General features: G+C 36.2%; 10 protein-coding genes and 2 pseudogenes across 14 annotated transcripts in view; 4 read left to right on the top strand and 8 right to left on the bottom strand.

Annotated features, from left to right (window-relative positions):
• MOR1 (ARM repeat superfamily protein) overlaps positions 1–4,216 on the top strand; it is a 15,632-nt gene extending 11,416 nt beyond the window's left edge. Inside the window, exons 41-54 of one of the 2 annotated variants that reach the window (XM_021954332.2) lie at positions 1–46; positions 355–417; positions 557–683; positions 905–1,027; positions 1,152–1,229; positions 1,361–1,519; positions 1,607–1,765; positions 1,986–2,083; positions 2,187–2,343; positions 2,434–2,550; positions 2,645–2,740; positions 2,876–2,947; positions 3,066–3,342; positions 3,469–4,216. The exon at positions 1–46 is cut by the window's left edge and continues 34 nt beyond it. In XM_021954332.2, coding sequence (XP_021810024.1) covers positions 1–46; positions 355–417; positions 557–683; positions 905–1,027; positions 1,152–1,229; positions 1,361–1,519; positions 1,607–1,765; positions 1,986–2,083; positions 2,187–2,343; positions 2,434–2,550; positions 2,645–2,740; positions 2,876–2,947; positions 3,066–3,342; positions 3,469–3,725 — 1,829 coding nt within the window. In that variant the 3' untranslated portion in view covers positions 3,726–4,216. Of the gene's footprint in view, positions 47–354; positions 418–556; positions 684–904; positions 1,032–1,151; positions 1,230–1,360; positions 1,520–1,606; positions 1,766–1,985; positions 2,084–2,186; positions 2,344–2,433; positions 2,551–2,644; positions 2,741–2,875; positions 2,948–3,065; positions 3,343–3,468 lie in introns of both variants that reach the window. The other variant, XM_088245552.1, reaches the window with a different exon arrangement.
• A 1,608-nt stretch (positions 4,217–5,824) lies between these two features.
• Positions 5,825–7,487, bottom strand: LOC110753468 (rust resistance kinase Lr10-like). The gene is made up of 2 exons (XM_021954380.2): positions 7,328–7,487; positions 5,825–7,185 (listed from the first exon to the last, which is right to left on the bottom strand). The coding sequence occupies exons 1-2, from the start codon at positions 7,371–7,373 to the stop codon at positions 5,996–5,998; spliced, it is 1,236 nt and encodes a 411-aa protein (XP_021810072.2). The 5' UTR covers positions 7,374–7,487; the 3' UTR covers positions 5,825–5,995.
• Positions 7,488–10,451: 2,964 nt separating this feature from the next.
• On the bottom strand, positions 10,452–11,229 carry LOC148297199 (uncharacterized). Its single transcript, XM_088246224.1, has 2 exons — positions 11,135–11,229; positions 10,452–10,647 (listed from the first exon to the last, which is right to left on the bottom strand). Exons 1-2 carry the CDS (start codon positions 11,227–11,229, stop codon positions 10,452–10,454), a joined length of 291 nt encoding a protein of 96 aa, XP_088102350.1.
• Positions 11,230–15,098: 3,869 nt separating this feature from the next.
• On the bottom strand, positions 15,099–17,883 carry LOC110753476 (rust resistance kinase Lr10-like). Its single transcript, XM_088251872.1, has 2 exons — positions 16,663–17,883; positions 15,099–16,522 (listed from the first exon to the last, which is right to left on the bottom strand). The coding sequence occupies exons 1-2, from the start codon at positions 16,703–16,705 to the stop codon at positions 15,321–15,323; spliced, it is 1,245 nt and encodes a 414-aa protein (XP_088107998.1). The 5' UTR covers positions 16,706–17,883; the 3' UTR covers positions 15,099–15,320.
• A 6,037-nt stretch (positions 17,884–23,920) lies between these two features.
• LOC110753467 (rust resistance kinase Lr10-like) lies at positions 23,921–25,682 on the bottom strand. The gene is made up of 2 exons (XM_021954379.2): positions 25,454–25,682; positions 23,921–25,312 (listed from the first exon to the last, which is right to left on the bottom strand). Exons 1-2 carry the CDS (start codon positions 25,518–25,520, stop codon positions 24,114–24,116), a joined length of 1,266 nt encoding a protein of 421 aa, XP_021810071.2. The 5' UTR covers positions 25,521–25,682; the 3' UTR covers positions 23,921–24,113.
• Positions 25,683–28,283: 2,601 nt separating this feature from the next.
• Positions 28,284–29,386, bottom strand: LOC110753453 (G-type lectin S-receptor-like serine/threonine-protein kinase At1g34300 pseudogene; annotated as a pseudogene).
• Positions 29,387–32,259: 2,873 nt separating this feature from the next.
• On the top strand, positions 32,260–32,966 carry LOC110746730 (uncharacterized protein At2g29880-like). Its single transcript, XM_088253872.1, has 2 exons — positions 32,260–32,613; positions 32,709–32,966. Exons 1-2 carry the CDS (start codon positions 32,260–32,262, stop codon positions 32,964–32,966), a joined length of 612 nt encoding a protein of 203 aa, XP_088109998.1.
• A 1,887-nt stretch (positions 32,967–34,853) lies between these two features.
• Positions 34,854–35,976, bottom strand: LOC110753466 (mitogen-activated protein kinase kinase 9 pseudogene; annotated as a pseudogene).
• A 1,966-nt stretch (positions 35,977–37,942) lies between these two features.
• LOC110753469 (hydroxyproline-rich glycoprotein family protein) lies at positions 37,943–41,089 on the bottom strand. Of its 2 annotated transcripts, none has more exons than XM_021954382.2 (4): positions 40,655–41,089; positions 40,047–40,144; positions 38,367–38,439; positions 37,943–38,299 (listed from the first exon to the last, which is right to left on the bottom strand). In XM_021954382.2, the coding sequence occupies exons 1-3, from the start codon at positions 40,899–40,901 to the stop codon at positions 38,389–38,391; spliced, it is 396 nt and encodes a 131-aa protein (XP_021810074.1). In that variant the 5' UTR covers positions 40,902–41,089; the 3' UTR covers positions 37,943–38,299; positions 38,367–38,388. The 2 variants fall into 2 exon arrangements, with proteins under 2 accessions (XP_021810074.1, XP_021810073.1); XM_021954381.2 differs by having other exon boundaries at positions 38,373–38,439; positions 40,655–41,087.
• Positions 41,090–44,579: 3,490 nt separating this feature from the next.
• Positions 44,580–52,207, bottom strand: ZTL (Galactose oxidase/kelch repeat superfamily protein). 2 transcript variants are annotated; one of them, XR_002526146.2, is made up of 3 exons: positions 51,700–52,207; positions 45,138–47,057; positions 44,580–44,939 (listed from the first exon to the last, which is right to left on the bottom strand). XR_002526146.2 is itself a non-coding variant. In XM_021954346.2 (2 exons), the coding sequence occupies exons 1-2, from the start codon at positions 51,957–51,959 to the stop codon at positions 45,446–45,448; spliced, it is 1,872 nt and encodes a 623-aa protein (XP_021810038.1). In that variant the 5' UTR covers positions 51,960–52,207; the 3' UTR covers positions 44,580–45,445. The 2 variants fall into 2 exon arrangements, 1 of the variants encoding a protein (XP_021810038.1); XM_021954346.2 differs by having other exon boundaries at positions 44,580–47,057.
• Positions 52,208–58,042: 5,835 nt separating this feature from the next.
• Positions 58,043–64,411, top strand: HPT1 (homogentisate phytyltransferase 1). Of its 2 annotated transcripts, none has more exons than XM_021954376.2 (13): positions 58,043–58,200; positions 58,662–58,706; positions 58,817–59,088; positions 59,288–59,371; positions 59,460–59,534; positions 59,914–59,997; positions 61,071–61,160; positions 61,788–61,889; positions 62,375–62,470; positions 62,643–62,714; positions 62,893–62,988; positions 63,499–63,603; positions 64,214–64,411. In XM_021954376.2, the coding sequence occupies exons 1-13, from the start codon at positions 58,158–58,160 to the stop codon at positions 64,253–64,255; spliced, it is 1,206 nt and encodes a 401-aa protein (XP_021810068.1). In that variant the 5' UTR covers positions 58,043–58,157; the 3' UTR covers positions 64,256–64,411. The 2 variants fall into 2 exon arrangements, with proteins under 2 accessions (XP_021810068.1, XP_021810067.1); XM_021954375.2 differs by having other exon boundaries at positions 58,802–59,088.
• Positions 64,412–65,453: 1,042 nt separating this feature from the next.
• Positions 65,454–68,650, top strand: part of ATKRS-1 (lysyl-tRNA synthetase 1) — a 7,263-nt gene continuing 4,066 nt past the window's right edge. The window contains exons 1-6 of the mRNA XM_021954351.2: positions 65,454–65,614; positions 65,846–65,921; positions 66,513–66,581; positions 66,707–66,872; positions 66,966–67,068; positions 67,724–67,809. Coding sequence (XP_021810043.1) covers positions 65,538–65,614; positions 65,846–65,921; positions 66,513–66,581; positions 66,707–66,872; positions 66,966–67,068; positions 67,724–67,809 — 577 coding nt within the window. The 5' untranslated portion in view covers positions 65,454–65,537. The remainder of the gene's footprint in view (positions 65,615–65,845; positions 65,922–66,512; positions 66,582–66,706; positions 66,873–66,965; positions 67,069–67,723; positions 67,810–68,650) is intronic.

Below are 68,650 nucleotides of genomic sequence, written 5' to 3'. Positions count from 1 at the left end.
CTGGCGAAGCTAGGGCTTCTCTGAGGCGTTCTGTCAGGGATATTGGGTACATGATTTTTATGACTTTTGCAGCCTAATGTTGGTGCTATTTTACTTCTGTCAAAGTCCACTGGCTAGGTTCAATATAGTTTATAAACCCAGTAGTATACAGTTTACATGTTGATAGAAGATAGGGAAGTTAACAATTCAGTTACAAAGAAGGAACTTCATAGTGTAGGCAGTCTTTTTTTTTCTCAAATGGTTGCTAGTTTGCACGACCTACTACTGCCATAAATTAATTCTTTATTTTTGGGGTTACAATTATGTCATTAGCTTATTGCTTAACTAAAGTTGCTTATCTTTATTTGTCATTAGGTCTGATGTAGCAGAGCAAAGTGGGGAGGTTACGCGGTCTGTTTCTGGTCCAGCACTTTCTAGGTATTTCTAAATTTAATTTAATTTATTTAAAATTTTTTATTCCTTTAATTTCTATGAAGAAAGGTCATGCTTCAATTTCTTTCCCAGTGTAGTTATTTTCTAATTATTGTGGTATATGATGTTGATATCATCCTTCTAGGAGAAACTTTGGCCATTCTGAGCCTCACATGGAGAGCCAACTGATGCCCCATGTACTTTCTGGTGCCAATGGCCCAACAGACTGGAATGAAGCTTTGGATATCATTTCTTTTGGTTCTCCTGAGCAGGTGTGGAACTTAGCTTGTTTAGGTGTTATTTTTTGGATGTGGTAACAATCTATTTCTTATAATCAAAGGGACATATGCTGTCGTCAAGGTTGTTCTATCTTAATTTGGTTGCTTGTGGGCACATTCTGTTTGTGGGTTGTTGGGTGTTTTCATCTTTCCTTCTATTTTGTAATTACTTTCAATTGAAGAACATGCTCTGAGCAAATATGCCTGTGTTCCAGTCGGTTCAAGGAATGAAAGTTGTGTGTCATGAGTTGGCACAGTCGATCAATGATCCAGAAGGCAGTGCTATGGATGAGTTAGTGAGGGATGCAGATAGACTTGTTTCTCGCTTAGCAGATAAGGCAAGTACAGTAACAGTTCAGTTGATAACAGACGCTTCTACTCATGCCTTTGTCCCCTTTCTTTCGAACTTTGGTTTTTTGGAAAGCTATAACCCTTTCCTCTTCCTTTTTATTCTTCAAATAGGTAGCCAAGACTTTTGAATTCAGTTTGACAGGAGCTTCATCTAGGTCTTGTAAATATGTCCTGAACACTCTTATGCAGGTAAATTTACTATCTAATGGTTGTGTGGATTTCATTCATGCTCGCATGATCTTCATTTACCAATGTAAAACATTATTAGTCCTTTTGAACATTTTGTCCTTAACATGCTAATTTTATCGAATTTTCTGCAGACATTTCAAAATAAAAGACTTGCTTATGCTGTGAAGGAAAGTACTCTTGACAGTCTAATCACTGAGCTCCTGCTGTGGCTTTTGGATGAGAGGGTTCCCCATATGGATGATGGCAGCCAACTTCTGAAAGCGTTGAATGTCTTGATGCTAAAGATTCTGGTTAAGATTTACTGGTTTTCTGCATTGGTTGTCCCATAGGAGTTTTTGGTCTATTACGTCAGTTATAACTATGATTTATGCATACAGGATAACGCAGATCGAACTTCGTCCTTTGTTGTTCTCATCAATCTCTTACGTCCTTTAGATCCCTCAAGATGGCCATCACCCGCTTCAAATGAAACATTTGCTTCCAGAAACCAGAAGTTCTCTGATCTGGTTGTCAAATGTTTAATCAAACTTACAAAGGTATTGTTTAATACTTGGCCCTTCTATTCAGCTTCTTTTTTCATTAGTAGTATGTCTGTCAATGTATCCCATATGCACATGCATGCATCAACTCTAATTTTCTTGGTTGCCATATTATCCTGTTGCCGTTTGATATATGATGTGTGCTAATAAATATCTAGTCTTTTTATGAATTAGATAATCTTTGGGTCTTTCTGTAGTTGAACTTTCTCTGCTGCAGGTTCTTCAAAGCACAATATATGATGTCGATCTGGACCGCATCCTTCAAAGCATATATTTGTACCTACAGGACTTGGGGATGGAAGAAATTAGGAGAAGGTATTCTTCAAAATGATTCCTAACCCCCCCTCCCCTCCCTCCTAGTTCCTTTTCATGCACTAATCTTCTCTCCTGTATTGTGAAAAAAAAAAAATCATAATAGAGCCGGTACTGATGACAAACCATTGCGCATGGTCAAAACTGTTCTACATGAACTTGTGAAGCTTCGTGGAGCTGCAATTAAAAGTCACCTTTCTATGGTTCCTATAGACGTGAAACCACAGCCAATAATTCTCGACTACATTGATCTGAATCTTGAGGTAATAATTGAATTAAATAGTCCCGCTTTTATTTATACAAGGACACTGGATTTATTTATTTATTTTTTTGCCTTTTGTACAACATGGCAGACTTTAGCTGCAGCAAGGATGCTGACATCAACTGGGTCTGGGGGCCAAACTCATTGGGGTGATTCAGCAGCCAACAATCCCTCATCTGCGACACATTCTGCTGATGCACAGTTAAAGGTCAAACTGCAACAGTTTCAATATTTATGAATCTCTTTAAAAAGGTGGTATTTTTCTTTTGCTCAAAACTTGTTTGGTTCTGTTCCACTTTCAGCAAGAACTTGCTGCCATATTCAAGAAGATTGGCGACAAGCAGACTTGCACCATTGGTCTGTATGAACTATATCGCATAACCCAACTCTACCCCAAAGTAAGTAATTGATGTTTCAATAGCATTTTAGGAGATATTGACTTGATTTAAGTTTTTGCCTCTTGTATTGCATGTCATTGGCTTTTTCGCATGGATCTTTCTCTGTTTATGAATTTAGTTATATGTGTATTTCAGGTTGATATATTTTCTCAGCTCCAAAATGCTAGTGAGGCTTTCCGGACGTATATTAGAGATGGTTTGATGCAGGTCAGTATCATCATTACTTCCCGTAAAATGTTCCGTCCGGCCCACACTTGATGTTGATGATTCCTGAAAGAGGAACTTAGGTTTCTTTTCCATGAAAATAAATTACATTTTATTACAGATGGAGAAGAATGCTGCAGCTGGAAGGACGCCTTCAAGCTTGCCAATGCCAACTCCTCCCCCAGCTTCTCTGAGTGTTTCTTCCCCTGAATTTGCACCCCTGTCACCTGTACACACAAATTCCTTAGTTGATTCAAAATCATTAAATGTGAAATCTGAACCAACTAGCTTTAATCTACCACCATCATATACTGAAGAGAACAGGCTGAATAATGCCACTAGAGGTCTCACCGAAAATTCAATGGTCGACCAAAGGAATGAGAGATATATTAGTGGAGGTAATTAATTGTACTAATGTTTTTTCATCCCCCCCAGCTTCTCTGAGTGTTTCTTCCCCTCAATTTTGCACCCCTACATCCATGATTCTTGTTTTTTGTATTGACATGTCATCTTTGGAACTGCAGTCACGAGTGGAACCTTAGATGCAATTAGAGAAAGGATGAAGAGCATGCAATTAGCAGCATCTGCTGGGAACCTGGATCAAGAAACAAGACCGTTAATGTATGTGAGCGACAACATAAACCAGGTTGTCTCTGGTCAGATTCCTCGTGCATCAGAGAATCCCCTCCAGAGTGGGGTTCTCCCTATGGATGAGAGGGCATTATCTGGGCTTCAAGCCCGGATGGAGAGACTAAAAAGTGGGACCATCGAGCCCCTTTGAAAAGAAGACGATTCTCGAGCATTTGCTTGTCACCCTATCACGCCTCTATTCTCGAAAATGGCAGGGATGCAGTGCTGTGCAAGTTGAGTTGCGGCTTCAGTACTGGTTTCTCATTGCAACTTAAGATGTTTTGGCAGAGTTTGGGGGAAGTAGGCCAACATGTGCTATTGGCTTATCGTATACTGAAATTGCGTGTCTAGTAATTTGGCATTTGTAAATTGTAGAGGAAGCTTTTACTTGGGAAATATGAGTCGTTGCTTTCATTTAATACCAGCCCAGCATAGACCACATTTCTTAGATCCTGAAATTTTTGGCACTGTTGTTTTGGGATGCAGCACTGTCGTGCTATCGGCGTAATTTTTTAATTTTTACTACAATTGGTTTGTCTAGCAATTTGGCTCTGTAAATTGTTTTCTAAGCTTAGGCCTTGACGATTATGACACCTTGCTTTTATTTAATACAAGTGCATACAACTTTTCTCGGTCGATTCATTTTTGGACTCCATTTTTTCCATTCAGATCGCCTCATTTTGCGTTTATTTTTAAATAATGGGTTTTTATATCTGTCATAAGCTGTTAGGAACTTTTTAGAAACTGTCCATGGAACTCTTAGGCCATGTTTGGTGGGTTGGACTGGATTGGATATATTCAATTAAAATGGACATGGATCCAGCCTCATTTAAAGCTTTCTCCACCTTTGCGTTCATGGACATGTACTCATCAAATTGGAATATGGGCAACTGGGTAATTTCATGTATTTGTGGGGTTTCTGGAGTATTAGGAGTCAAATTGGAATATGGGCAATTGGGTAATTTCATATATATTCGTAGGGTTTTTGGAGTATTAGCCCGAGATAAGTATTTGTTGATGATTTGAATGTACTTAAAATAATTTTTGTGTTCATTAATAATTCTGGGAATTTTTGGACTATTTTTATAGTATCTTCATGTGATTTCTTATTTTTAAATTTGTGTAGATGTTTTTTTTTAAATTTAATTATTTATGATATTAAATAATCTAATAAACATTAAAATAATTTTTTTGGAAGTCCAATGCAATCCACCCCATACTTGTACCAAATAACGGACTGGACTTTAGTCCAATGCACCTTAGCCCAGCTTAATGTACCAAACAAATCAGTTCAAAACTCCAAACCCAATCCTGACCAACCCACCACATAGGGCCTTAAGAACTACTGGTTTGTATCTACTTCAAGTGACATTTAAGAGCAAGACCGAATTCAAAACCATATGTACAGTGATTAAATCTAAATTTGTAGGCAAGGGGTTTGTAGCTCAAGTAGTTAAGGTATTTACTCAGAATCAGTCTTAAATTTGAATTTCCCTTCCCCCCATATACTTGTATATAAAATAAAATAAATATTCTAAATTTGAAAATTATAGTACCGCATGTCTAATTATGAACAGAAAAATCATTAATTTGTGCTGTAAGAAGTGAAATAATTTTACAACTTGGCATCTCACAAAGTTGCAAATTAAACTTCTGATGCGAAAGAAAAAAAGGAAATGTTTCTCACTAAGGCAAGCATGATTTTGAGCAATAAACACTGCAATGGCTATATTGTTTTGCAGGTTTGCAAAGAATATATATTAATCCAGAGAAGGTGCTTTTCCAATTTCCATCAACTTAATCAGAAACGATTCAATATAGACAGAGTCATGTGGCTGTATATATAATATTGATGTGACGCAAAAAAAAAAAAAAAAAACACATTTTGGAAACACAGTAATATTGAATCAACCCATCTGTAAATCGAGCCATAGAACAAATCCGTAGCTACCACCACACAATTCACTGTTTATAATGTGGTACTTCAAGAAATCCTGAATCAGAACAATCAATTCTATAGAATTTACGAACTTTTTATTCATTCCCGAAAGATATAACTTTAACTTAATCCTATATGGAACTTATGAAGAAGCACTATGATGTGGAAAAGGACATGTTTTCGTGACATATTGCAAGAACAGATAGAGTGAGGAGTGTACTTCAGGCTGCCCCGTTGAAAATTAAAAGGCTAAAGGAAAATAACCAGAACGTTGAAAAAACAATAGGAAAGGCAGAGAGATTTGAACTTGAAAAATTACATCTTAAATAGAAACACCAAAGTTAATTCCGCAATTAACAGCATGAAGAAAGATAGACTAACCATGACTCCTACAAACTAGGGATTCTCCTATCTATAAGCTAGGTAATGCCAGTCTCCTATCTATAGGCAACAACCTTTATTGAAAATAAATCTTCACATGCCTAGGTAGAGGCTATTTCAATCTCATATTTCCTCATGATAGGAGTTCCATGGACAACGGTATATCCAGTTACCGTTCGTGAGGGACCCGAACCGAAAGCGCTACTGCTATATGTTCCAGTTGAAGTATCATAGACAGGTGCAGTTGGGTATGAAGTATCCGACATCAAGTGCTGAAACGGGTTAGTTGAAGGTCTAGGAATCTCAATAGCTCCTTCCAACATTTTCACCACAACACTCATCGAAGGCCTTGCCTCAGGCATATACTGGACACACCAAAGAGCAACCTTTACAATTCTCTCAGCCCTCTCTTTATCTCTCTCCTCTATTCTGCAAACTACCATTATCTCTCCTAGTTCTCCAGGCTCAAACTTCTTCCAAACCCACCTTGGGAACCAGTCTTGGCTGTCTTGAATATTAATGTCAAGATTCCTTCTCCTGCCAATGATCTCAAACAATAGCATCCCAAAGCTGTAAACATCACATTTGTGTGTTACAGAAAACCGCATCCAAACTTCCGGTGCAGCATAACCAGGAGTGCCTCTCCCCCCAGTCATGGTTATATGAGTATTATCCCTGTTACAGAGCTTGGCCAAACCGAAATCAGCTACTTTTGGAAATAAATTTGCATCCAAAAGAATGTTTTCAGGCTTTATATCGTAATGGACTATTCGTTGTTGGCATTCTTCATGCAAGTAAGCAATCCCTCTCGCTGTCCCCACCGCAATTTCATGAAGCTTTTCAAATCCTAAGTCCTTGTTGCTATGAAATAAGAACTTGTCAAGCGATCCATTTCCCATGTACTCATAAACAAGTGCTCTGAGGTGTTTCTCAAAGCAAAAACCATGAAGACGGACTAGATTGAAATGATGAATTCTTCCAATTGTACCAACTTCCGCCATAAATTGTTCCTCAATTCTCTTGTCTGAGCTCCCATTTAGAACCTTCACTGCTACAAGGGTTCCATTACAAAATATCCCTTTATAAACTGCACCAAATCCTCCTTGCCCCAACAAGTTGGTGAAGTTATCAGTTGCAATCCGAAGTTGTTCAGAAGTGAACCTGATGGGCTTCTCTCTTTCCATATCATTTAGAAACTTGTCCATTGTGAGTGTCCGGAAGTCGGGGCTGCCTGTCTGACTTCTTTTCAGGCACACGAAATTCACTATAACGATCGTCACTAAGAGGACTACTGCATAATTTAAAACTCAATGAAAAACCATTAGCACTTAACAATTGTTGCTTTTTTCTAAAATGAAATAAAGATCAACAAGTAATTAACAACAAACCAATGCAGAAAGCAAAAAGCAAACGGGGAGAGGGATAGATCTTACCCAAACCTACGGCAATAACTGCTGTCTCTCCACTATTTAACGACATCAGGAGATATATTACAATGGAATTATAAAAAGCATTCAACAAACTCCCAAATGTTCTGTAGTAGCACAATTTAGATTCCACATGACAAGATATGGATTTCTTTAGACGGAAAGCTCAAGGTAAAGTACAGTTCGGTAAGTCCATTCTTTGAACAAACTGAAACTATTCTAATCGTTGAATCCGTGTGGGGTTTCCATGATGATTATTTGATAACAAGGCCGGCTATAGAAAATGATGATATTATATTTAAGGTAAAGTACAGTTCAAATTCTTTAAAGTTACAAACCAAAAGGAAAATGCAATGCAAAATGAATTAAAGTTACAACCGAAAAGAAAATTCAATTCAAAGTTAATTAAAGTTACAAACTAAAAGGAAAATGCAATGCACCAATGTTACAAACTAAAGTTACAAACTCAAGTGTTGGTGGTGGTGAGTGGATTTGAAGAACCCCGTTATGTTGTTTGAGCACCAATGCTATCTACAAATAAAACAACATAAGTTTAGTACATTTTAATATAAGAAGAAGCATAAATAACATAAGCATAAATAAACTAATTACTTATTTATGCAACCTCATCATCAATCTCATCCTCTTTTGCACAAGTTGTAGAAAATATTGTATGAAATATATTTTACATACAATATAATATAGACAATATTATTTAAAATATATTCGTGGTTTGCGATAACCGCAAGTTTTGAAAATCAAATACCGCAACTGCAACCGCAAATGCGGTTCAGTTCTAAATACTACAAATGTGGTTCGGTTTACCGCGATTGCGGTTTCATTGCGGTAAATTATCGGTTGGTTTTTGCGGTTTTTCAGTATAAAATGCCACCCCTATTTTTATCTATGTGAAGGTGAGTTCCACTTGCCACATCATCAAAGTTAACAAATTTTTGGATGGAGTTGACAGCATGGGGCAAAGTGGATCACAAAACCTCAGTCAATGGATGAAAGTGGGTCATTTTGAATTTGGGGGAAAAGTGAGATTTGATCGTAATTTCAGGGGGCATTAGTGTAATTAAGCCAAAACACAATGACACGTGGAAAATTATCCTACGTGTCATTGCATTATTGGTCAAGGATAGCAAAAAGTGTTATCCCCATTACATGAGAGTTGATCTCTCCTTCCCTCCACTCACATGATGAAGAATTGCACATCCACAGGTGCAGTCCACAGTTCAAGATTATAGCCATAAATAGGCACCTTCACTCCTCTGCTAAGATGAAAAAATGAGAAGATAAACGCAAAATGAAAGAGAGCAAGCAGTAGAGAGAAAAGAAAGAGGAGAAGGAAGAAATAGGAGAGAAGAGAGAGCAGAGAGAAAATAGTGAGCCAGTGAGAGAGTAAACACTAAGTTGTATTCCCTTTGTAGCCCTTTATTTTACGTAGTAAAAAGGTTACTGTTGCTGCTCTCCGCTCCAGGGACGTAGGCACAACTTGCTAAACCTCATTAAATATGCGTCTCATTTACTTAACGTACAACTTCAATATTCCCGCATCATATATCGTTCATTTCACAGAACCAATATGCTTGTGTGGTTTTCTAAGAGATCAGGTGTCCCTTTTGTGTGCGCTTTTATCAACCACACTTTGAATCGAGCTTGGCCCAAAACTTTTGGGTTCGAGTCGGGCCTTATGGGCTTTTTTTTAATTTTTCAATTGGGTGAGCCTAAGGTTTCAAAGACCTTGGTCCGGACCTGTACATTGGGCCGGGCCTAGACGAGCTTGGTGAGCAATTTTTTTTTTCTAAGTCTATTAAATATTTTTGTTGCAAATTTTTAGACAACAATAAAGAAATTAATTTAATTCATAACATGTGTAATAAAAATAAAGTGATATTCAAAACCAATTTATACTCGATTGCAACTTTTAATAGTTGGTAGGTGGAAGTCTACCTATGTGCAAAATCATTGTCTACATTTTGTCTTTTTCATATTTAACTCATTGCAACAATTTACCCATAATTCATGCCTCTTATTTGATGAATTCATGATACTTACAACATTAATTATTTATTCTTCTACACTCTTTGGCCAACTTTATTGTTCTATGTATTTTTTATTTTATTATGGCCAGGCCGAGCCTAGATGGCCTCAAACGGGTTGGGCCAAGATTTTAAACCATTGGCCCAAGCCCTACCTATTCCTAGAGCAAGCTGAGGTTGGTCGGGCTTTGGCCCATCGGGCCTCAGGCTACTTGCTTAGGCCTGCAGGCTGTGGGGCAAATGATGATCTCTACTAGAGTAAGACCAAATTCAAAACCATCTTTACAGTGACTAAATCTAAATTTGTAAGCAAGGGGTTTGTAGCACAAGTAGTTAATGGCATTTACCCATAATCTGTCTTAAATTTGATTTCCCCTCCCCCAATATCGCTTGTATATATATATATATAAAATTCTAAATTTGAAGATTATAGTACTCATGCTAAAACATGTACCGCGTGTCTAATTATGAACAGAAAAATCATTAATTTGTGCAGTAAGAAGTGAAATAATTTTACAAAAAAAAAAAGAAAACAGTTATACAAACTTGTTACAACAAGTACACCTAATTACGCATTTGAAATATATTTACTAATTTCTGTATGTGCTACGATTTGACAAAAATATACAGAACGAAGATAAAATATGTACGGGTCTAAAAGCTTTAGGCGTTTGGGAAAGGAGAGTTAGAGGTACTCCATCCATACAGTGGCGGACCCACAGAGGCGCAAGGAGGCGCAGGTGCACCTCCCCTCGCCTGAAAATGCCATAGAAGTCAGCCATTTTGAGCTCTTGGGCGGCTGGGTGGCCATAATGCATGCATTCTGGTAAATACCAATCTATGAAGCCACTGCCATCTCCATTCTTATGTTTAGCCATAATGCTCAACTCGTACGTAGTCAAAACAAAATTGTGGCATATACGCAGCACATATCACAGAGCACATGAATTTCATCCCTACATAATTTCCTTCCAGGGTTCTAATCACATGAAAGTTTTACACAAAACTGAAATCTGTTTTTAAGAATTAATTTACACGATCCTTTTTTTTTTTTGGTCAAGAGCTAGCTTGTTATGCTTCAATAGCTACTTCCAGTACCTTGCTTTCCAAGCTGCCTCTTCAGCTTCCCTAGCTTCCTCTTCAGCTTCATCAGCTTTCCTAAATGCCTCTTCAGCTTCTGCTATGGCAGCTTCGGCCTCTGCACCTGCTCGAGCCATAGCCACAGCAGCCTCCTGTTGGGCTACGGTCCTTCTTATGATGATAATCTTCTTACGTTGTGGTCTAGATTAATGGTCTAACAACATAAGCATTTATTTCATAGCATAATATATATAAAAATTTGTATTCTTTCATGCAATGTCATCCTATGCATCATGCATGTTAAGAAAAGGAAAAAAGCATTTAGAAGAAAATAAATTAATGATAATATCTTCCTAAATCCATATATATTTTGAATATATTTATTAGATTTAAAACATGACATAAATATTGCTTCTTCTTTTTTGTCAATGATCAGGTAACCATCCAACTTCATGAAATAAAAATTGAAAATTACATAAATGTGTTGATTGGACTGTGGGATTAGTACTTGTTATACAAAGAAATCGCCTTTCATAGGCAGAAAAAAAAAGGTCAAATTGAAATATAATTCTCACGAGAAACCTGCCAATGATTTTCTAGATCTGGATCAAAAGGAGACTGCATGTTTATGAAACCCTAACAGAACAAAGTAATTGTAACAGAAAATTAGAACTGGAGATGTATGTACCTCTGGTACATCATCGACTCGCTATTTTGAAGTTTGCACGGCTCTTTAGCTCTAGCATCATCTTGGCCTTCAGATGACTCAAACACCCTCCCCATTATCTCGGTATCTCTCTCCCTCTCGAAGAGGAACCCAAAACCTAATCAAATAGAAATTAATTGGAAGCAGGGTTTAGGGATATTTTTATAGATGAGATGGAGTGGAGAGTTCTTTAGAATGGTTGTTTTGAAAATACTATGGGCTATTTGTGGGCTAGTGCATGAACGTATGATCCCGGATCTCCTAGGTTATTATCTGGCTCCATCCTAATGTCTACCCTTGATTATATAGGGGTGCATTTTTGCTCACCACTTTAACCCAATGTGTACTCTCGTTACTCTTCTCACGTCTTAACACGTCTATAGTATACCCATAGTTAACTTTTTACTTTTAAATCTTCTAAAATATTTAAAACCAAACTCTCCCCCTTCCCTATAGCCCCCCCAAGTGCACCCGAGTTCGATTAACGTAGGAGACAATCTCGAGGCAACCCAATATAATAATCTCCCCCTCTCCCTCCCTAGAGAATAACTAAACAAAATTTATAAAAAAAAAAAAGAGTTAACTGTATAAATACCATTTTTTTTTAAATAAATATTTTAAAAGATTTAAAAGTAAAAAATTAATTGTGGTTATAAAATGGACAGATGTCAAGTTATGAGAAGGGTGATGAGGGTAGATATTGGATTCAAATAGAATACCAAACATGCCCTTAGTTCTTGAAGAACTATTGTTGAAAATAGTTTTTATCAAAAATAGCCAAAATTACCCCTTATTTTCATAAATATTGACTTTTATAAAAACTTTCAAAAGTATAAAAAAAAAATCACTTAAATATATTCAAATGCCCTCAAAATTAAAAAACCCATATAAACCTGAGAAAACAAAAAAGTGTCCAAATAAGTTAACTCAAAATAATGTAAAATATAAAATAAAGAGAGAGAAAGTCGAACTGCGTTTGGGTCATGAGCCAATAAACTAAATTAGTGCAGTGACAACAAAAGAAAACAAAGGGGGTGTTGTTACCTTTTCTTTGGTTCGATTATGTATGCAATGTTCTCTGCAAGGAAGTGCTATGTGTTATGTGGAAAACAAAGTTACTCACTACTCTTTCTGAATTTTTTTTTCAAAGTAAAAAGAGAAAAAGAAAGAAGAAGAAAAGTGTTGGGGTTTGTATAGTAAAACACTTTCACTTTGTCACACATTGGAAGAGAGTAGGTTTCACACATGGTTTATAAGCACCAACTCATTTGAAACGCTGAATAAAAAGTGGGCCTAGTGAAATGAAAATTGGGCCACAACTTTGGATTGGGCTTGAAATATATATATATATATATATATATATAGTCCCTTTCTATTGAGGGATCCCTCAAATCATTTTATTTGAGGGACACCTTTTAGGATACGCTGAAACTTTTTTTTCAACGATCCAAACCATTTATTTTTTAAGTTTATATTCATAGATCATCCTTACAAAGAATTAGACAAATTAGAAACTGTTTCGACATCCAATTGTATCCTACAAAATCAATGAACACGGTGTTTCAAGAAAGTACTAAAATTTCAATAACTCAATTGAGTGGTCAAATGATATCAGATTCAAATGATTTTTTGTAGAGATGATCTTTGAATGATTATATAAAAAATAGACGATTTGGATTAGTAAAATACAATGCGGAGTGGGCCCTTCAAGGGTATTCCTCAAATAAGCTTATTTAAGGGATCCATCAATGAAAGCTCTATATATATAATATATATATATATATATATATATATATATATATAATTGTCAAAATATGGGCCTTGGGGCTCTTGGGCTATGTTGATTAAATTAATTTTTTTTAATTATTGGATGAAGACGTATCAGACCTCTATATAATAGACAATTCATTTAAGCGGGATATAGAATTTTGGAATCACATTATCACTTCTCCACAAATACTCACTTCTTGAGAGAAAAACATACCACTCTTCGCCATAAATCAAAGCGATTATGCTTAGACTTTGATTTGTGATAGTTTAATCCTGATGGGCAGTACAAGCACAAGGGGTGGAGGAAAAATACTGTCTAAAGGACACTGCAACTTTGCAGGACTCTATCAACCAACCAAGTCAGTATTTTCTATTTTGATTCTCCTGTTGTATTAATTTGATTTAATAGTATATATAAAATTTATTTTCGTGTTATTATATTATGTTATTTGGTTATATTCTGATTATTCCCCAACAAAAAGTAATTGAAGAACAGAGAGGGAATAAAAATGGAGGGCTCTACTACATTTACTTGTTTGGCAGCCAGGAGTTTGCCAAAGCGATGCAAAGTCACCAGAAGAAATCAAGTATGTGCTTAACATTGACCAAGTAACTTGTTTGGCGCAAGTAACTTGGTGTAATTGTTTCCTTGCGAATCTGCTGCACACGAAGAGTTATTAGAATGTAAAAGTATTAATCAAGCACACATCAGTAAATGGCTCAGTTTCCATAATCTACAATCTGCAGCACATATAGAAAATAGAGATATTTAGTCATATACCCATTCTTAGCATTAAAACTATAAATAAACCCTACACCATTTAATTTCTATAAACAAACCCAAAAAAAACCCAAAAAATATAGTTGGCCCTATTGGATTTAATTTTGATTATTAAATTACTTTGATGCCCTATTGAGTGTTTTGGGCTTTTTTATGAGGTTTTGGGGTTGAGTTTGTTTTAAGAAATCAATGGCAGTTTTGTAAATTAAAATAAGAAGTTAAAAAACCTTTTTGTTATGTTGTAAATGAGCTTTGGGTGTGTGTCTAAAGTCCATTTCATATAGGATTTTTTTTAAAATTTGGGCTCCTATATTGGATATAATAGTGAATCTCCCTAGAAAATATAATCTTCCACACCAGTAAAAATTTAGAGTAAAATCTAAAATAGCACTGACATTTACAAGTGAAGCCAAAATACAGGGGAAGCTTGTTCCCCAAAATTTAATTAAAGAAACTAGGCAATTTGATTTTCTCTCTTCTTTTTTTCTTTTGATTTTGACTTAACTTCCCCGGAGACTTATTTTATTTTTTAGGTTTATGTGGGTTTTAGTTTTGAGGGCATTTGAGTCTATTTAGGTGAGTATTTTGTTATTTGTGAAAAAATTTATTAAAAACTGACATTTATAAAAATTGGGTGTAAATTTTAGCTATTTTTTATTTTATAAAAACTCATCAAAATAATGATACATAAAAAATGAGAAGTACTTAGAGAGGTTTCACATACTAAGAGCCCGTTGTTACTTTTGTCAATGCAATCTAAGCATCAAGTTTATTCTTACCTAAATGTGTCGTCCAAATTAATAGTGTAACAACATAAGTATTTGTCTGGTAGCATAATTTAAAGAATTGTTCCTTCTTTCATGCAAATTAATGATTATATCTTCCTAAATCCATATCTATTTGGAATATATTGATTAGATTTAAAACATGAAATAAAAATTGCATTTAAAAACTCATGAATGAATGGAATTTATATCGTTCCTATTTTTCTTCGCAATGTGACAAAGAAAAGGATAAAGGCGAACTACGTGCTTGACGGTGTATGTTCTTTAGCAAATAAGAAAGGGACATTTTTTTAAAAATAAACAAAAGTATTACGTATTGGTGGGATCGAAGAAAATGAAAGGAAAAAGCAGAGAGGATGTTTTTGGTAGCTCTGTTGTGCATTATTCAGCAGAAACAAGACCTCTCATGTTCTTTTCTTAATACTAATCATAAAATGTTGTCATGTTTTCAAGAAATATATGGAAGGCATCAGAAGATGAGAATGATTTTTAACCAACCTTGCTATGGCTACATGTTTTTACAGCTTTGCAAAGAATATATGTTATGCCAAAGAAGGTTCTTTTCCAATTTCCATCAACTTAATCAGAAACGATTCAATATCGACACAGTGAAAGAAATAGCACATTTTAGAATCACATCAATATATTGTAATCAATTCTACAAAATTTACAAACTTTTTATTCATTCCGGACAGATGTAACTTTAACCCTTAACTTAATGCTATGATACATATGAAGAAGCACTATGACGTGCAGAAGGAGATGTTTTTATGACATATTTCAAGAGCAGAGAGAGAGACAGAGAGAGAGTGAGGAATGTACTTCAGCCTTCCTAGGTAGACGCTATTTCAATCTCATATTTCGTCATGATAGGAGTTCCATGCACAACGGTGTATCCAGTTACCGTTCGTGAGGGATCCGAACCAAAAGCGCTAGTGCTATGTGTTCCATTTGAAGTATCATAGACAGGTGCAGTTGGGTATGAAGTATCCGATATCAAGTGCTGAAACGGGTTAGTTGAAGGTCTAGGAATCTCAATAGCTCCTTCCAACATTTTCACCACAACACTCATCGAAGGCCTTGCCTCAGGCATATACTGGACACACCAAAGAGCAACCTTTACAATTCTCTCAGCCCTCTCTTTATCATTCTCCTCTATTCTGCAGACTACCATTATCTCTCCTAGTTCTCCAGGCTCAAACTTCTTCCAAACCCACCTTGGGAACCAGTCTTGGGTGTCTTGAATATTAATGTCAAGATTCCTTCTCCTGCCTATGATCTCAAACAATAGCATCCCAAAGCTGTAAACATCACATTTGTGTGTTATAGGAAGCCGCATCCATACTTCCGGTGCAGCATAACCAGGAGTGCCTCTGCCCCCAGTCATGGTTATATGAGTATTATCCCTGTTACAGAGCTTGGCCAAACCGAAATCAGCTACTTTTGGAAAGAAATTTACATCCAAAAGAATGTTTTCAGGCTTTATATCGTGATGGATTATTCGTTGTTGGCATTCTTCATGCAAGTAAGCAATCCCTCTCGCTGTCCCCACCGCAATTTCATGAAGCTTTTCAAATCCTAAGTCCTTGTTGCTATGAAATAAGAACTTGTCAAGCGATCCATTTCCCATGTACTCATAGACAAGTGCTCTGAGGTGTTTTTCAAAGCAGAAGCCGTAAAGACGGACCAGATTGAAATGGTGAATTCTTCCAATTGTACTAACTTCCGCCATAAATTGTTCCGCGATTCTCTTGTCTGAGCTCCCATTTAGAACCTTCACTGCTACAAGGGTTCCATTACAAAATATCCCTTTATAAACTGCACCAAAACCTCCTTGCCCCAACAAGTTGGTGAAGTTATCAGTTGCAATCTGAAGTTGTTGAGAAGTGAACCTGATGGGCTTCTCTCTTTCCATATCGTTTAGAAATTTGTCCATTGTGAGTGACCGGAAGTCGGGATTTACTGTCTGACTTCTTCTTTTCTGGTATTCTTGAACCACGAGAACCACTATAACGATCTTCACTAAGAGGACTCCTGCATAATTTAAAAATCAATGAAAAGCCATTAGCACTTGACAATTGTTGCTTTTCTAAAATGAAATAAAGATCAACAAGTAATTAACAACAAACCAAAGCAGAAAACAGAAAGCAAACGGGGAGAGGGATAGATCTTACCCAAACCTATGGCAAAAACCGCTATCACTACACCAATCGACATTAATCAGGAGATATATTACAATGGAATTATAAAAAGCATTCAACAAACTCCCAAATGTTCTGTAGTAGCAGAATTTAGATTACACATGACAAGATATGGATTTCTTTAGACGGAAAGCTCAAGGTAAAGAACAGTTCGGTAAGTCCATTCTTTGACCAAACTGAAACTATTCTAATGGTTGAGTCCGTGTGGGGTTTGTTGACTTTGGTCTCAATTTGTACCAAATACCAATTGTTGTAAAGTGATGGAGCCCACCAGTGAAGACTTTGGGGGATGGTTTGTCTGCCAATCAAAAACACAATGACATGTGGAAAAATTATCATGCGTGTCATTGCATTATTGGCCGGGGATAGCAAAAAGTGTTATCCACGTTACATGTGGAAAAATTATCATACGTGTCATTGCATTATTGGCCGGTAATAGCAAAAAGTGTTATCCGTGTTACATGAGAGTTTATCTCATTCCCTCCACTCACATGATGAAGAACTGCACATCCACAGGTGCAGTCCACAGTTCAAGATTTCAGCCATAAATAGGCACCTTCACTCCTCTGCTAAGATAAAAAAAAATGAGAAGAGAAACGCAAAAAGAAAGAGAGCCAGCAGTAGAGAGAAAAGAAAGAAGAGAAGGAAGAAATAGGAGAGAAGAGAGAGCAGAGAGTGTTGCCCAGTGAATCAACCTTAGAGAGGGGAGGGGGAATAAGGTTAATAGCAAATTTAAATTTAAACGCGGATAAGTAAATTGACAAGCACACTAATAAAGAGATAGGGAAAGAGAAATTCAAACTCCGAGATTTATATTGGTTCAGTCCTCCTGACCTACGTCCAGTCCTCAAGCACACCACTTGAGAGTTCGATCCACTATGTTGAAAAACTCCTTGCAGGTGGAGTTGAAACCTTTACAAAGCTAGAGCACACCACTCCTTCGCTCAAGGTGAAAGACACCCTTCTCACCTCACAGGGTCAAACCAACCCTCTTTACAAGTTTGAATGGAAATCAATCTCGGAACAGAAAAAGTCTCTCCTATTTGAGAGGGATATACAATTGAAGCTCACACAATGGAAACTCTCCTTTCTGAGTAGATAATACAAAGGGAATTTGAACACTAGAACTCTTGTATGAAATTGAACAGGATTGGCTCAAGAGAAAATGATATTCAGAGTATGATGAATGCTTGTAGGCTTGGATGAATATCTTCAGTTTATTTTCTACAAGAAATCTGCCTACGTATTTATAGGTGTAGAAATATAGTCGTTGAAAATATAGTCATTAGGGTTACAGCTGTAATTAGGATGATAGCTGAAAATTAGGCATTAAAATTATAGCTATTTGAAAATATATATCTGTTGAAAGAAACAGATCCGTTGAAAAATAAATATTCAGCTTAATTCCTGTTTGCACAGTGCACAAATTAGCTTATTTCCATTTTTAACATTCAAGTAAATGTCTTTCTCCTTTTACTCTAATTTATTTTTATATTACTCCATTTACTTAAGTTTACAATGTAAATAAGGAAGTACCCCCCATTTGGATTCAAATAAAAATACTAGAAAATCAATGTAAATTCGAGATATGAAAAATTGGTTCTAGTGCAAAATACGATTTATGCTAAAAAGGATGGTTCATTAAGTCAAAATATACTTCATATTAAAATCCCATAAAATCAAGTTTTCTTATTTGAAGTATAAGGAATAAAAGCCGCCAAAAATTATTTTGATGAAATAAATATTTGGAAAAACATTTTTCATACTTAGCCAATATTTGATAAAACAATTATTTCAGTATGATATGAATGCATGAAGGAACCTAAGGTCAATCTAGGTAAAGAGCCTTTAGATGTTCAATTCATAAAGAGGTTTACAGGAATAACCTAACTCTTCTATATTGAAGAAATATATGCTTGAGTGTCGGCTTCTTGCTCAGTGTTCCAAACGTCTTCCCGTATGTACAGTGTTTTTGATCCATTTGGGATTACCTGCTCCTTACAACTTATCACACTTGAAATACATTAGATAAATAAGGAATAATTTGTTATCATCAAAATATGCACAATAATATTAAAAACCATAAGGCTAACAAAGAAAAAATAGTGAGCCAGTGAGAGAGTAAACACTAAGTTGTATTCCCTTTGTACCGCTTTATTTTTCGTAGTAAAAAGGTTACTGTTGCTGCTCTCCGGGGACGTAGGCACAACTTGCCGAACCTCATTAAATATTGTGTCTCATTTACTTTATATACAGCTTCAATACTCCCGCATCATATACCGTTCATTTCACATAACCAATATGCCTGTGTGGTTTTTTTTTTTAAGAGATTAGGTGTCCCTTTTGTGTGTGCTTTTTTCAGCCACACTTTGAATCAAGCCTGGCTCAAAAAATTTGGGTTCGAGTCGAGCCTTATGGGCTTTTTTTATTTTTTGAGCCGAGTGAGGCTGAGGTTTCAAAGACCTTGGTCCGAACCTGTCCATTGGGCTGGGGCCTAGACGGGCTTGGTGGGCAAATTCTTTTTTTTTTTTTTTTTAAGTCTATTAAATATTTTTGTTGCAAATTTTTAGACAACAATGAAGAAATTAATTTAATTCATAACATGTGTAATAAAAATAAAAAGTGATATTCAAAACCAATTTATAATCAACTGCAACTTTTAATAGTTGGTAGGTGGAAGTCCACCTATGTGCAAAATCATTGTCTACATTTTGTCTTTTTCATATTTAACTCATTGCAAATTTACCCATAATTCATGCCTCTTATTTGATGAATTCATGATACTTACAATATTAGTTATTTATTCTTCTACACTCTTTGGCCAACTCTATTATTCTATGTATATTTTATTTATTATGGCCAGGCCGAGCCTAGATGGCCTCAAACAGGTCTAGCCAAGATTTCAAACCATTGGCCCAAGCCCTACCTATTCTTAGAACAAGTTGAGGTTGGTCGGGCTTTGGCCCATCGGGCCTCGGGCTACTCGCTTTGGCCTGCAGGCTGTGGAGCAAATGATGATCCCTACTTTTGGTTTGTATCTACTTCAAGTGACTTTTAAGAGCAAGATTGAATTCAAAACCATCTTTACAGTGATTAAATCTAAATTTGTAGGCAAGAGGTTTGTAGCTCAAGTAGTTAAGGGCATTTACCCATAATCTGTTTTAAAATTGATTTTCCCCTCACCCAATATCGCTTGTATATATAATAGAAAATTCTAAATTTTAAGATTATAGTACTCATGCTTAAAACATGTACCGCATGTCTAATTATGAACAGAAAAATCATTAATTTGTGCAATAAGAAGTGAAATAATTTTACAAAAAAAAAAAAAAAAAGGTTATAGAGCTCATCTTCATCACAATCAAATGGCGGTTTCTATGAAAGAAACGCCGTTTTCAAGTACTAAGACGTCGCTTCTTATGGAAAAAGCGTCATGTGATGCTGTTTACCACATAGGTTTTTATATAATAACAGTCGTCGTCTATTAGTAAAGAGTGCTGCTATTTCCACCCCCTTATCCTATTTTCCCACCCACCTTATCTTCCCACCCACCATGTAACACAAACTTATCTTTCCACCCACCATTATTCCTAAAATATCCTTTAATAATTATTCATTCTAGTAAATTCTATTTGCTAATCATTAGTATTTTTTTTATAAAAAAACATTAATTGTATTTTCATATTTTCCATTACAATAAAAAAAATTCTCCAATTAGCCCATCCCCACTTAAGTCTCTCTCTCCCCCCCACGACCCAAACCTCTCTTCCTTAAAAAATATAAACCCTCAAAACCCAAATAGAACCCATTGTATTTTGATTCCCATGATCATGAATGGTTCCTTTGCTTCTCTCTCTCTCTCTTTGATATTCAAAATAAACTATTAATTTTATCTTATTTCCAATTATTTCTCTCAATTAGGAATTCCTTTTTGTCTTTTGAGTTCTAAAGCCTAGATATGGTTGAAGGTTCTATTGTTTTTGGAAGAAGGAAGTATATTATGTCTGATTTGAAAAAAAAATTAGCCAAGTAGAAAAAACTAAAGATTCTAAATTCTAGTCCAGAAGGAAAAGAAAAGGGATTAGATTTCAATATGGCATGAAACTAGACAATAAAAATGGATATTTGAGTTTCAAAGTTTGGGTGGGTTCTGTTCATCCTTTCTGAAGAAAGAAGCGGGACATTAGATTCCCTTTGTTTTATTTTCCTCAAGTAAAAGTGGCGATGTGTCCTTTTTCTTTTAACCCTTAGATTGAATTTTAATGATGTGTCAAGCTTATATTAATAAATAGAGAGAGTTTTAAATTTGTCCTTAAAAGTCATTTTGCAAGGATAAATTTGTTTTTAAAATTTTGAAGATAAAGTGGGTGGGAAAATAGGATAGGTGGATGGAAATAGCAGCACTCTTAGTAAAATGTTCGATATTTTAAAATAACCGTCGTCATATGACAATTAAAATGTCAGTTTTATAAAGAATGCGTCATGTTTTTTATTATTAAATGACGGATTTATTAAAAATAGTCGTCTTTAATTCTCCTTAAAGGTTGTATCTGGTGTTCAATTCTCCTTAAAGGTTGTAAATACCACAACATGCATATTCTGTACATTATCACAAGCAAAATTTCACATCCATTCATACCAATCTCGTGGCCAAGTCCTAACCCTGCAGAAGAAAAAGGGGTGAACAGAAATATAGAAATACAGAAACATTAGAAGATTACAACTTGGCATCTCACAAAGTTGCAAATTAAACTTCTAATGCGAAAGAACAAAAGGAAATGTTTCTCACTAAGGCAAGCATGATTTTGAGCAATAAACACTGCAATGGCTATGTGTTTTTGCAGGTTTGCAAAGAATATATATTAATACAAAGAAGGTGCTTTTCCAATTTCCATCAACTTAATCAGAAACGATTCAATATAGACAGAGTCATGTGGCTGTATATATAATATTGATGTGACACGCAAAAAAAAAAAAAAAAAAAAAACCCATTTTGTAATCACAGAAATATTGATCCCATATGGAACTTATGAAGAAGCACTATGATGTGGAAAAGGACATGGACCCCATGGCTGATGAATCCTGGATCTGCCACTGCCCTTTAGGGTACCCTACAAATTTTTTTTCAACGACCCAAACCATCTATTTTTTAAGTTTATATTCATAGATCATCCTTGCAAAGAATTAGACAAATCAGAAACTGTTTCGACATCCAATTGTGTCCTACAAAATCAATAAACACGGTGCTTCAAGAAAGTACTAAAATTTCAGTAACTCAATTGAGTGGTCAAATGATATCGGATTCAAGTGATTTTTTGTATAGATGATCTTTGAATGATTATCTGAAAAATAGACGATTTGGATTAGTGGAATACAATGCGGAGTGGGCCCTACCAGGGTGTTCCTCAAATAAGCTTATTTGAGGGATCCCTCAATAGAAGCTCTATATATATATATTTATTTATTTATTTATAAAATTGTCAAAATATGGGCCTTGGGGCTCTTGGGCTATGTTGATTAAATTAAATTTTTTTTTAATTATCTAAAATTTGAATTCTGTTTGAACAATTATTACAACTATTGGATGAAGAGGTATCAGACCTTTATATAACAGACAATTCGTTTAAGCGGGATATAGAATTTTGGAATCACATTATCACTTCTCCACAAATAATCACTTCTTGAGAGAAAAACATATCACTGTTCGCCATAAATCAAAGCGATTATGCTTAGACTTTGATTTGTGATAGATTAATCCTGGTGGGCAGTACAAGCGCAAGAGGTGGAAGAAAAATATACTGTCTAAAGGACACTGCAACTATGCAAGACTCTATCACCCAACCAAGTCAGTATTTTTATTTTGATTCTACTGTTGTATTGAATCTTGCTGTATTAATTTGATTTAATAATATATATAGAATTTATTTTTGTGTTATTATATTATGTTATTTGGTTATATTCTGATTGTTCTCCAACAAAAAATAATTGAAGAATAGAAAGGGAATAAAAATAGAGGGCCCTACTACATTTACTTGTTTGGCCGCCAGGAGTATGCCAAAGCGATGCAAAGTCACCAGAGGAAATCAAGTATGTGCTTAACATTGAAGAGTCATGGCGCAAGTAACTTGGTGTAATTGTTTCCTTGCGAATCTGCTGCACACGAAGAGTAAAGGTCAGCCAAACAATTATTAGAATGTAAAAGTATTAATCAAGCACACATCAGTAAATGGCTCAGTTTCCATAATCTACAATCTGCAGCACGTATAGAAAATATATATAACCTTCCACACCAGTAAAAATTTCGAGTAAAATCTAAAATAGCACTGACATTTACAAGGGAAGCCAAAATACAGGGGAAGCCTTGTTCCCCAAAATTTAATTAAGGAAATGAGGCAAATTGATTTTCTCTCTTCTTTTTTTCTTTTGATTTTGACTTAACTTCCCCGGACACTTATTTTGATTTTTAGGTTTATGTGGGTTTTAGTTTTGAGGGCATTTGAGTCTATTTAGGCGAGTATTTTGCTATTTTTGAAAAAAATTATTAAAAACTGACATTTATAAAAATTGGGTGTAAATTTTGCTATTTTTTATTTTATAAAAACTCATGAAAATAATGATATAAAAATAAGAAGTACTTAGAGAGGTTTCACATGCTAAGAGCCCGTTGGTACTTTTGTCAATGCAAGTATCTTTTACAATAATGTGTGTATAAACCATTGATCAAGTTTATTCTTACCTAAATGTGTCGTCCGAATTAATAGTGTAACAACATAAGTATTTGTCTGGTAGCAAAATTTAAAGGATTGTGTCTTCTTTCATGCAAATTCATGATTATATCTTCCCAAATCCATATATATTTGGAATATATTGATTAGATTTAAAACATGAAATAAATATTGCATTTAAAAACTCATGAATGAATGGAATTTGTATCGTTCCTATTTTTCTTCGCAATGTGACAAAGAAAAGGATAAAGGCAGAACTACGTGCTTGACGTTGTACGTTCTTTTAGCAAATACGGAAGGGACGTGTTTTTTTTTTTTTTTTTTAAAGTATTGCGAACGTTGGTGGGATCGAAGAAAATGAAAGGGAAAAAGCAGAGAGGATGTTTTTGGTAGCTCAGTTGTGCACTATTCAGGAGAAACAAGACCTCTCATGTTCTTTTCTTAATACAGTCATGTGTGGACAGTGGCTGTATGATATTGATATGAATAGCACATTTTGGAATCACATCAATATATTGTAATCAATTCTATAAAATTTACAAACTTTTTATTCATTCCAGACGTACATAAACCCTTAACTTAATGCTATGATACATATGAAGAAGCACTATGATGTGCAGAAGGAGATGTTTTTATGACATATTGAAAGAACAGAGAGAGACAGAGAGAGAGAGAGTGAGGAATGTACTTCAGCCTGCCCTAGGTAGACGCTATTTCAATCTCATATTTCCTCATGATAGGAGTTCCATGTACAACGCTATATCCAGTTACCGTTCGTGAGGGATCCGAACCGAAAGCGCTAGTGCTATATGTTCCATTTGAAGTATCATAGACAGGTGCAGTTGGGTATGGAGAACCCGGCATCAAGTGCTGAAACGGGTTAGTTGAAGGTCTAGGAATCTCAACAGCTCCTTCCAACATTTTCACCACAACACTCATCGAAGGCCTTGCCTCAGGCATATACTGGACACACCAAAGAGCAACCTTTACGATTCTCTCAGCCCTCTCTTTATCTTTCTCCTCTATTCCACAAACTACCATTACCTCTCCTAGTTCTCCAGGCTCAAACTTCTTCCAAACCCACCTTGGGAACCAGTCTTGGCTATCTTGGATATTAATGTCAAGATTCCTTCTCCTGCCTATAATCTCAAACAATAGCATCCCAAAGCTGTAAACATCACATTTGTGTGTTATAGGAAACATCATCCAAACTTCCGGTGCAGCATAACCAGGAGTGCCTCTCCCCCCAGTCATGGTTATATGAGTATTGTCCCTGTTACAGAGCTTGGCCAAACCAAAATCAGCTACTTTTGGAAAGAAATTTGCATCCAAAAGAATGTTTTCAGGTTTTATATCATAATGGACTATTCGTTGTTGGCATTCTTCATGCAAGTATGCAATCCCTCTCGCTGTCCCCACCGCAATTTCATGAAGCTTTTCAAATCCTAAGACCTTGTTGCTATGAAATAAGAACTTGTCAAGCGATCCATTTCCCATGTACTCATAAACAAGTGCTCTGAGGTGTTTCTCAAAGCAGAAACCATGAAGACGGACTAGATTGAAATGATGGATTCTTCCAATTGTACTAACTTCCGCCATAAATTGTTCCTCAATTCTCTTGTCTGAGCTCCCATTTAGAACCTTCACTGCTACAAGGGTTCCATTACTAAATATCCCTTTATAAACTGCACCAAAACCTCCTTGACCCAACAAGTTGGTGAAGTTATCAGTTGCAATCCGAAGTTGTTGAGAAGTGAACTTGATGGGCTTCTCTCTTTCCATATCATTTAGAAACTTGTCCATTGTGAGTGTCAGAAAGTCTGGATTAACAGAGTTACCTTTCTGCCTTCTTTTCTGGCATATCACAATCACGATAACGATCTTCACTAAGAGGACTACTGCATAATTTAAAACTCAATGAAAAACCATTAGCACTTGACAATTGTTGCTTTTTCTAAAATGAAAAAAAGATCAACAAATAATTAACAACAAACCAATGCAGAAAACAAAAGGCAAACGGGGAGAGGTATAGATCTTACCCAAAACTACGGCAATAACTGCTGTCTCTCCACTATTTGAGGACGGTGGACTTTGGTAACTCGACATTAATCAGGAGATATATTACAATGGAATTATAAAAAGCATTCAACAAACTCCCAAATGTTCTGTAGTAGCACAATTTAGATTTCACATGACAAGATATGGATTTCATTAGACGGAAAGCTCAAGGTAAAGTACAGTTCGGTAAGTCCATTCTTTGACCAAACTGAAACTATTCTAATCGTTGAATCCGTGTGGGGTTTCCATGATGATGATTTGATAACAAGGCCGGCTATAGAAAATGATGATTTTATATTAAGGTTCCAAAACCTTTGCTTTGTTTTATCATCTTTGGACTACATTACATATATATAAAGAAGCAAACAGACAAAATCTGACCTCTCTAAGTATTTAGCGATAAGTCCCAAGATGTCAAAAAGAAACAAAAGCAAATGACATCTGGGAAATTACACGGTTTATACCGAGCGCGAATTCATAAGTATTTAATATTATACATATCAGTCTCCTTCAGTTGAGGGATATCTCTCAACTATGGTTAAGTTTAAGCAAAAATATTCTATGTAAATGTTGAGCAAGAGTGACAGGTACACATGGAGACACTGACATGATCACAAAAAAGTCCTGGGAAAGATAAGAAGATTAAAGCTAACTTTCTCAGGTTGCAGCTGGCAAATTGCATAATAGGAAGAAACTATGCACTTTTTATATATGACTATTGCAAATGGGAGAGAAAACTAAAATCACAAATAAGAAAGGAAAAAGATCAAGCATTTTAAAAAGCCTCCCTTTAGTCTAAACTTCAATAAACTTGTTGACTTTCAGTGAGCTGTGTTAGAGAAATCTCATGACATGTTCTATCTCACCTGGACCTGATGGTAGCTGTTATTATTACCCTGGAGCCTTGACGATGGCGGATCCATGAATTTTCCTCGGAGGGTCAAGATGAAGCTCCCATGATTTTCCTCCCAGGAAAGTCATCTCTATAAGGAACAAAACAGCATCCAGGCATCGGATTACATTGTCAGGAAAAGGAAGAGGAGTCAAATCCCAGAAGAAAAATAACCAGTAGCTATAGCACTGAAATTGTGGTTTTAAAATAATCAATTTCTTCAGAAATGGTAACATCTTTGGCTGAAGAAGGAGTTGGCGCATATCATCTTGACTTGGTCCTGATTTCTCTATAAATTATATGTTTTTGCATGTTGAAGCTTTAGCTTTACGAAAAGCTCTACATTTTCATCACTTTGAAATTAGAGGAGATTCTAAATGTGATCTTATTCAAAATTTGAAGAACCAGGGTATCATTCCTTGGAAAATGACTTCCATTATTCAAGATATCCATTTCCTTATCCAGCAAATCCCAATAGTCCACTTATGCTGTAATTTCAAAGAGACAAATATGGTAGTAGATCAATTAGCTAGTATTGGTCATTCATTATTACATCTTTGTATCTGGTTTAGTAATTTTCCTTTTTCAGTTGTTTATCGTTACGAAACAGTTGTTTGATTTGATGTGCAAAAGGAGAGGATTTCTTGATGAAGAGACCAAGAACCTTGAAGCTCCTATCTGCACTTCTCATCCTACTGTCTCATATTAGGTTGATACCAGACTGGAAGTTTACTAATGGTCATTTGTATCTACACGTGACAAGATTGGACGGGCAATTTAAACTTCTAGTGTGGGGATAAAATGCCCGTCCAATCTTGTCTCATGTACAAAATGCAACTCCACTGCTGATTTATTGGGTTCAAAGAATCGCTTAGAACAGGAAGCCACTGCCCTCTCTCCCCTCAAGAGATTAAAACTACATAGAGTACATATGGTTATGATGTTGAGAAGTTGACACAAGCAAGATTGCATGGCAGCTTAATGGGGTAGAGGACCAAAAGTTTGTCAGCAAAGTATGGACTTAGAGGAGGTTATATGGTTTCTAAAACTGTTAGAAACCAAACTCAGCTGAGCTGCTGTTACACGTATTCGGCTGCTCCACAGATAAGTAGATAGATATATAGTATGCATACTCAATAGAAGCCTGCATGAGACTCTCTTGCAATGAATTCTGAAAACCAACACAGTTTTCCGGTTGAAGAGCTAAAAGCAGTTCTGGTATAACATATACTGATTTAAAACATGTGGTGTTACCTGTCCAGCTAGAAAGTTATAAGTTACACATCTGCACCTTGCTGGAAATTTCTTTTGGTTTCTCATCGCCCTTTTCCTGCAATCAAGGGATCAAGTCATTGGTTGCAAATAACAGCAAGTATCAGCAAAGGTCAAGTAAGTTGAATGTTAACAAGATGTTCAAGTTGGCAAAATATTTTCCCAATATGAGAAAACATGTGGCTGCATATGATATGATATGACAAGAAGCCAGCAAATGGATCATTTGGTCATTGGTGAATATTAAATGGTAGTACTATATCTTACATGTATTTATAATCAAATCCTTGCTGTAAACCCTAAAGTCATTGCAGTAATCAGTTGTATATGAACACCGAAATGGTGGTTTACATTGTGGCCTTCCAAGAAATCATAAATCTGCACCATCAGTTCTATAAAATTCCAATTTTCTTTATCAGTATCATTTTGAAAATATACAAATTAAATCTAAGATGGCTAATAAGGAAAGAGCAGTTTGATGTGCAAAATAAGATGTTTTCTGTGCATCACTCTGCTAGACATTTAAAGTAATGCATCTAGAGGACAGGGGTATACTATCAGTGATGAATGATGATTACCATATTTTGGAAGAGAGAGAGAGAGAGAGAGAGAGAGAGAGAGAGAGAGAGGAATGTTCTTCAGCCTACCTAGGTACACACTATATCAATCTAGTATTTCGTCATGCAAGGAGTAGCGTGCACAACGCTGAATTCAGTTACTGTCTGAAAGGAAATCAAACCAGAAGCGCTAGTACGTTCTGAATGAAAAGCTGAACCGACAGGTTTATTAGGGTGCAGTGCCTGGCATCAAGTTCTGAAAAGGGTTAACTGAAGGTCTAGGAATCTCAGCTGCTCCTTCCAACATTCTCACCACAACACTCATCAAAGGCCTCGCTTCCGGCTTATACTGGACACACCAGAGAGCTACCTTAACCATTCTCTCTGCACGCTCTTTATCTTCTCCTCTATCCCACAAACTACCATTAGCTCTCCAGGTTCAAACTTCTTCCATACCCACCTTGGGAACCAATCTTGGCTACTTGAATATTAATGTCAAGATTCCTTCTCCTGCCTATGATCTCAAACAATAGCATCCCAAAGCTGTAAACATCACATTTGTGTGTTATAGGAAATCCCAGCCAAACTTCTAGTGCAGCATAGCCAGGAGTCCCCCAGCCCCCTGTCATGGTTATATGAGTATTTTCCCTGTTACAGAGCTTGGCCAAGCCAAAATCAGCTACTTTTGGAAACAAATTTGCATCCAAAAGAATATTTTCAGGTTTTATATCGTAGTGGACTATTCGTTGTTGACACTCCTGATGCAAGTAAGCAATGCCTTTGGCTGTCTCGATCACAATTTCATGAAGCTTTTCAAATCTTAAGATCTTGCTTCCATGGAATAAGAACTTGTCAAGGGAACCATTTGGCATGCACTCATAAACAAGTGCTCTGAGATGTCTCTCAAAGCAGAAGCCATAAAGACGGACCAGATTGAAATGGTGAATTCTTCCAATTGTACTAACTTCTGCCATGAATTGTTCCTCAATTCTCTTGTCTGAGCTCCCATTTAGAACCTTCACTGCTACAAGGGTTCCATTGCCAAATACCCCTTTATAAACTGCACCAAAACCTCCTGAACTCAACAAATTGGTGAAGTTATCAGTTGCTATCTGCAGTTGTTGAGTAGTAAACCTGATGAGCTTCTCTGTTTCCATATCATTTAGAAACTTGTCCATTGTGAGTGTCAGGAAGTCTGGATTGAAAGAGCTGCTTCCTTTCCAAGTTATTATCTTCTTTACTACAAGGAAGATAGCAATCTTCATCACAAATATGATTGCTGAAAAATGTAAGAATCCTTGGCATGTTTACTTGAAATCTGAGTAAACGAAATCAGAACGGGAAATATTTGGAGAGAGAGAGAGAGAGAGAGGGATCTTACCCAAGGAGCAATGGCAGCTATCTCTCCCCTTGACATTATTCAGGAGATAGATTACAATAGAATAAAAATCATTTAACAAACTCCCAAATGTGCAAGACTAGCAGAATTTAGATTTACACATGACAATATTTTCAACAAGGTGAAGGAACTTTGCATGTGGATTTCATACAGAGCTCAAAGTGAAGAACATTGTGATGACAAAGCCAGCTTTCAAATGAACATTTAAGTTAAAGCATTACGATAGTATTGAAGCTCCAAACAGATTCTTAGCTGAAACCTTGCTTTATTAGATCCTATTTTGACTACATATGAAGAAGCAAACACAAGTGATAAGTCCCAGGATACTATAATCAGTAAACAGAAAGAACAGCAAAAGAGACAAGGGAAACTTTACCTAAGTATGATTCACATTTAGGTTTAAGGAATCAATGGTTGCATAGTTATATAAGTGACAGGAAGTCAACATATGGACATATTGCAAACGGCGTATGGGCTTGTCTCTTGATCAGGAAAAGACAAGGAAGGCCAAGGAATGAAGATCAAAGGTAACTTTGGCTACAACATTATCAATCAGTACCAACTTCCATCGGATAATTACATTGTAGGAGTTTGGGAAAGCACAAGTGCCTAGTAATTGAAAATTCCTAAAAATTGATGGATTAGTTTCTAGAAAGCAATAAAAGAGAAGAAAACTCAAAAGGGCAGAGAGGAAACTCTATTTGGAAAGACACAGGAACGTCCAATCCATGAAATTCAAATAACACATCCCTATTGCAAAACTAAAGTGACCTTTCTAGTTACTTGGAGAAAGTCAGTTAATTAACTTGTTGATGTTTTAGCCAGAATTAATTGAAAGAAGCAGAGGAAATTTGATTTGCATTCTCTTAATCAAGTTTAATTAAAGATTGTTAGTTTGTAGGAGGTGTGATGTGAGTTGCTCTGATACCACTTGTTGGATTGTTAGGGGAAACAAAGTGATTTTATTAGATTAGAGGAGAATAGTACAAAGCTTGGTATAGGCTAATTGGCCTTCTTCATATCTTATTGGCTTATTGGCCTCCTTAGTATTTTGGCTAATTGGCCATCACACTTGACTTAGATTAGTTTGGGCTATTTGGCCCTTACACTTTGATTGGTGAGCTTATTGGCTCCTCAACATGGCTTGGTTTGGGTAGCTCTTGGCTCCCACATAGATTGGGAGTTGATTGGTTTACTCCACATTTCATTGTGGTAGCATGCCTATTTATAGGCATTCTCTTGTTCTAGAAAGTTCTTCCAACTTCAATTGCTTTTTGTTCCACCTCCTTATTCTTTTCTCCACAACTCTAGATTCTTCCACCAACTTGATCTCTTTACTCAACAAGTGTGGCTTTCTAGAATAATCTTCATAGTTGCATGTAGTTGCTGACTTCCCACCAAGCTTCTAGAATAGTTTAGGCTCTTCCACAAAGCTTCTAGATTTCTCCACACATTTATTTAGCACAAATGTGCATTAATTTCAACAAAGATAAACAGTAGTTGCACATCATCAACTTGAAAAGATTGAAAGGAAATTAAGGGGGGTGTATTCAATTAGGATTATAAAGCGTTTAAAAAGATTTTAAAAATCCGGGTGTATTCAATTTGGATTTATATAAACTTTTAAAAAGTCTATAACAGTTTGGGTGTATTCAATCTAGACTTGTTTGAACTTTTAAAATGTCCATTTAAATGTGGGTGTATTCAATTAGGACTTGGAAAAAGTCCATTTAAATTTACCTGTATTCAAAAGGAGATAGATTTGGAAGGATTTAATTAAGTGTTGGAGTTTGGAGAATTTGTAGGGTTTAGGTATAAATAATAAAGGCCAGCATAAGTCCAACCTCCACCCCAAAGATTTCAGACGTCGTGTTATTTTTTTTATCTCTGCAGAAGACGAACCACCCTCCAAAGGTACGCTCTCTCAATATTCTTGTTGGCTTTCCTTCTTCTTCCATGGTTTTTCTTGTTTATTACTATTTGTTGATGATTATTGGTTGATGTTTTTCTTGTTTTATGGAGGTTTTGCTTGTTATTAGAGTGTAACTTGTTTTTAGGGTTTATCTTGGGGTTTGGGTTTACTGGTACTCCGGTTATGAAGTTTTCTCAAGTTCATTGTCAAGCAACAGGTGAAAATTTAACACATGCAAAAATTATGAAGGAAAAATGGGGAAAACACATGCAGGCATTCAATCGTAAATTATGCACATGGAATTTCTTACCCAGCAAAACTTTGCACTCTAGAAAAAGATGATTGTCAACCAACCGTAATACTCACATTAATAAGCTCGTTCAACTGTCTTTTTTTTCTTTGGATTGGAAGGAAGAAACAGGTTTTTTAATATATAAAATTAGCTATACTATTTTTTTCTTTCACCCTGTGAGTGTTTAATCTTCTTTTTATTATATATTTATGTACTTGAATCCATAAATCCAATGACTCAATTACCCAGATCCTGAAAAAGAGGGAAAAGTGAGTTTATCATGTTATCTTCTTTAGGTGCTGTTGATAGTTGTTTTAGATTTTGCTCCGTTTTTCTGCACTTTTTATGTGACATTGCTGGTATATCATAATGCGTCTATTGTTATCCTTGTTTGTATAACTAACAATAATTTGCATGTTTATATATACATATATATATATATATATATAATAATAATTTAGAAATGGGAGATTGCGAACAAGTTATTGGAAAAGGGAAAGCCAAGAAAGATTATAGTGCTTGGAGTGTGGAAGAGAGCAAAATGTTGTTGCAGCTCATGGTTGATGCTGCATCTCGTGGATGGCGTGATGCCAATGGCGTGCTAAGCAAGGCAACTGTTGAAACCAAAATACTTCCCATCCTTAATGAAAAACTTAGGTGTCATAAAACCTATTGTCATTACCAAAGTCGGTTGAAATATTTTAAGAGAGAATATCAAAAATATTCACAGCTGATGCGTCATAACTCTGGGTTTGGGTGGGACTCAACCACAAAGAAATTCACTGCTCCTGAAGAAATTTGGGAAGACTACTTTAAGGTTAGGTTCTTAACTTCTCTCTCAATATGCGCTATGTGGTAATCTAAGTACATAATTCATTACTAATAATTATTATTTTATTGTTGTTTTTGTAGTCCCACCCAACCCACAGGCATATTCAAACAAAAACTTGTGAGGACTATGAGGATTTGCAAATTGTCATTGGGAATGCAACTGCTATTGGAAAAAACTCATTAGGATTGGGTGATGGTACTGATGCAAGAACTTTTGGGGTGGAAGATAGACAAGTTGGAATAGAGGACTTTGTTTATGATAATGACACTCAGGCCTTTGTACCAAATCATAATGAAGCATCACACCAAGATCCACCACTTGGACATTCTTCTTCATGAAAGTATTAGGTATTTATGAAAGTATTAGGTATTTATTAATGGCAAGAAATTGAGAGGGAAGAAGAACTTTATGAAAGTATTAGGTATTTATTAATGGCAATCCAAGCAGTAGCTCATGCGTTGAATGAGTTTATGATTATCATGCATAGTCAAAATGTTGAACGTCCATTAACTCGACGAACAGTTACCAGGAAAGGATATAACTATATACATAATGCTTTGAGTGAGGATCCTGAGCATTTCCGACAAATGTATAGAATGTATCCAGATGTGTTTCACAAGTTGTGCAATATTATTAGAGAAAAAACACTGTTACAAGATACAAGGTTCATTTGTGTAGAAGAAATGCTTGCGACATTTTTGCGTGTTGTGGGTCAAAATAACAGATTTTCTGTAATACGTGACACATTTGGTCGATCCCACTTCATTGCTAGTAGAAGTTTCAACAAAGTTTTAAAGGCTTTGAACACATTAGCACCAGAGATGTTAGTCAAACCCGGATCTGCAATGCCAGCCAAAATAAGGGAAAGTACAAGGTTTTACCCTTACTTTAAGGTAAGTGTTGTCTTGTGTATCTTCTTTACTTTTATGTAATATTTTTAAAATCAAGATATAAACTTTGAATTTATTTCAGGACTGCATCGGAGCGATCGATGGCACACATATTCCAGCAATGGTAATAGGAGTTGATGTAAGCAGTTATCGTAATCGTCATGGAACAATATCACAAAATGTATTAGCAGCTTGTAACTTTGATTTAGAATTCATATATGTGCTTAGTGGGTGGGAGGGCTCAGCTCATGATTCAAGAGTACTAAATGATGCTTTAACAAGGAGGAATGGACTTAAAGTGCCACAAGGTATTTTTTTTCTTTTTTCTTTTTTCATTAACTGTTTACATTAGATCATACATTGGATACTAAAATATATGTATTCAATTATCAGGTAAATATTTCTTAGTGGATTGTGGATTTCCAAATCGACGCCAATTTTTGGCTCCATTTCGAGGTGTTCGATATCATCTCCAAGAGTTTGCGGGTCAAGGTCGTGACCCTGCAAATGAAGTTGAGTTGTTCAATCTTCGTCATGCGTCCTTGAGGAATGTCATTGAGAGGATATTTGGTATATTTAAATCACGATTTACAATTTTCAAGTCTGCACCTCCATTCCCATATAGGACACAAACAGAGTTAGTGTTAGCTTGTGCTGGACTACACAACTTTCTTCGAAAGGAATGTCGATCAGATGAGTTTCCTATTGAATTGGAGAACGAAGCTTCTTCATCTTCATCATTACCGATTAATGAAGGGGATCCTGAACTAGTTTTCCAAACACAAGAACAACAACGAGCACATGCTAATGAATGGAGAATTGGTATAGCTTTGAATATGTGGAGAGATGTTGGCCACAATGACACCCATAACACTGCCAGATGATAGGGCCCTTGCTTTTTGGACAAAGGGTTGCTTTTTTTATTTTTTTAATTATTTTTTTGGCATTGAATTTTTGGATGAAGAGTTTGCTATTCTTATTATTTAAAAGGGAAATTCAACTCGTGGACAACTATTACTCTGCTTTATGAAATGAAAACCCCTCTCTCTCTTGCTCTCTCTCTCTCTCTCTCAAGTCAACTTGCAGTAGCAGACAACTATTACTCTGCTTTACAACCCGATAGATCTGACTCTATAACAAATACGAAGTTAAAGAAAATAGTGTTGGAAAGTAATAAAGTCTATGCAAATAGATCTGACTCTATAATAAAAGTTCATACAAAAGTATGGAAGTCTATAATTAATGTCTATACAAGTTTATTTAAAAATCCGGGTAAAATCTATAGTAGTTATACAATCCCAGGAAATATGTCACTTAAAAAAAATCTTTCAAAATCGTACACAATCCTAATTGAATACAACCCCCTAAGTAATTTCATAAAGAAAGAATTCGAATCCGAATCCGGCCCAGTATATACACAAAACTCAGAACCTTACAAACAAAACTCATAACCCTACAAACGGTAACTCGTGTACAAATCCAGCAACCCATCAGGAAACGGACATACTCGGATCTTTAGAGACGAAAGGGTGGGTCAAAAGCTGAGCGGCGGTCCACCGCTTTTCGGACTCCTTCTGCAAGCAACACTCCATGAAACTCCGAAACTCCTCCGACACCCCCTCGGGCAAGCACGGCGGCTCTCCGAAACATATGGCGCACATAAGCGTGGCCCAGTCTGGTTTCTGACCCGGAGGCAACAACGGAAAGTGACCTATGTAAAGCTCCATCAGGGTTAGCCCTACGCTCCATATGTCACCGGCGTAGCCACTGTAATTGCCGCCGTAAGTATCCGGGTCAAATCTTTCCGGGCTCATGTAAGCACAAGTACCCACATAGGAATTGCAGGCGTCCGAGGTCCGGCACAGGATCTTGCTCACGCCAAAGTCGGCGATTTTCACTTCCATGTTGCTGTTCACCAAAACATTGGCGGGTTTGATGTCGCGGTGGATGATCTTGTTGGTGTGGAGGTAGTTGAGGCCGTTAAGAACTTGGCGGGCGACGTGGGCAAGATTGGGCTCGGAGAAGGTGCCTTGGGCTTTAAGCAAGGTCTCGAGGGTGCCGGAGTCCATGTACTCCATAAGGATCCCGATATCTCCGGACGGCTTCTCAAAGATTGCGTGGCAGCGGACGACGTGGGGAGAGTCGGTGCGGCGGAGGATCCCCATCTCTCGGAAGAGCTGACGGCGGACTGTGGGGTCGTTGGAGTTGCCATGGACGAGTTTGAGAGCGTAGGTGGTGGAAGTCCGCTTGTGATTTACCTTGTAGACGGTGCCGCTGTTACCGTGGCCAAGGACTTGGAGTTTCTCGAGATCGGAGGCGGAGATAGCGCCGAAGGAAGAGTTGTTTGTGACGGCGGTGGTGGGAGGAAGGGGAACGGAGAAACATGGGCGGCAGTCGGAGGGTTCGGGCAAGGGGAGGCGGAGATTAAGCTGGCGACGTTGTCGAATGAGAGCCATTTGTTTCTAATTTGGTTGGAGATGTGTTGGTGGAGTGGAGTGGAGTGGAGTATATATAGGGTTTCCTTTTTCCAAATAGAAGTAGGAATGAGAAAAGAACTTGCGGGCCAAGCAGCCGGCATCATCCAAATGGACCCCAACGTTTTCGGTTTAGGATGATTTTCCTTTGTTTTATTAACTAATTTAGAGTGCTGCTAAACGAACCCTAAAATTAACTGAGTACACCCTATGATCTAAGTACACCCTAATATTTTAATTAAAATGTAAAATTAACTAAGTACACCCTATAGAACTACCACAAATACCCCTGGTACACCCTAATACTTGTAGCATTATTTTATAGTTGATTTTCAGCTTGATTTTTTTTAGTAGTGTTTATAAATCATTATTTTATAGTTGATTTTCAGCTTTATTTTTTTTAGTAGTGTTTATAAATCTTTGACTTTTCATATGGATTTATGCTTCTACTAAAACTGTTAACACTTTTTTTGCAATTACAAGTTCTTGCAATCACCACCTCTTTCGTTAAAAACACAATAGGACAAATGGGAAATTAAATACAAATTATCTCATAACATTTTTTGTGTTGGAAGAAGCCAAACGAGCAAAAAGCCATCATAATTACCCATGCACGAAGCTGAGACAAACGCATGGAGATTTATCCATGGCTCCAGGAAAAAAAAAACAAAAAAAGACATGCTTTTGGTTGTTCAGAGAGGGTCTAGGTAAGTCAGATTGATTTTCATATTCATAAAGAAACTTTGACTTTGACTTTGATTTGGTTTCTTTTCTTATTGCTGATTGGGTAATTAGGATGATAAAAGATTGTTGGAGCATACACACAAAGAATAGGAAGAAAGAAACAACATAGACGATTGCAAAAGGTTGGCAACCAAGTAATCCAAGTTGCCAAGAAATAGTTCTGAGAAGAAAGATGGAAGGCTTCATCTGCTCCAAGCCATTCTGACTCGCGGATCACAAAGATGGGAATCAAGTAATCTCTTGATTAGGGTTGAATATGGTTAATAAGGTGTACTTATTAAAATTATATTTGTTTCATAATTCCACATATCCTTTTTGGTCACATATTAGGGTAAATCAGTAATTCAATATATATTTTTGTAGTATGGTGTACTCAGTTAATTTTAGGGTTCGTTTAGCAGTACATAATTATCTTTTAAATAGCATTAATTAATATAAATCCCAGTGTTCTTATCTCTCTCTCTCTCTCAACAATGAAAGTAAAAATAAATAAAGAATTAACTGTTCATGGAATTTAGAGTTTTAAACCAGTCCATAATAATACATTAATGTCATCCTAGAGAGAGTGATTTAAAATCCAACCCTATTATCAACTTTCTACTCAATTTTCATAAATGGAGAGAGACTGAGAGTTAGGATACTGTAGAACCCAATTAATGTTAGAAATAGTTCCCTGTGGCACCTTAATATTGTGTGTGAGAACTCTCCTTCCCGTTATAGTTTAGACTATCACTTGTATTCACAGAGCGAGAGAGACCATGCCATTTTTTTTGATAAAGATAGCGACCATGTCATAAAGAATAAAACTTGTCTACACCCGTTCTCACACTTGCTATACCATGTCGCATGGGCCATACCCATATGTGACCATATAGAGTTTCTCCATACCAGAAAAACAACAAGCACTGCACTAGAGAAACTGCCCTTTTAAGTCTAAATTTGACAAGAAGACTGCCGTTTTAGTTTCAGAGCAGTGATAATCATCCACCAAATTATCTGATCCATCTCTAGGCACTTACGTTGTTAGTGCATTACCCGATCTTGTCTCATACACAGAACACTACTGATTTATTGGGTTCCAAGAATCGGGGAAAACCAAAAACAACAAAACATGCCCTCTTAAAAGATTAGAAACTGATAGCATAGTTATGATTTTGAGTTGAGGAAAGCTGTAATTCAGCAGGGTTGAGGAACAAGAAGAAAACATGCCAAAAAACATAATTCCACAATCATAAGCTGCAAATTATAGCCTTCACGAATAATACAAATACACCAACAAGCCGAAGGTACAGAACCCACAAATAAAAATAAATAAGCTGGCAGCTTAAAGGAGTACAAGAACACAAGTTTGGCTGAAAACTATATATTTAGATGAGATACATGACTTATACAATGTTAGATAACCAAACTCAGCTGTTGCAGAAGGCAGAGAATTGCATTAACCAGAACACCAGAACTTGGTTGGATTCTGTGTGTACCCAGATGCACTTCTACTCCATACATAACTATTTAGATGTACTATACTCAAAAGATGTCTGCACGAGCTCTCCCTTGCAATTAATTCTGCAAGCCAACGTATATTTTCACAGTTGAAAAGCTAAAAAAACGTGGAATTTAAACATCATATTACCTTTACCTGTTCAGTTAGCACGTTAGACACTCTGCATTTTGCTAGATATCTCTTTTGGTTTCTCACCCTTTTCCTGCAATCAAGTACAAGGATCAAGTCATTGGTTACAAATAACAACAAAAAAGGTTAATAAGCTGAATGTTATCATGAATTCAAGTTGGCAAAATACTATCCCAAAATGAAAAAGCATATGCACAGTATCCTCGAATATAGGCAATTGTTAAATTAAAATAGTTATTTCAACCTATTTCAATCTGACTCGTATTTTCAGATGAAGTGCCACTTAATGCTGGAGAGCAAGTTACACTAACAGCCCTTTGGGTTAGAAGAATGAATACAACGACTGGAAGGACCTACCTTCTATTTCAGTACTCGCATTGACAATCTGCCGAAATAAGTACAGGGGGTTTTAATGAGGTAGGGATTTCAATCACGGAGAACATCTGTTATGGTTCTCACATCAGAGGAAGGCAGTGGAAAAGGACGGGAAAAAAATACAAAGTGGGGAGTAAAAATCAATAATTAAGGGGAGCTAAGTATGTGAAAACTAAAAGTGGGGTTATTGTGCAGTAAACCGCTGATGGATTTTGTAATTAAGAAACTTGGGGTGATAATAACAACTAACATAACTCTAGAAGCGTTGTGGATCTAGTTTTAGAAAATGCAAGAGGTCCATATATACAGACAAATATTAATTAGAAACAGAGAAGGGACCAGCCTAAAACTCATAAAACACAGGTGCTTCTCTAACAAGGTCACAACTGCAGAATCAGAAAGTCAAGATGCTCTAAAACACAAGTAGAAACCTTGAAGACCAGAAGTCGTAAGGCTGAACTTATTCAACACAAGTTTAGCACTCATTGGGCACATTCTAAGCAACTTCAATACTTTTATTACATATCAGATATGTTCTTTGTAGATTATCCCTGCTTACATTTTTCAAAAAAAAAAGAAAAAAAAAAGACAATGTTCTTGCAAAATATCTTACGACTGAGTATTAGTTTTACCTTCTGACTTTTAAGCACTAGGAACTAATACTCCATTATAATGCATCTTTGATAGCAAATTAATGGGTACTTAAACTGGTTAACATGGAAAGAGGAACAAGTGTTTGTAGTTTAATTTTATGCCCTTTCTTTTCTAATCGCCAGTATTCCTTTACCCTTGTACTATGATGCGAATAATATTATATCGATTATTGCTGAAGTTTGACCACCAAGTCCCAATAAGAGTTGGAAGTTGCAAAATGTCAAAACTACTATGACATCCCCAGAGTGACCTTTTTACAGATGACCCGATTAATTTAACATAGGGTACTGACATACTGTAAAGCTTTAAGAGACCTACATACTGGCCTTCTTTGCGTTCAGAACCTGTTATAAAATAGTTTTTATAAATAAAAACAGAAAGGAGAAAAACAATAACCTTTTTTGGCCAGATAATCTGAAAACCCTAATATTCATAGCATTGTGCAAAAGAAGACTTCATAAGTATTGATTGCACGAGGGTGCATAATAAAAGAAAGGACAAGGAAATAATACAATAAATGAACCTCTGCACACTTCAATCTATACAGTGCTCAATTTGACAACAAATTCAACTTAAGTTGCTAAACATTACAGCATAAAATCGCAACAGAAAGTAAATAAGTCATGGGAATGCAAGCAATCAAATGCTTACCAATCCCTTGCTCTCATAATAATCATCTAGTGCCCACTGATATTTTGACTGATTCAACCCAAACCAACGTGCCAAATGGTCATCCAAACTTGAATGTGCTGCAAAATAACCCAAAACACACCACCATCAGCTGTAGCGAAGAAAATATCCACCAAAAATTATACATTATGAAGGGTTATAAAATGAAACTTCAGCTTGCTGAATATTTGCTTTTCTGTTTCTGCAAACCAAAAGATAAGAAAGAGCACAGAAACCACAACACTGCATAATCTATTATCCATTTACTTATCAGACATAGTTTATAAAATACCAATGAGCTCTGCTTACTTTCACACAAAGCATGAAAGATATAAATAAATCAACACAGAATTTAAAAATAAAATAAAATAAATTAGTTTTCCGAACAAAAACCCATTCTTCACACCATTTACGAAACCCTTTACAGTAAAATCCCATCTTGGGTTTTCTTTCATTTCATTCATTCAAGCCGAACAATCCTCAATTTCCCTTCCTTTTCCTCTACTTTCCCAACCACCAAACAGAGCACAGTCAAAAACAAAAAAACAAAAACATAGACTAGAAAAACAAGTAACAAAAGCATGCATTACCCTTCTGAACTTTGTTCACGGCATTCTTAAAAACCCCCAAGACAGAGCCATTGGCGGCAGAATCTGAAACAGCCATAGGCTGCACCAATTGCTGAGGCGGCGGCTGAACCGGAGGTGGGGCCACCTTCTTGGGGGAATCAAAGACCGGTTCAGGTGGTTTTGGTGTGGAGGGTGGAGTCATGAACACAGTGTAAGGGCCAATCTTGCCGATCATTGGTGGGGGAGTGGAATCTCTGTTGATAGCCATCAATCTGGGTCTGTTTGGTTTGGAGGAAAAGGAGAGAGAAAGTAAGAGAAAGTGAGGGAAAGTGGTGAGAGATCTTGTTGTGGGTTTTGAGTGTGAAGGGAAGTGGAGTAGTTTAGAGTTTGAGAGTGAGTGATTGGTGTGAGTTGTTAGATAGAAGAAGAAAAAGAAGCTTACTGTGGACTGCACGCCAAACCCAACTGGTCATATCTTTGTCTTTCTGAGTATTTATTTAATATTTTCTTTTCTTTTCTTTTTAATAAATATTTTAGATTATTATAAATAAACTCAATCCTAGACATGTATTTATAAAAAAACTCACGCACTATTTAAACATAGAAACACACCCAAAAGCAACCCCAAAATCAACAATTGTATATTTTTTGGGTGTGTTTATAAATGGGTCTTGTGTGTGTGTAATGATGGGTTTTGGGTGTGTTTATAAAGTGTTTTGGGTGTTTGGTTTTTTTATAATTTCAACCCCCATTTTGGGTGTTTTAGTGAAACTCCCTAAATATTTTGGGAGTGTAGTAAGTAGTAGTAACTATCTGTACCGAATACCGATCTGGCAGTGGCAGATATGATATTTTGCTTTTTTTTTTTAGGTGAGACCCAAGGGTATTCACCGCCGACAATAGTAACTAATCCCTTTTGCCGCGGGAGCTCTCCCAATGGAGGTAAACGGCTGGCCACAAAATGCGCTACATTCCCATGGACGGGGATCGAACCCCCAACCTCATGATTAAGGAATGAACTGAGCTACCACCACACCACATCTCATGGTTTATGATATTTTGCACTTTCTTCATGAGTTTTCACATCATTTTTACAAAATCATTTGAGGTTTTGAAAATTACACTAACATCTCATGAGTTTTCACATTACTTTTACAAAACCCCTTTTATAAACTTTTTACCTAAAAATTACTCGCGTCATTAAAAAAAATTATCCAAATGATAGTGTTGACTTTAGAGATTAGATTGTACATACACCCTCGACTAATTGTTGAGATTAATTTTATCATTTGAAGAAGTATTTTTAATTAAATCATCAATTTTTTCGACAAAAAATGAAAGAAAGAGGCTTTGTGGAAAAAATTTGAAACCTCATAGGGATGTTTTATAAAAACAACATAAATCTTAGGGAGTGTTGGTATAAATAACTCCAAAAATAAATATAAATAGTAAATTTGCATCTTGAGGCTCAAATCGTTTGTTACTGGTCAAAGATATCCTTTTACTTAAGTCAGTCAAATTGTCTGAGAGTAAAAGTAAGAGAGTTTGGACCCATTTGAGGATGATAAAAGTCATCTGAGAGTCGAAGTGGCGTGGGTTTGGGGCAGCTAGGCTGCCATGTATAAGAGAGTTTCGACAGATGGTAATATTACATTTACCATAAATTCTTTTGTTAGGTAATGTTATATTTACCATACATTCTTTTTCATGGTATTCCTACCGACAGAATGGGATATGAGAAAGCGAGCAAGGGATGGTGCTAAACTCAAAGAAAAAAGAATGTCATTTAGACCGAATTGCACCCTCAATTACAAACACCAATATATTGTCATCAATTTAATCACCTGCAAAACCTAGTAAGTGTGAGATTTTATTACAAAAAGTCTCAAAACTATTAGTAGTGAAACCATTCATTACATATTGTTTTTACGTTATCAAATTTCCAATGTGAAACTTTACATTCTTCAACACCCTGTGATTTAAAAGTAGCTATGATTGAGTTGGTCATGAACGTTATGCTTCTTTTAGTTAGGGACTTAATTGGGATTTTTCTTACGAAGTTGTCATTTATAAGTCAGCCCTATAGTCTAAAATATCAATAATATTTACAAAATGTCGAGGATATTATCGTTTTTTCGGGTCACGGATATTTCGAAACGTATTCATACACATATCGTATAAATATCAATAATATCGACGATAATATCGGAAAATATCGATGTCGATAATTTTGCTCACACTTCAGCAATATTTTGTTAAAATATCGATATAATATCAAAAATATCAAAAACATCGATGTATTGGAAGAAAAAAAAAACACACACACACACACACACAAAGCACAAACGCAAAGAGGATTCAAACCCTAGTTTCACTTATTCGACGCCTTAACCACCATGTTGCTTATGTTTTTGTGATAAGATGCTAAAATATGTATATTTATATTGTTTTGTTTTGAACTGTTTTTTGCAAAAATTAGATTTTCACATGAGAATGTGAGTCTTTGAACTTTTCCTTTTGGATGGAATCGAGCGGCTCATGGAAAGAAAACGAGACCCAATCTTCAAATGATTTTGCTTATGGACAACGTCAACCAATCTCAAATCCATATGGGTGGCATATTTTATTTCATGGAAAACTATTTTGGGGATTTATCATTTGATGACTACTCACAATACACTTACTCTACACATAGAGATGATGAATATACTGAAAAATTTTGAACCTCATAGTCACTCGTGTATCTTACCATGCAATGTATAAAATGTAAAATATTGTAGTATAACATTATATATAAATGATTATGGTGTGTTTAATTTTCTTTCATTAATTACTACATATTTTCTACACTCACAATGTTTGTCAACTCGCTATATAATCAACTTAAATCAGTTAAACCCATCATGTAATGAATTTCCTTCCAATTTTTTATGATAAACTAATAGATAATTGACTAAATAAACATCATCCAAAGTTTCAACAAATATTTCAAAGTTTTTCTTACAATTTCCGTGATTTTTATTCAATTTTTATCGATATCGATAATATCCCGATATTTCCATCGAAATTTTCGGGTTTTTGGACTACCGATATTTCCGATATCATCGATATTTTAGACCTTCGTCGGCCCCCATAATCTACCCTCCAATTCAAGGCTAAAACTAACCTGCAATTTTGCTAATTTCTTCATTCTCTCTATAGTGTGAAGGAAAGTGAAATATTGAAACAGGGTGTGACAGCTTTCATGTTTCAGTATTCATAGACAAGTTGCTTTCTTTTGTTCTTTCATGGGAAACAGTGGAAACTGAGTTCTCCTGACAAATTTAGGTTGCCTTAGGAAATCCATTTATATGCAAGTTGGAATCCAAAAATACGATAAACCTTCAAAGCCACCTTTGTGCCTCCATCTCTCATCACGTGATAAATCATAAAGAGAAATACAGAGAGAGAGCTTGGATATCAAACCCGTTGCTGAGAAGTTCCCCTAATCCAGGCTCCAACACCATCCAACAGGACGCTGAGAAGTTACAGCTCTCCCTGGTTTTAAATCTGGTTTTGTCCATCTAAATTGCTTGTAGTATTAAAAATTCAATCCGTACCATGTAACTTCATCAAACATACACAGACAGACCAGAGGCATAATCTTGACTTTCCCTTTACTACCAGACACCCAGAGTAACCTACTAAAGTGTTGGCGAGGCCAAGAGACTGAAATGAAAACCTACAACTACAAAGGACTGACTACTAAAAACCCTAAAATAAAAAGTAGCATTCAGAAGAATGTGAAACACAAAAGTCCAAGGGGAAAAAGTATGTGGAAAGAAAGAAAGTAATATGCTTCTAAGAACACATGAATGATATTCTAAAGAAATCAAATCATCTTTATCCTTGGTCTAGAATTTGTTCGCTCCTTACCCACTTAAAGCAAAAACAGAGGCAAGGCCCATCCCAATCAATCATTATCATTCCAGCAATTGCAATGGCCTAATGTCATAAACTCAGCAAGTGCATACAAATGGGAACAACAGGACCACAGCCACAGTCGGATTTACACAACAGAAAGAAATGTATCTGGCCGAGTAAAAAAGACGAAACTGTATACAACATCAAAGAGAAACTAAGAGCAAAGATCGGGGCAGCAAACAAAAGAAGCCACATTCCTTCAAGGCTGAAAATTGTCAAATCTCAATAAACCATCTTGGTAACTTGATCTGCACCCCAAAATGGCACCTCCATGTTCTGCAGAGTTGGGGTGCTGGCTTCTTCAGAAATCTGCCTCACAATCTTTGCTTGTGTATCTTTTAAGCTGGATGACACGTTTTAAACGAATGAAGGATAGATGAACAAAGGATTCATTACATAAAGAGGACTAGCAATACGTTACTATAAACATGCATCATTTTCTCCTTTGGTTCAAATTACAGAACCTAATTAAAATAACACATACGCATAATAAGACTAAGCCTACATATATAAACCTACCTGTCCATTATATACTACTAACCTGACAAGGAAGAATTAATCATTCGTCCGTACTGAAGGGCAGTCTCACACAAACCTCACAAAAACAAACATGGTTCAAGTCACTCTTGAAAATAATTGAAAGTTCATCCGAGCCAGGGCAATTCCATACAAGAAATGAGCAGTAGAATAACACCCAAAACAAGTCCCGACTAAAGTAACATTTTTCAAGAGCTATTAGTGACTCAAGCAGCAATCTCTGCCTGGCTGAATCCTCAGAATGATCTCAAATCTTGCAGTTGAAGGCTTATGTGACCCTTCGTTACAGCGTGTTCCCATATACACTCTTAATCAGATTACAGAGTTTGCCAGCGAAAGCTCATGGAGTTCACTTAACATCCACTCTTCTCCAGTTTGACCACCAAGGACAATTGCCCTTGTCCCTCCAACAACACAAGTACTATGTCCCCAAGCGAATCTTGGGGGTCGCCCGGGTACATTTAATATCCTCCATGTAGGTTTTTCATCCGTTGGATCCAAGAGATAAAGTTGTGAGGCAGAGTGAAGACCAGCAACTGAACCACCAAAGATCAGGATTCTCCCACCTGGGAGGCTCACTGCTACATGATCAAGTCTAGGAGGAGGAGCCATACCCCCTGGATTTCCAGCACCGGGCATTCCACTCCCTGTAACACACCTCCAACACGGTTCGTCCTCACTCAGATCCATTGTGAACACATCACTAGAACGAAAACGAAGTGGTCCACTTTTGGCCAGGCCCCCAAACATCAAAATTTTCCTACCACCATATACAGACAGCGTATGACCCAATCTGGAAGGAGGCTTCCATGCTACTGGTATCTCTCTCCAAATAGGTTTCTCCATTGAGAGATCAAGCAAAAAAGTATCACTAAGGAGTACTCCAGAATCTGCACAACCACCTGAAACTATCAACTTGGTGCCATCAAGAGTGCAGGAACTGTGCCATGATCTTGGGAGCGGAGGAGCCAACCCAGATATTTCACGCCAAGTCGGAGGCTTTGCATCCAAATCCAGTACAAAAACATCATTTAGCAAGCCCTGCCTTCCACAGCCTCCAAATACCACCAAATGGGACCCATTCACACAAGAAAGTGTATGACCCCAACGGCCAGGAGGAGGAGAGCTCACTTGGACATGCTGCCACTCTGGGTTACTGGCATTTAGATCCAATACAAAGGTGTCATTCATCGGTTGCATATTGACCCCTTCACCACCAAAAAGGACAACACGATTGCCAACTGCACAAGCACTAAAGTTACATCGTGAGGGTTCAACAGAACCTCCAACAGTCACCTTTCTCCATGTTGCTGCTTCAAGAGTGGTCAGCTCCCGTGCCAGCCTACCCCACCCTAGCCTCTTTGCACCAGGCACAGCCTCTAAAACACGAGTTGTCTCACTACCCCATGCATTTTGGCAGACCATCCTCCAAAGGTCTTCATTCTTTGAAAGCTCATACAGTCTCCTACAGACTGACCCAATAGATGCAATGTCTCTAGGCGCCAACTTTGAAAGAATCTTGAGAGCAAGAACCTCGTCACTCAATTGCAACATACCACAAACCCCACGACATATGTTTCGCTCCCCCAAGAGAACAGCAGGACGGAAAGCGGAAAGATAAGAACGAAACCTGTCAGAAGATTTTGCAGACTCCTTGATTGAAGTACCAGGAACTGGACCTAGATCAATATCTGCCTCTGTGAAGAACTGGATTCCAATGACGTGGGTTATCATATCATCATCCCCATATATAGGTGTCAGCCGCAATCTATTCATCATAGGAGATCCATCTTTCCTAAAGTTTAATAACTCGCCTTGGAATTCAATACCCTCCTCCAGACATCTTTTAATTTCTGAAACTACAGCAGAGTCCACTAGTGGATGCCTTCTTTTTGCGAATGGCCCTCTATATTGCAAAAATCGACTGTAGAAAAGGGCACAAAATCAGTACAAAACAGAGAAAGGGAGAGGGGAGAGATGCATTATTTCTTTAAGCTAACATCCAAATCCAACAAAAGACACAAACTAATAGGAACACAAAAGCATTATTTGTGATATCTCCAAACATAAAACAATTGTACTCTTTGCAGCAGATAGCAACAAACTCAAAGTTCAGTTACTGCTTCAAGGCCTTTAATAAGGTCAACTTTAATCACAATAGAACCAAATGTCAAAGATATAGTAAAATTTAAACTGACCTCCCGAAAAATCAGGCTATTTTACAGCAGTCTCCTTTACACTTTTGCAGCTTTGCTATTGTTGTTTTGACTCAATTACTGTCATTGTTGATTTAATCTCGATTTTGCAATACTATATAATGAAAAGCAACAATTTTATCAGATATATAAATAATAACATAGATTACAACTCTCGCAAGTACTAAAAAATTTTGAAACTTCAATCTTTTGTTTTCCCGCAAGGTCAATCTACTTCGGATACAATAATAACAACAATATTTTCTCCCATGGATTGAACCATGGACCACACACTGCATCTGATTCTTAAGGCCCATGATGGATCAAATTCTAGGAATCACAAGGACAGAGAGTGTTATTCTTTTCATGACAGATGGCTATTAAGATTAATTATCCTAAGCTAAGGGCAAAGATTGGAGCAAGGTCATTGATACCATAATCACAAATTCAAAGGCTCCGATTCTATTAGGAATGTTCTATTAATTGCATCAAGTGCGAGAGAACCATTAGATAGTTGGGGTTCTTGATTTGGTTGTTCCGTTCACATGACCCAACGAAGAGTAGTACTCTTCTGACAAGAGTCAAGAAGGATGTGTTGCTTTAACAGTGGATGGTCAACCCAATAAAAATGCTAGGACATGAACAATCAGGATCAAGACGCATGTTTAAAACCAAAACAGTGAAAGCGCCTCTGGTACGAATATTTGAAAAGACAAAAGCAAAAATATGAATTTAGCAATACTATTTGAAACATTATCCCTAACAAAATGTTACATATAGCTAAACAACAAGCCTATTAGTGAGTGAACATACTTAACAAATGAACAACTCAAACTAAAGATTTTGGGTTTGATTTTCATGAAGTACGTAAAATTGATATTTCAATGAACACATGACTTGAAAAATCTACAAGTCTCCTTCTTAAGCCCTTTCCATAAGAACCAAAAGGGATTGCATTGTTCAGGCCACCTCACAATGTGGTCGAAGAATCAAAACCGACTAATTTCCATTTATGAGATTTCGGCTCTTCTGATTTTTCGCATGGATAATTCTTAAATGGAAATCTAAATTTAGAAGGGTTGCGTTATTAGACCGCATTGCAGTTGGCCCCAACAGTACGATCCCTTTCACATCAGCTTTTTTATACTTCTTTCAGTCCAATATGTCCCAACCCGAAATGATGATTAAGAATCAAACCCTTTCCCCTACAACATAGCCATTAAAGGCAAAATTCATCATTGTAGGATATTTAAATACAAAATAGTTCAGATAGATAATTATAAAAACTTGATAATTGACTAGGCTTGCTTCATCAACATCCTGATAGCTTAGTTATGCCTAGATGTGATGATCAAACATTCTTGGACTGGATTATATTTTTTTTCTCAAGCTTTTCCTTCTAAAACTCCACACGCTTGTTCAAGATCTTAATAACTCATTTAAGCCACAAACACAAAGAGGCTCGCAAACTGGCGCATTTAGGAATTTCCAAATGAAAACTCAAATATTTATTTGTAAAGTATAAGAAAGAATTCAAGGGTGTTGCATCTAAATCATGTTTTTTTTTCTGTTTTGTAATTTAATATCATGCAAGTCACAAGTATAAGTGTTGACTAGTAAGGAACTTGGCATAAGCAGGTGACCTTCAGTGTCCAACACCTTATAAAATATTGAAGACTGCACTACTCTTAAGGCATGTAAAATGAATAATACCCATCAGAAAATCTCACATGGTTTCTGTTAATATTCCATGATAGCGTTAACACAGATCTTTTCTACACCTATTTAATTCTCATAGTGATTGATGCGCAATTTTGTATTCAATTTTAGGTCTAACTCTAGACTGAAATCGAATCATGTCAAGGAAACTTGAACCTCATTTCGCATGATCAAGCATGCCCCCTGGTTGCACAAACTTCTTGTAAAACACTTCTAGTTTATCTACTACTTTGTTAAAACGCAAGGGGACAATTCACTTGAATCAAGTTGGATATGAATAACAATGTCTGTGACCTCCAACAACATACTCCATTCTACCAACACAATCTTTAAGCTTAAGCAGTATCATGAAATGGCAAATCAGTGGTGAATATATAAGCTTTATCCTACTTTAAGCTGGCCAATTACTTCAAGGTTGCTAAAGGCTTATGGAGATTTTCATATAAGGTAGGAAAAGCCTATGATAATAGATGTTTTTAAGAGACAGTATGGTGCATCTAAAACACTAAGGGGACTCGTTCTCTTTCTTCTTTATGTGCTTTTAATCCATGCAAAATCTAAAAAAAACTTGTTCAACAATAAGCGTTTGTTGTAACGCAACTATTTACAACAATGGTAGAAGATTAGAAGGATCATATAAGATACCATCTAGAATATGAATCTTGAGAGAACACACGATGCTTGTAATGACCTAGCCATTCTACAATTAAAAGTTCGACTAGAACTGTAACCAAGGCACACCTGAACCCAACACCAAACCAACTTGGACATTGATCACATTTTTTAAAAAGAAAAAAAGGAAAGAAAAAAAAAAGATATTTAGTTATATACCCATTCTTAGCACTAGTGATATAGATAAACCCTACACCATTTAATTTCTATAAACAATACCCCCACGCAATCCTAAACAATTAGAAATCAGAATGATGGATCAAAACAATAATGAAGTTAATCCAAAATAAGCAAAATGAAAGAATAATGGAAGAAAGAACTTCCTCGTATTCCAAGACAACAACATTTCACAATATGCAGTCAATGCTATATTATTAAGAAAAAAACCATAAAAATGTACTCATTTAAGTTATATCCAATAATTGCATAAGTATGCAACTAGAAGATAGTCAACCCAAAACCAAAATAATATACCCTGGTTTCCAATAACCTAAACCAAATGTTCCCGATTGCTGACCAAATGTAGAGAATATGCATGCCAACACAATCTAACTCCCAAGATATCCGAGGGAAAAATTCATTTTCAGAAAAAAAAGAAAAAAAAGAAAATGTTTGCATATCTTTATGGTGTTAATAGATGATAGCATGCACAATTGATTTCCTAGAAAGAAATATATGCAAATAAACCTTTACCTAAAGAATCTTTGGAGGTGCTAAATTACAAGTATAAAAATAAAAACAAATTCATGCCATATTAAACAGGTTCAGAGATATTCCACAGATATATGGTACTAATATGGCAAATAACCATGACACACATGAAGCTTTTACATTAAAAAAAACGTTCAACTAACAGATAAACCACCTAAAAAACACACCTAAGATGTAATTTGTCAATAAAATTACTACCGCTAATAGATTTGAAGAAAGATAAAAGCTTTGACTTCAACAGTATGATAGAGTGTAACTAAATCAAACCAAAAAGAATGCAATCTGTGTCAATGATCTTGCTAATAGCTCTCAAGCATTATAGAAGCAGCTAGCAAATTCGCCACACTACTCTAGAGTAGAGGTGGAGAAGGCTTCATATAAAAATAAACTTTATAAGATATGATATATTAAAAAACAAAAACCTTCTGGCCAGTATTTCGGTACTACGGCCAGTGTGGTGGAAAAGAACAACAGAACTTTTGAAGATAGGGCAGAATATTTAAGTTTTCATTTGGGGCAGCATTAGATGTTAGGCCTCCTTGTGGACGTCTAAGCACTCTAGAGATGTTACCTTTAATATGATTCATCGACTGGGGTGGAGTTCTGTATTGAATGTGGCTTGTTTTGTTCCTTTTGCTCTGTATTTTCTAATTGGTGTACCTAGATGGACTACCTGTCCATTCCATTTTCAATTATTTCCTTTCTTTTATCAAATTATCTTTTATAATCAACACTAATATAAAAAACTATGATAGAAAAGGAGCAACAGGATGACAAGCCCAACAAGGCAACGCCCAAAGATTAGAACAAAACCCTTTGCATTAAATTTCGTTATAATTATATCCTGAAATTTATCATTTTCTTTGACAACAACAGCATGAGAGGGACTACAGGAAACAATATGCCGTATCTCTAGTCTCATAACCCCATCATGACTACCTATCTGACCACATCAATTAATAAACCAATTACTCGCAACTCCAATTTGCTTCTTTGCATTCAATTTACGAGCCCAAACAAAACCCTAGACAACTCACAAGCGCATGAGCTCCCAAATGCCAACCACAACCACTACAGAGAAAAACTATTCAATCCACAAAACCCATCATAAAGCTCCTCTAACCATAAAAGAACCGAACCACGGTTTTCAGCAGCCAAAAACAAGCATTTCCAACAACCCCAATTCAACCCCCCAATCAAAACCAAACATTCAACCACAAAACCCCCAATTCAAACCCTAAAATGAAAAACCCAAAAGAGAAAACTGACCAATTGCGACCGAGAACCTCCTCCGCTCGGTACCCGGTGACCATTTCGAAGACGGTGTTGACGTAGATGATGGGATGGTCCGGGTCGAGAGCATCGGTGACGACGAACCCGCACGGCGCCGTCCGGAGCATATTCTCTACGGGGAAGGGAAGCGGGCCGGGGCCGGGGCCCGAAACTTCGTCGTCGTCGTTGAAAATCAAGCTCCCTTCCTCGTCCTCCTCCTCCTCGGCGCTCAGATCCGAATTGCTATCCCACTCCATTGAAGTTGCTTGTCAGTCGAACGGTGAATTGGTCTTCTCCTTCAACCCATGAGAAATCAATTGAAATTGTGAAATTGTTGTTCAGCAAAGCGCAGAGAGATCGATTGTCCGGAAACGGAAGGGAAGGAAGGAGGTGGAGAGTGTGTGAAAGGTTGGGGGATACGAGCGAGTGGTGGGCAGTGTTTTTGCAAGTTAGCTCAAGCCTGCCTAACGGATGGTCGGCTTCATTTTAACGACTTTGGTCTATTTTTTAGCTCCAAATGGAAAGAAAATAAATAAATAAAAGGAGAATTCTCTGTTTGGGTAAAAAAAAAATTATGAATTGTAGGTCGGTGGTGGGGCTACCGGGTTAGGAGAAATTAGAAGAATAGAAGCTAGAGGTGCGCACCGTTTTGATTATTTAAGGTAACAAACTAGTGAAAATTGGCCTTGATTTGCAAATAAGTGGTCTCTGACATCTTGTTAGTGTGTGAGAGAAAACCCCTCCCCATTCCTAACTTTGGCCACACAAAAAAAACACTAGACAAAACTATGTGAATTTTGAGGTTTGTTTCAAATTGGTACCCAACTTGAATCTACAAATTGGTATCCGATCCGGGAGAAATTATAGAATAGTACGGTATCACCATGTCAGCGGGTGATACTTCCACTCATATATTGACATGTGTCTTTTTAACCCTCCACTAATTAAATTATTTTCCAGCTAGACATTAGGTTTTAATTTTACCCTTTTGAATAAGATTAAAACAAAAAAAGAAAGAAGACGACTGCAACCAAGGTCTGCAGTCCTATACCCCATTGCTGCCGCCCCCTCCCCTTCTTTTCCTCCATCTCTCTCTCTCTCTCTCTCTCTCTCTCTCTCTCTCTCTCTCTCTCTCTCTCTCTGAATCACTTTATTTAATAGTTGGCGTTTATTGGATCATCTCTTGTCAAGGCCATGCGGGATTGAGAGCAAAGTTGGATAAAGAGAACTTGGATCTGGAGTTTTTGAGGGAGATGAAGACAACCTAGATGAGGAGATTGAAGGATTGGGGAAAGGAATAACAATAGGGAGGGAGGGCGCTGCAGAGGGGGACTGTGAACTGGACGGAGTTGGGAGGGGCGACGCGGCTGAGGGGGCTGCGAACTAGACAGAGGTGGGAGGCTCTGTGACACAGTTTTTTTTCTCTTTTAATTTTTATGAAGGGTAAAATTGGAACCCAATGTCTAGCTGAAAAAAAAAGTATAAATTTTCTTTTAAAAAATACACGTGGCAAATTCTAAATGGAAGTATCACCCGCTGACGTGGTGATACCATACCATTCTATAATTTCTCCCGATCCGATTCTAGTGCTTACGTGGCACATGTAGTCCATGGACAAAATTGTGTGATGCATACCGGATATGAATTGATAAATAAAATCTAACATTCGGATTATAAAAGGATTAAGATTCATGAAGCTAATTCGATTCTTTTACATGTTTATTTACAAATGCTTGCTCACACATTGCAATGCACCATTCTTTACATAAAAAATTTCATACGCATACCCAACAACAAATTAACAAACGTCTCTATAGGACAACTACATAGCCAATATTACATTAGCTTTTGAAAACCTTGTATATGCCAGTCTTAAGATTTAAAGAACTCCACTGAAACTGGTTCTTGAGCTTTTAATTTGTACCACTATCAATTTTGGTTTGAGTATGAAGAAGTATAGATAAGGACAAAGTAACCTAGATCATACATTATTCCTGAAATACAATAAATATAAAGTGATTGTTTTGATTATTTGTGTGGATGATATGATTGTTACATGGTGATATGGAGGAAATAGAAATGTTGAAGAAGTATTTTCCTTGCAAAGGCTTCCTTTCTAGGCAACACTCCATCTCGCTTTCTTTTTTATTTTCTTACATAAGCTTATAAAAGCAAAGTAGGTAAAGGCATTGCATATGGAAAAGGTCATAGGTTTTACCTTCGGTAGCTCGTGTATCTACGTGAATGAGTTTTTTTAAAGGTTTTGGTTTAATTTTTAGGCAAACTTGTTCAATCTCAACAAAAAGGGGTGTTGGGATTCTCTCTCTACTACCCATAATGATGGGCCTAAGAAAGTGGGATTGGGTTTTGGTGCCGCCAAGCAGCCCAAAACCTTCACCTTTCGAACTCTTAATGGATCTTATGGACCTTTGTATCCATCTACACCCTAACCCACTCAGCAAGCCCCATACATTATGTGACTTGGGCCTAGTCAAGCTTGTTGGGTGGTTTGACACTAAAACAAGGGGGTTGCTAGGTGTTGCATATTACTCGCATGCTTGTGCTCGAGCTTCTTTGTATTGCAATGGTTTAAGGTCGTGTTAGGTAATGCTTGACGAAACAATAAGCATGGACTTATGGAACCAGTACATTTTTACAGGCTTATTGTGACCTCCCCACATGCCAAGTTATATTTTCGTTTGGCATGACACAAGTATCGAAGTTGAACTTGACGAGTTTCTGCATAACCCTGTTGGACCTCATTTACAAAAAGGCGCTATATTGAGGTTGAAATACACATGAGCCCTCTTAAGATTTTTATTTTTACCCTCAATATCCTTATTTTCACAAATTGATACAAAGACAACACTAATGATTAAGATCAATGCAATTTTATTGCATACAATTGAACTAAAATATTAAAATATCACTTGCAATCGTGTGATTTAGTTCATTGCAATAGATGCAATTGCAATAGAGAGTGCTATGTGATGAACCCTATATTGCAATTGCGGTAGGCTAACCATGGTACCCACATGCCAATAAAATTTGGAAAAAAATTACAACAATTAATGCATTATGTTGTTAAGAGCATCTACAATGGTTGTTCAATAGTTCAATAGAATATAAAAAATACATCAATTTTTTTTTTCCAAATAAAATTGGTATCTTTTTAAAGATCTTTTTGAGAATATTGCAATGGTACAATTTTTAATGTTATTAAATTTGTCTCTTTTATGTTCAATTAAATATATGCAAAAAAAAAAAAAATCAATTTATTAAACTATTAAACAACCATTGTGGATACTTCAAGACAACGCGTCCCCTCCCCTCCCTCCAAATTAAACTCTTCTACCAAGTGTTATTGAGCAGAAGAGTACTATTTGATACTAATTAGGAGACTATGAGACCCCTATATATATATATATATATATATGGAATTATGAGAAGGCTTAATATCACAATCCCTAAGGTTTATGAAACTATCAGATTGCATCCTTAATGTTTTTTTTGTGTCATTCGTGGTCCTTAAGGTTAGTTTGTGTGATCACAAATGATCCATGCCGTTAGGTTCTATCAAAAACTCCGTTAGTTTGCTAAGGTGGCATACATATATATATATATATATATATATATATCACAAAACATCCCTGAGGTTCACGCACCTATCACAAATGGTACCGGCGAAATTTTTTAATTTTAAATTCATAAAATTTTGGTTTTCTTTTTAAAATAATTTAAAAATATATATTGTATTTTAAATATACGTGACACTATATTATTGAAGATGTGGGCTCCACATATATGCCACATCAACAAACTAATGAAGTTTTTTAAAAATATTAAAAAAAAATCGGAGGGACCATTTTGTAATAGGTGCGTGAACCTCAGGGATATTTTGTAATATATATATATATATATATGTCACGTCAGCAAACTAACGGAGTTTTTTACGGAACCTATCGGCATGGATCATTTGTAATTACACATACTAACCTTGAGGGCTACGAATGACATAAAAAAAATTAAGAATACAATATGATAATTATTAGAAATGTGCCCTAAGAGCCAATACATTTGATGTAATCTCCTTAGAATACATTTCGTATATGATATATAAAGGGCAAACTTAATTTGTTATCTTTTACATCGTGTAAAGAAACAAATGTCCAGGGTATGCTAAATAAGAGATAAAGTAATCTAAAGAAGATTAGATTCATGAGACCTTTAATCTCTAATTGTAGTATCCCAAAATGTTCCTAATCATAGGTTATCAAATGGGCATTGATAAACCGTCAAGATTAGCGCGTATTATGTATGCTCAATTGGGAGGATGGTTAGTCTCAAACCATTTGTGTAGTTGACACTAATACAAGTATGTGGGTGCTCATTAGTGAATGAGTACACTGAACGCGATCAACCATAGTTCTCATATGGAGTATTTATCTACATGTCAAATGAGAACTCATAGTTGCAATAATGCAAATTAGTCCTTAGACCTGAGGCATCATGGTTGTCTTGTGATGCGTTATTGATCTTTGATAGCTCTTAAAGGCAAGTCGTAAAAGATTTGTCTTAAGTGTTGTTGGGATCTCTTAATTCATCATAGGGGCATGTGAATGTACAATAAGGAATCTCTACTTTCGATAAAGAAGGAGAATGTTTCAAGATGTGATTCAGTAAATCTTTGGCCAAAGTATTTTGAGCTTGATTTAGAAAGTTGTTCTTAATCATGTTCTTTTGAATCACATGAGGTTATAAATCATATTAGGGGTTTGACATAATCAATCCGTACCCTAATAATATGATTTGAAACATTGTATAAGAGAAGGACCGTATTGCATTGCAATTCCAACTGAATAGGTTCTTCATCTATTCTGGTTAGCTTGGGTAGCCTTGATATATTGCTAGATGTCACTCTTGGCTTGTGGAAGTCCTAGGATTGATTGTGATCGATCCAAATAAAGGAAGAATTAAAAAGGGGTTTTAATTCCAGTTGGTTAGAAAGAGTTCTAATATTTTCCCACTGCCTTGCTAATTAGAACCTAATGGATCGCACACCTTAAATGGTTAACTTTGAGTAATACAAATGAGAATGAGGAAATCAATTTGATTGATTTGATGTGGATGATTTACTACGTGTAAAAACGTATTTGGGCTAAGTAATAGTTAACGGAAATCCCAAATGGTTGGGTGTCAAGCCCAAGGGCTTAAGACACCTAAATATTATGGTTTAAGTGTCATAAGGCCCAATTTTGGAAGCCCAATGGGGTTTGGCCGAAAATGCTTAAGTGAATGTGTATGGGAATTGTTTCCATAAGCTCATTAACACACAAGCACAATCCAACATCAACCAAATGGGTTTGGGAGATCAAAGAGAGATAAAAGAGAGTTTTCAAGAGTGAAACACTTTCATCTTTCAAAGTGGTTTAGATTGAAACCAATCTTGAGAATCTTGCACTAGCATCCAAGTATTCTCAAGATACTTATTCTCATCTCAAGGTTCCATTGGTGTGGAGACTTAGAGGCCACATATTTTTGTGGCTCACATGGAGGAGAAAGATCATGGAGCAAAGATTAAAGATCAAAGAGGAGATCAACAAAGAGGAAATCATCAAGAGAAGACCAAACACAAATTGGTTCATATAATTGCTTCAAGGGTAATTAGATCTTATCATTTCTCTTGAATTTTCATTTATGAAAAACATATCAATGTTCATGGCTTAAGATACTTGGAAGAAGTTTTGTTTTTGAATTTAAACAACCACCATAGACTTCCGCTGCGATTAATTTGATTAAATGCATGTTTAATATTCAAATGAACTTTGGAAAAATGTTTTCAAATTCCTACAATAATTTTGTAAACCTTAAGGACGTTTTGTGATATTAAGCCCTATGAGAAAGAAAAATACAATAAATTCTCTCCTCTCCCTTCTCTCTTATCACGTTCTTCATTTTATATGATTATTAACAAAATATAACTTCTTATCATAAAAGAAAAATTAATGGAGCATAGACCTAAGGTAGGTGGTCCACACTCGCAACATCTTTAATGAATTTGTTTTGTTTGCTAAACAGATATTTTTTTGGTGAAGTTAATGAACACTGGGATGGATGGGACTATACGTTTCTACACTGGGAAGGATGGATGGGACTATACGTTTCGACCCTTGTAAGAAACAGACAAAAGGTTCCCATTGGTTCACATGACTTCCAAACTCTTGTATCCGAGGGTATCATCTCTCCCCGGTCCTTTTGCCACATCGTCAAATAGAAAGGAGCTGCTGAACACGTGCGTAGACAATGGACCTGCATCTTTTTACTGGTATATAATTCCACTATTTAATATTTATTTAATGAGAGCCTCCAAATGAGCTCTGACTCTGAGTTCGCTTAAAGAAAGTAAACTGGAGGGTCTCTTGATGTGTTGAAGCATCATTTTGTTCGCCGAAGCAATGGATTCTGCGCTTCTTGTGTCCTTTCCAAATGCTTCTGTAGGTATGTGATTTCAATTAACAGAAAACATGGAACTTTTTGGATCTGGAATTAAGGGCTCCGTTTATTATTTTTTCCCCTGAATATTAGTGGTCTAATGGGTTTTAGATGCTTCAAATGCTGGGACTGAACTAATGCATTTGGTTTTGGCTTGCTTGGTTTTTATTGATTTGTGCTGGTGTAGCTGTATTTTATCTGGGAAAATCTTTACTTCTTGAAAGGTTCCTTATTTTAGTGTTCAGAGTCAACAGACTGAGCTAAATTACATTTATTCATCTGGGTTTATCTCCATTTTATACAACATACAATTTTTTTTTCAATTTTTTTTTTTGTATTTTTGCAGTTCGGAAAATGACTTGGTTGATGTGACTATACTTTTGCCCATACCAGTTGTAGATTTTTTTTTTCTTTCTTTCTGAGTTTCTGCTTTGGTGTGTTTTCTGATGCACTACAAAAACTCATAGGTGGGAACGGTTGGAGAAGGGGCAATCTCAACAAGAGCTTTTCAAGTATGACTATCCCATCACAACATCTGATGCATAATTTGCCTTTCTCAGTCCTCCATGTTGAAAACTTATTGTCAACCCAATCTTTGTACTTAAAGGTTCATATGCAGCAGTCAGAGTTTCAAGAAGCAGAGCATGGGACATCTTGGAAAGATATTGTGGTGTTGGGTCTCAGCAATATCTTTTGAAGCATCACACCAGAAACACTAAGGAAAAATCTGCATTCTACAGGAGGCATGGTAAAAGGTTGTTGGTGAATGCTACTGCTGGTCACCCTCTTGAATCCGAACCTGGAGCTTATAATTCGAAAAGCATTCGGAACTCTATCAAAAATGCCATAGATGCTTTTTACAGGTTTTCAAGGCCGCACACAGTTATAGGCACAGTTAAGTTTTTGACAGAATCATGGTCGTCCTTGCCGTTATCCCAGTTAGCCTTTTGAAATATAACTCCCACATATTGCTGTTTAAGATTTAGTAGTGAATAACAATCATTTAGGATTATTGTCGTTAGTTTTTTGCCATTTTCCTTTTTGGTTTTTTAATCAATTTAGAGAGAGCTCACCTAAGTTTTTCTCTGAGCAGGCATTGAGCATAATTTCAGTTTCTCTCCTTGCAGTCGAGAATCTGTCAGATTTTTCACCTGTATTTTTCACAGGGGTGCTGGAGGTGATGCCTCTAATATTGATAACTTGAAAGCATTACATGGATACATTCATTATTGTTATTCTTACACACTTGGTATTTTACTTTTCAGGCTGTAGTTGCTGCTCTCTTTATGAATATTTACATTGTTGGTTTGAATCAGTTGTCTGACATTGATATAGACAAGGTAGGTGTTGTAAATTTACTGGTGCCGTTGCAATGATTTGGGAAATAAGAATTGAAAATTCAGTGACCTTTTGGTATTTTAAGGGGGCATTCCATTAGAAAGGTTCAACTGGTAGAATCCCAGGATATGCTCCTTTATCTGGAATTATCAAGCTACCCACTATTTGGTTATTTGAAATGTGCCTTCCTACACACACGGATGTGCATGTGCATACATGCAGAGAGAGAAGCCCTTTACCATTTACCAAGTTGTTTTCAATTTATTAAGCACCCTTTAGGTTTTTCTGGCCTAACCATGGAAGTCAAGACCAAAAAGATAATTTACATGGAACATATGTGAATTTTCTAATTGTATACTTGTGTTGCATGTTGTGTTTCAGGTTAACAAGCCTTATCTTCCATTGGCATCAGGGGAATATTCAGTTGGGACTGGCATCATGATTGTGACATCTTTTCTAATTCTGGTATCAAAAGCATTGTAGACTACATGCATATATATATATATATATATATATACCTAATTTTTATTTAGGCTGGTTAGATAATATATTGCCTTTCTTTTTGTCTTTTTTTTTTAAAAAGAGAAAAGAGATGAGAGAGTGGGAGAGATGGGAGAAATATCAGGGAGGTGTGGAAGAAAAGAGTGTGAATGGATAAAATTGAAACTAAATACTACAAACCATTTAAAACAGTTCTTTAGATTTTAACTTAAAAGCCATTCTATGTATCCTTCTTTCCTTATGCTTTGCATCTCTCATCTTTCATCTACTTCTTCACCCTCTTTCTAATTACAACAAAAATTATCGAATGGGCCCTTACATGTAATTCCCTAACTTTTGCATGCAAACTGCCTCTTATTTCACTAGAAGTTTGGTATAAAGTATACGGATATCTTAGTTATCCTGGTTAAAATGGCTAAATCTGAGGATTTGAGTATTTTTAATAGTTCTTTTTATTATTCTGTAACTAGTTGCGTACCCTGCATCTTCATTGTTAACATGCAAGACATGTTTGAAGGAAATAAAATTCACCATTTCTTCAGCCATCTTATACTACCAATACTTTAATATATGTGGATAATCATAGAGTCAAGAAGTGCTGCTGCTCTTCGTCTCAATGTACACTTCTATGACAACCATCTGTTTGGAATGAAAATTATTATGAATTCATTTCCACCTTTTACAACGTGCCCCATGTACTAGATATGTTGCTTGTCCTCATTTCCACCTTACTATTACCTACCATTGGATGTCCTTCTTTTTTTCTCTTACAAAACCTTTAATAAACTTTGCCTTGTTTGTTCACCTGAAAGGTAAAATTTAAATGTAAATAAACAAAGGGAATTGGGATTAAATGTTCAATAGTTATTTAGAATCTGGATTACACATCAAATGTAATGAATCATATCTAAAAGATATTATGTACTTTTGTTATAATTTAAATTGATGAAGTTACATGTCTTCATTAAAAATTTTGGGGCATTGAAGCTGTAGTCTTGACTGAAAAACATTCTGATTATAAACATTCTTTTCTACAGAGTTTTTGGCTTGGATGGGTTGTTGGTTCATGGCCATTGTTTTGGGCCCTTTTCATCAGTTTTGTCCTTGGAACTGCTTATTCAATCAATGTGAGTTTGCTTGCTCCTCTATAATCTTATAGTCTCACAGACCTTAAATAGCTGTGCAAGGAAAGCTTATCTGTTACTCATGAACCAATCTGATGAATGAAGTTTAGGAAAAATTTCTTGACATATCCCTGCTCATCCTTATGCACTGCATGTTCCTTGCACATGCTTCTGAGCATGTGCATACTCCATTGGGATGTATGTACCTCTAACTAATAACTATATACATTATGTGTGTAAAAATGTGGTTATGGTTACAAAGAATGTAGGGTTTGTTGGACAAGAGTGAATTGGGTGAATTTCCAGGCTATCCTTAATCTTAAAATGTATTAATAACAATTGTTTAAAGTACTAAGGGCTTGAGAGTTCCTATAAAAAGTTGACAAAGAGGCATCTCTTAATAATAAAATGGATGATATTTTTCCTAGTGTTATGTTGACCAAACAGATCATCCTATTCATTTTCTTATGAAATGTACTTACCACCACATAACACTCCTATGTAGTTTGTGACTTTATTTTTAATATTCTTCATTAATTCAGTTTGAAGTTGCATGTAATTGATGAGTAATGTGATGATACTTTAAACACAATTGTATCAATATGGGTTTCGAATATTTTATAATCTCAGTTGCCACTATTGAGATGGAAGAGATCTGCTGTGGTTGCGGCAATGTGCATCCTAGCTGTTCGGGCAGTGATAGTTCAACTTGCTTTTTTCCTGCACATGCAGGTTTGTTATTTTCTATTAAGCAATCAATTTATACAATTCCACTGTCCCATTCTCTCAGAAAATGCTTGATTTATACAGGGGTTTTTTTTTTCTTTTCACATTGGAGGCAATTTACTATTATAAGTTAAATCTTTGACATCATTGAAAGTATTAATATCTCACGTCTGGCAAAGCAATAGTTGTCATTGCCCAATGCAGTGCCTGTAGGACAAACATATCTGCATGTGCACACAAATCACACTACAGTGAGGGCAATTGAGGAAAAACAAAACAATGTAGAAGGGCTATACTGTATTAACTAGTTAGTATTAGTAGTTGATTGCTCAAACAGAAACCTGAAAAAAGTAAGACAGTTAAACTCTAGAATAGGTGTCAGGGAAACCAGCAGTGTCCTACATGCAGATACTGGTAAATGTGGAGCATCTTTGTCATGTAGTTTGGTGCACTCACAGTGGTTCAGTTCTAATTTATCTAACATTTTCCAGATCCATGTGTACAAAAGGCCAGCTGCCTTCTCTAGGCCACTAATTTTTGCAACTGCATTTATGAGCTTCTTCTCAGTTGTTATAGCATTATTTAAGGTAAAAGCTCTTCTTCTTCTTTTTTCTTTCCCATTTCAAGTAGAGCAGTAGAAAATTTACTTTAAAGCTGTGTACTTGTTTTGGTGATGTGTTTGCTATTGTTTCAATCCATGTCGTTCTTATGAAATTAAAGGATTATGATCAATTTTAATAATATTGTGGAATCATGTAGGACATACCTGATATTGATGGAGATAAAATATTCGGCATTCGGTCTTTTACAGTACGTCTGGGACAAAAGCGGGTAACCTTTTAACACACGGATATGCACATATATAATATCCTACTGGGTCTTAAGGTGGTATGAGGGGCTGTCCAGTAACGGAGTCCAGAATGCATTGAAGGATCGTGGACAAACCCTCCTATCCGTCAACCCATTGGTTTTACATATATTGTTTTGTTGCCTAATTATCTTTGTGCAGGTCTTTTGGATTTGTATTTCGCTACTTGAAATGGCTTATGGTGTTGCCGTTTTAGTGGGAGCATCATCCGGCTTCCTGACGAGCAAATGCATCACGGTAATGTTTTAGTTTTCTAATTCTCAAGAGTAAAGTAGTGAGTGTTATGCAATCTTCATTACTCCTGCTTATTGAATGGCTCAGCTTCTCCTGTCTCTATAATTTTGAAATTACACATGGATAATGATGAAGACAGTGATAAGTATGAATTTAATGAATTTTATCTGTTAAATATATCTTCTCTCACATGCTGCTTGCTATACTCTGAAATAATGGGTTATGTTGTGAATTTCCGGTGTCCAACACGAAGGGTTCTTAAATATTACTGAGCCCTCTTTAAGCTCTGATTCTAAATCACTGGCTTTCCTCACAAATGCAAACATTTAAAGTGTTAAATAAGGCCACTTCAGTTTGTATTCATATTAATTTCCATATTTTAGGGAACCTTGAGTGGGTTTTCATATTCCCTTCTTACTGTTGGGTTTTTTTTTTCAGATGCTAGTATGCTAACAACTGAACAATGTACCAAGAATAAAGATATTGATATGTTCTGTGTTTGCATTGGTTTAGGTTTTGGGACATGCAATTTTGGCGTCGATACTCTGGAACCGAGCCAAATCTGTTGATCTCAACAGCAAAGCTGCAATAACAACCTTTTACATGTTTATATGGAAGGTAATTGCCTACCACAGCTATTGAATGCAAATGCAGTTAGAAAGAATATATCAAAAATCAAAAGTTGACCCGTACCAAAAAAATAACCATCCATAATAGTTTGACATACACAATTGTGAAGATGCTGAACATTTAGGATTCTCAATAGCATATGATTTGAAAACACAATTTCCTAGTCTGTTTTTCTGTGAAGCTGTTACAACTCATTCAGGTCCTCACATTACTATTTCTAGTATTCTTGTTGGTTGCTTTATCTTTACCAAGACCTCCAAGACCTCAAAATTTGTTCAAGCATGACCAAGGCTGATGGAATTAGCTGTCTGTGCTTGAGTTAATAAAAAGAGTTTCAAAAACTAAGACTCAATATTATTTCAAGTATGATAACTGAAATTATAGGATCTTCTCGGCAGTATATTTTTTTTAAAAGTAAAAACTGCAGTTTGCTTGGTCTGTAGATTTGACCCTGATCAAACCTGCCTGAACACGATCTCATTTCCAGCTTTGCTACTGTAGTTGTTGATTTTATGGATTGTATGTACCTTGCAGGTGATTTTATTTTTAGATTTCAATGTGGGTATACTTTTCATTCGTTTGTTTATTCTTCTTGCAGCTCTTCTATGCTGAGTATCTACTTATACCACTTGTTAGATGAGGATGACAACTTATTTGAGATCAAAGGTTGCCTTCAAAATCTTAGAGGGAATAAATCAAATGCCATTACTGGGATTGTTCAACATGCATTGTAGTTTGACAATACAATTGGGAACCTATGAGTTTATGCAATCACTCAATTCATTATCTTCATTTAGTACTTGTGTGATATTGCTCTGCTAACAGCGATACCCATCTTCTTTTTTGAGTACAAACAATAGTCTAGACTAGAAGGGGAGGGGGTTTTCTCACGCACACACTACCAAAGAGGCCATGGGGGTTCGAATATGAGACTATGGACAGGTCTACAAGTTAAGACCTTTTTCCACAAGGCTAGATCCCCTTGCCACCCATCTTTAAAATTTCATTGATTGGATAAAAAAGGGGAGATGCTAAACCCGGTCAACTAAAGGATTTTTCGACAAATGCCACTGGCACTTAACGTGATTTGCTCTAAGCTGTCTTCAACCTACAAACAAATCTCATTATCTTTGTCTGCGTGACATGATTTGTGCTTACCCATTACGACTGTTTGAATTGAGTATAAGCATGTAGGACTTACCCTCTGCTTTTAAGTATTTGGGCAATTTAAGGCCTACATGCCCGAAATTCGGTTGGTCTGCTTAGGGCATGCTCCTTTGTTTATTTGTGTAAAGAAAAATAGTAGGCATATCACATTTATGTAACATATTGTGTACCACTTCTTTCATAGAGGTGGGTCTTATTGTAATGGTAGGCTCCACTTCTATTAGAGAGGTGGTACACAAGGTGATATATAAATATGGTAAGCCTGTGTTAGTTTCTCGTGCATCGACTCATGAGTAAACTTGTCTTTATGAACTTTGATTGAACATGTGTCATTTTCTTATTGGGTGTAAATTTTAAGTTCCCTTATTCTATTCCCGTGTAACAAACTTTGATTGAACATGTTTCATTTTCTTGTTGGACGTAAATTCTAAGCTCCCTTATTCTATTCCCTCGGCTCGCAGTTGAGTAATACATCCATTTGCTAGTGCCGTTTTTCATTCAAAACACGTACTAATGAATTTTTTTTTTTCTTAATTAATGAGATAAGGATTCGAACTTAAAAGTTAAAACATATCATAAATATCCAATTCAGAAACAAAAAAAAACAAAAACAAAAAAAGAAGAAGCAGCGATAGACCCGACCCGCCTATATAGTAAAATCGTAATATTTTTACCCATTTACCAAACCCTAGCAACACACACAAAAACCCCACAAAGCCCTTTCTTGCTCTCCCTTCACATAAGGAGTAGCTGCAATGGCAGGCACTGTTGACGAAACAACGAAAGCGGTCTCAGATTTGACAATGGAATCGGAAGGAGCTATGAGCAAAAAGTAAGTGCCTAAGAACCCCTGTTTGGTCCCTGAGAAAGGGATTGCCTTTGAATTGAGGCATTTTAGGCATGGCTTGGGTTCCAAACAGGGAGCGGAAAAATATGTTCATTTCTGTCCATGAAACGTTTTGTTTTATTTTTAATCCATATGGGTTTTTGTTTTTTTAGCTACGAAAGCTATTAGACTTAATTTAAATTTTTGATTGTTTTGAATTTTGTGGAATGCTTACAGTGCACGCAAGAAGGAGCTGAAGATCAAGCAGAAGGAAGAGGAGAGGCGGCGGAAAGAGGAGGAGAAGGCAAAGCAGGTACACATTTTCTTAGCATCCTTTTGTTTCTGCTTTTATTATTTTCTGTTTGGTCTTTTGAAAACGAGGGAGAAATAAGTACGGAAATGATATGGGTAGTAAACCACGTATAGGACTCTTCCCTCAACTTTATATGGGCCGGTGGAATTATTGAATGATGGTGCGTTCATTCCCTAAATGTTGATAGATAATTGTCAGAACATTATTTGCTTATCTGCAAGTGTTGTTTACCCAATAATTTGGTATATTTTGGTTTGTTAATTTGTCGTATAAAATTAGTATATGAAACATGAAAATGAGTTGATACTAAATAGTCATGATACATCGTAGTGATTTTCTTTTTCGTCAATTTGATAGTGGCGTGCTTAATAATATGTAAGTATTGGTTTCGCAGAAATCTTATATATTTTGGTGATTTGTTTTGAGGCATAAATTTAATATTTCAACCATGAAAGTGAATTCATACTAAATAGTCACTTGAACTCTGAATACACTTGAATGATAATGTATAATTGCTTACTGTCCACTAAAGAAGCTCACCGTATTTGATTATGAAGTCTGATATTAAATAACTTTGCACTTATCTTACAGGCTGCTGCCACAGCAAGCTCACAGGTTAAGAAAAATGGAGCTACTGAAGATGAAGAAATGGATCCAACGGTATACATTAATTACATTGTGTAATATAGTTTTCATCTAATTGTTTTCTGTGTGAATTTTATTCTCACTCATTTATGACCCGAGCCTCATCTGTTTTTGTTCTTTTGTTTTTGATCATGTTGCAGCAATACTTTGAAAACAGGCTGAAGTATCTTGCTACCCAGAAGGCAGATAATAAAAATCCATATCCTCACAAATTCTTTGTTTCAATGACTGTGCTTGAATATGTAGAGAAGTATGACGGCTTAAGCAATGGGGAGCATCGTGATGAGATCAGTGTATCGCTAGCTGGTATTCAAAATTAAGGGTTTATATTTGTTTAGAGTATCATCTGTCACTTTCAAATTTTATTTGTTGGTGTGAATAATTTTGCTCTTGTGCAAGGTCGAATCATGAGTAAAAGATCCTCCAGCTCTAAGCTTTTGTTTTATGATTTACATGGTGGTGGACCTGGTGGTGGAAAGGTCCAAGTCATGGCTGATTTAAGGTATAAATTTGTTGCCACCCCCACTTCTTTTTATATTGTAATTTATACCCGGTTGTTTAGATCTTAATGTAGTTAGCCTCTAGAACAATGTAATGAACTACATTTGCCACCTTTGCATTTGTTATTATCTGAAACAATTTTTATACCCTCCCACCACGCAGGTTAAAAAATTGCCTGCAGCTTTTAGTTGTATTTACTATATATGTGCAGGCATGTACACACAGCGTGTACAAGTCTGTATAGTTTCTTTGGTGAAACTCTATATAGCAGTTGGTTTAAGTTTGATTTTGCTCTGAAGTTGCTAGTCATCAAATACTATTTTTATGTGTAAATAAGAGCAACTGATTCTTTTCATCTTTTCTCATCTTCCATCTAATTTTCCATACCTATGAAATAAAAATACCTTGATCAGATGATGGCATGAAGTTGGTCTTGTAGAAAGTAGAAAGCTATTATTGTATTGAAGTGTGGTTGGAAGCTCACTCACTCCCATGAAGAATTCTGGATTCACTCCTGCTTAGATAAATGCAAATTACTTTGCTTCTCCTTATGCATTGAATTAATCTATTCAGTACATTTATATATCCCCTTTGTTGAGTTATTTCTTTTACTTTTCAATATCAAATTACTAAAGGACTTCATTTTTTTCATGCAGCAAATCAGAGTTGGATGAATCTGAATTTTCTAAGTTCCATTCTAGTGTTAAGCGGGGTGATATTGTTGGTGTGACTGGGTTCCCAGGTTTGTAATAGCTGTGATATACCTTTTACTTGTTAATTATAATAATTTGTTTTCGAATTATATGATTTTTATTTAAAATTTGAGTTAAGCACTATATGAAGTGTCTTTGTAAGATCCGGTAGAATAAGTGGTGGTGTAATCCAGATGATAGTTTTTATATTTCACTTACTAAGCACTATAGGAACACATTCATTTCCTCTGCATTGACTTGATGGCATGTTTACTAATCAGGAATTGGAATTCTCATTAGGAATTGAATTCCGCTTATGGAGAATTCCTGCGTTTACTTCACATCAAGGAATTGAAAAGTAAGCAGGGCCCACACAAAATTAGGAATTGAATTCCTGATTTTGGAGGAATTCAATTCCTGAATGGGAGGTGGTATTCTAATTCCTGGAGAATTCACCCATTAGGAATTCATCTTTTTTACCCATTATATCCTCACACAATTTTCAAAATTCCAAATATGCCATCTACTTTAACCAAAAAATGAGGACATTTTAGTAATTAGTACCACTTCTACCCCAATTCCATATGGTTTAGTAAACAACTTCAATAGGAATTCGGAATCTAACTCCCCTCAATCCATATGGTTTAGTAAACAACTTCATTAGGAATCCGGAATCTAATTCTCTTCAATCTAACTCCTCCTCAATTCAATTCATCCTCAATTCAATTCCCCCTAATTCAATTCCGGATTAGTAAACATGCCATGACACTATCAGAGTGAAACAAGAGGTCTAAAGAAGAACAGAAACTAGACTGTAGTAGTAAAAAGAAATCCTTTTCTTTGTATGTAAGGAGTCTCGATATTTTAGGCGAGGACTGTTTGATTGAATGT

The sequence above is a fragment of the Prunus avium genome, chromosome 1, assembly GCF_965620075.1.
Source record: "Prunus avium chromosome 1, drPruAviu1.hap1.1, whole genome shotgun sequence".
Lineage (NCBI taxonomy): Eukaryota > Viridiplantae > Streptophyta > Magnoliopsida > Rosales > Rosaceae > Prunus > Prunus avium.
This window is presented reverse-complemented; position numbering and strand designations above follow the sequence as displayed.

Bases quoted from the DNA above. Each gene is read 5' to 3' on its own strand.
- LOC110753468 (XM_021954380.2), bottom strand. From the start codon at position 7,373: ATGTCGTTAAATAGTGGAGAGACAGCAGTTATTGCCGTAGGTTTGG. The intron at 7,186-7,327 runs GTAAGATCTATC...TAAATTATGCAG, and splicing joins AGTTATTGCCGTAGGTTTGG to TAGTCCTCTTAGTGACGATC.
- LOC148297199 (XM_088246224.1), bottom strand. From the start codon at position 11,229: ATGGGGAGGGTGTTTGAGTCATCTGAAGGCCAAGATGATGCTAGAGCT. The intron at 10,648-11,134 runs GTACATACATCT...CCATTAATCTAG, and splicing joins GAGTCGATGATGTACCAGAG to ACCACAACGTAAGAAGATTA.
- LOC110753476 (XM_088251872.1), bottom strand. From the start codon at position 16,705: ATGTCGATTGGTGTAGTGATAGCGGTTTTTGCCATAGGTTTGG. The intron at 16,523-16,662 runs GTAAGATCTATC...TAAATTATGCAG, and splicing joins GGTTTTTGCCATAGGTTTGG to GAGTCCTCTTAGTGAAGATC.
- LOC110753467 (XM_021954379.2), bottom strand. From the start codon at position 25,520: ATGTCGAGTTACCAAAGTCCACCGTCCTCAAATAGTGGAGAGACAGCA. The intron at 25,313-25,453 runs GTAAGATCTATA...TAAATTATGCAG, and splicing joins AGTTATTGCCGTAGTTTTGG to TAGTCCTCTTAGTGAAGATC.
- LOC110746730 (XM_088253872.1), top strand. From the start codon at position 32,260: ATGGGAGATTGCGAACAAGTTATTGGAAAAGGGAAAGCCAAGAAAGAT. The intron at 32,614-32,708 runs GTTAGGTTCTTA...TTGTTTTTGTAG, and splicing joins TTTGGGAAGACTACTTTAAG to TCCCACCCAACCCACAGGCA.
- LOC110753469 (XM_021954382.2), bottom strand. From the start codon at position 40,901: ATGGCTATCAACAGAGATTCCACTCCCCCACCAATGATCGGCAAGATT. The intron at 40,145-40,654 runs GTAATGCATGCT...GTTATTTTGCAG, and splicing joins CGTGAACAAAGTTCAGAAGG to CACATTCAAGTTTGGATGAC. The intron at 38,440-40,046 runs GTAAGCATTTGA...ACTTGATTGCAG, and splicing joins ATTATGAGAGCAAGGGATTG to GAAAAGGGTGAGAAACCAAA.
- ZTL (XM_021954346.2), bottom strand. From the start codon at position 51,959: ATGGAGTGGGATAGCAATTCGGATCTGAGCGCCGAGGAGGAGGAGGAC. The intron at 47,058-51,699 runs GTCAGTTTTCTC...CCTTTTCTACAG, and splicing joins GAGGTTCTCGGTCGCAATTG to TCGATTTTTGCAATATAGAG.
- HPT1 (XM_021954375.2), top strand. From the start codon at position 58,158: ATGGATTCTGCGCTTCTTGTGTCCTTTCCAAATGCTTCTGTAG. The intron at 59,089-59,287 runs GTTAAGTTTTTG...TTCTCTGAGCAG, and splicing joins CGCACACAGTTATAGGCACA to GCATTGAGCATAATTTCAGT. The intron at 63,604-64,213 runs GTAATTGCCTAC...TTCTTCTTGCAG, and splicing joins TTTACATGTTTATATGGAAG to CTCTTCTATGCTGAGTATCT.